This window comes from Spinacia oleracea, chromosome 3 (genome assembly GCF_020520425.1).
Source record: "Spinacia oleracea cultivar Varoflay chromosome 3, BTI_SOV_V1, whole genome shotgun sequence".
Classification (NCBI taxonomy): Eukaryota; Viridiplantae; Streptophyta; class Magnoliopsida; order Caryophyllales; family Amaranthaceae; genus Spinacia; species Spinacia oleracea.
Window position 1 is genome coordinate 73,614,041 of NC_079489.1, and position 66,425 is coordinate 73,680,465.

Sequence of the window (66,425 nt, forward strand, 5' to 3'; positions counted from 1 at the left end):
ATATATATATATATATATATATATTATATATATATATATATATATAAATTTAATTTTGCAAGAATTTTAAAGTGATATTGAAATCTTTTACATTAACATATAAAAAATAGTTTGTTGTTGCAAACATATTAATAATAATGAAACTAAATCATCTAGATCTTATGATTTTGGAAATAGTTGATTACGATATATTAGTCAAAATTTCAATCAACATGCCCCTAACACTTCAATAGTATGAGATAATAAATAATTATCCGTTCTCCGTATAAAAATATCACAACAATGATAATGTGAAAAAAGTTATTTTGATATTTAAAATTAAGTAAAGGGTAGGGCCCGTCATCAAAAAGTATACAGTTAGGGGTCTCATTTTGTTAGTAAGATTGGGCCTATAAAAACTAAAAAAAATTGAGACAACCTTGCTAAATACTTCGTATATTAATCAAGAGTTAACGCTTTTTATGCATATCAGCATTCATTATATGACACAAATTCTTAAAAAATTGATAGTATTATATAATTTAATTGATAGTAAAAGTTCAATTATTATTTTATTTTCTATATCGCGCGGTTATCAAAAATTGCATGCACGGATTTTTCATTGGATTACAAATAATAAACGATCAAAGGTAAATGTACGTTATACATATGCATCTATTATATGACACAATTTATAAACAAACTTCGATTATATATATATATATATATATATATATATATATATATATATATATATATATATATATATATATATATATTATTTTTCCATATCTTAAATATTCTTTCGCCTAGTTTCTTTTGTTAATAGTCAAACTTCGATTATGTATTATCACCGCCATTGATAGTAATATTTTACACTTTAAAAAAAAGTACGTAACTTCCTTAAACATGAGCAAAACTCGCGTAATGTAATATATCTACTAATCTACTACATAGTTCCTCAAGTTTAGATGTAATTCTTTGATTTTTACACTAGCTATTATATTCACAAACTATACTCTCTCTGTTTTTTTGTGATTATTAATACCTTATGATGAACAAATTCATGCAACATTTTGTTGGGTTTATCTAAATACTTCCATATAATGCTGCAAATTTTTTAATATTTTTTTCTAATTGATAATTTAAGATATTAATTTATAGTTGAAGTTACTTACTTATAACGGTGAAAATAAAACCAGGTTACAAAAAAAATGCAAGAAATAGTAAACAAGAAAATTGACGCACAACTAACATGTGGCCCTCTCTACTTAAAAAAAGGTCCTCCGGATATTTTAGGCCAAACAATTGAATTATATTTTAGTCAATTTTTAACAAACATATATATACGGACTAAAAGTGAGGCAAATACATGTAGAGCTGATGTAGAGCTGACAAATATCTCTCTCTAATTTTCCTCTCTTATAATATACATAGTAGTAGTACTATGTAAATAACTAACCTATGATTAATTAATATATTTCGTATATCTTTTACCTTAAACCTTCTAATTACTTATGGTAATAATCGATTATATTTTACCTAAAGTTTGGTGGGTGATGTGGTTGAAAAATACATTCGTGTCGTGGGCGACAGGGAAATAATGGATTTTAGATCGCGTCTCTAAACATTCCTCTAATTGATTATGAAAATATCAAAAAAATTACTACTAATTTGCATATTATATTGTTTTGTTTATTTACTTAATTATTATAATTAGAAAAACTAATTGTGAGACTGAGTTTTAAAGTTCAAAACTCACCTACCAACCAAAAAAATGTTGAGTCTACGGGTGGGGTTGAGGCGGGTGTTGATACACGGGGAGTGATGGAGAGGGGATGAATTTTTTTATTTACCTTTCGAGACAGGGATTGGGAGGGATGAGTATCGTTTCTATCGTGGGTGCAGAGGATGGGATAGGAATTTTAGGCGGGTACGGGTGTGCATGCCCCGCCCCGCATCAAAGACATCTCTAACTAAATAAATTAAATGGCGTGATAGGTATTGAGTAATTGGGTAATGAATTTGATGAGGTGGCTGGGCATGTATTTAGCGGGTATTAATTACTATCGAAGTGGTTAATGGATAGGATAAATTTATGTTTGACCCAAGTGATGAATGAGAAATAAAATAAATTTTCAACGTACCCTCAGTTGTTTTAATTGTTTAAATAATAAACAAGACACTGAATGAGCAATAACAAGTTTATCCATGGTTAATTTTAATTTAGAGAGTATCAAGCTTTATTTTGATGAAAATTATCTACCAGATTTCATGTAATTTTATATTTATATTGTAAACCATGCATCTTAATAAATCATTTGATACGTTTATTAGTCTTTTAATAACTCTTTTACCAAATAAAAAGTTGACTTTAGGGGTGAGTTTACATAGGTGGGTGATGGAGCGTGGATGAATTTTAATTTGTACCCGACAACTCGATATGGGGATTCAGAGGGGTGGGTAGACGTTAAGTTATCGAATAATGAGGTAAATAATTCAACTATTAAGGTTTTTTTTGGTGCGAATGAGCCACAAAAGAAATATAAATGATAAATGGGGGGGGGGGGGAGGGGAGATTCTAACCTGAGACCTATTGTACACATGCCCTCGATCTTAACCACTAGGCCAAGACATCATTGGTAAGTATTAAGTAGTATGACTACAAAAAGTAAGGGTGGATGAGACAAATTAATGCTTGGAATGGGTGATGAATGGGGATATGATGAAAAATAATTCCTATCCCATCCTCTTTTTAAGTAAATAGGAACTAACTGTGGGCATTAGCCTCTTTTTACTAGTCTGTAGGAGTCGCCATTCAGTTTAAGAAAACTGACAAAACCCGATTATTGTGATATGCCTGGAGTGCAAACATATATGACTTACAACGGCCGTAGGTTCCCTTGTGATCCCTGGTGTGGAGATCCCTCAACGTACATCCAGGGGAGCAGAGATTGAGAATTCGGGGGACGTTTACTAATAGGGGGAGTGCCCAGCATTAGCCCACGCGGCGGTCCTTACCAGTTCAATCCGACAATGACGGGACATACGTTATGCTACATTACTACTCTGGATTGATCTTAATGCACAAATATTACTAAACAGATGTCAAGACTTTGATTTAGGTTAATTCAAGGTGCTTAGCAATAACCCAGTTTGTCCAAGGATTATCTGATTTAGGCGTGAATAATATAACAGATTAAAGTGAACAAATTTATATGGTGGTGGAAGCTGTAAAATATAGATTCAAGTTAAAGCATAGTGTAGGCTATACTGCGGTTCTAAGGAACACCTACCACCCAGCTTTCCGTTTCGCTTTAGAACTTTCCGATGACTGAATGACTGCCGGACGGGATTCTTCCAAGTTTTTCTATGTTTTAGGCTTAGGAATTGGGTTAAGACTTCAGCAACACTTCGAAAGTATTCAGACTATTCAGGTGATCCTGCGGATTGGGTCTGCTTAACAAAGTGTTAAATGCGGAAGACACACGAATACGGGACAGAGAGAAGTTTTGGTCAACACTCAATCTTAAGGGTTTTAGGTTAGGAATGTGTGCTATTTTCCGGAACTCGGAGGCCCTATTTATTGTAAAACAGGTCAGAATAAGATAGAATTAAGAAATGAGATTTTTTTAGTTGAGATGTGTGCAGCGCTAGAAAATTCCAGCGCTTGGATCAAAAGCTCTGTCATTTTCTAGCGCTTCACATGTCAGCGCCAGATGTATTTGTTTACAGCTGGATTAAACCCTTATCTTGCATGATTGTGTGAGTAACAAATTTCAGCGCCAGAATATAATGTCGCCGAGGATTTGTGCAATGGAAATATGTGGTGCGTACAATGTCAGCGCTAGACTTTTCTAGCGCTGGTGTTTTACTTTATCTTTCCAGTGTTATCCAGTTTTTACCCGAATCTCACTCACGGTTTTATCTTTTTAGAATATAGGTTGGGATGCAACTCTTATCCTTTACCCGACAATAAATCGTAATGCGACTTAAACACTTGGATATTTATCTTATATGGTTACCATTCTGGGCAGCATTTAAGCATAGCAGTTACTATAAATAACAGTTTCTAAAAACTGAAATATGGTTTACGGGATTATCAGTCAATCATGGATCGTTCGCTACATATTTAGGAAAGCTTACTCAAGTGGTGTTTGGTTTTATCATTGAACACACCGTGTCGGGCCTAGGGACAAATGTAGGCGTCTAAAGAAATTAGAATTCTGGAAACACATTGGGAAAAGTAAAGAATACATCTTACTAAGGTTTCCCGGGAAACATCGTCCGGGATTTGTTGGAAACAACTTAAACGGGATTAGGTGATAGCTACTTTGGGCCTAAGACTTGGTTTGGACCCTGTGGTTCTAGTATGGTGATAGGTTCATTGGCGAAGGATCCTGGTTCCTCTCTGATCATCATATCAAAGATGATTCCCTTGGGGTTAGTACATTCGATAGGTCGGCGCCAACCCTCTTTATTTCCTACAGCAGAGTAGGGTGATAGAGCGATTAACTGGATTGGATCGAAGTTTTCGTCTTGCAGAGCCAGGGTCATCAGGTCGGGTTCCTCTTTAAATGGCTTAAATTCGTCGAATAGTGATTGCAAAGCCTTCTCTTCAACAGCTGAGTCGTTGTCTACCAGTTCGAGTGGGATGTTTTAACCTTTGTATCCGACTACTAAGTAAAGCGCTTTGTTATGGGCGCTTCCTTCTTTGGGTAAGTCCTTTTCGGTAAAGACTATTCCCGGTCTTCCAAGTCCCCAGTCACTTAGTTTACCAGCGAATCCGGATTGATATCCGTGGGGACTGAAACGTGTTCAAAGGACCTGATCACTTCGTCGTGGTGCACTTTCGAGGTGCACATGAGATGCCAGATGGTTATTTCTGCCTTAGTCTTCTTTAGCTGTCTCAAGAAGGGATCTTCTATAACCCCGGCTATGGCGATGGGTCGGGTATGTTCGGTGCTTTGCCGAACCGGGATATCGCTCGCGGGTAGACTTGGATAGGGTAGTCCAATGGATATAGGGTTAGGGTCAAGTTAATAGGGCTTTTATTGGGCAGGGCTGTTATTGGACAGGGCCTTTATTGGACAGGGTCATTATAGGGTCAAACTTATACTACAATTATTTTGAAAATTAAAATAGTAATGATACAAAAAATTACGTGTATAGCTTCGTATTTACTTGTACTTGCACATGGCTCTTTTGTTTTTCATTGCTCGTTTATTGACCCGCCCACTAATGACCCGCTATTGACCCGCCGCCTATTATCGACCCGCTAAAAATGACCCTTTCAATACCCGACCCTCTTTTGACCCGCACCGACCCTGACCCGCCCCGCCCGATAACCAGGTCTACTCGCGGGTGGTGGGCTAATATCCAGTTGATACACTCTCCCAGACCGGGTTAAGTTGTTGACCTCGGTTTCTACTAGAGGAGGGTTGGTGAAGGGTACCGCGTGCTTGTCTTCAGTGAAGTAATTCTGGCTCGTGGCTTCCGCTTGGAAAAGGTAGACATTGTCGTCCCAGATTCTGCAGATGTCGCCATATTGCTGGCTTGTTGGTAATTGGGCCAGCGGTTTTCCTTGAGGTTTTATGTAGCTCAAGGGGTCGAAAGCTGTGCACTCTAGGGGATCGAGTGTTATGCACCAGGCTCCCAGAGGACTTGTGTCATTTCTTGGTTTATGCACGTTGGGTAGGGGAATGATGTTGTCCTCTATCATGTCCTGTATCGTGTTCTTGAGGTACCAATAGCTTTCAATATCATGGACCTTACCTCTCTGGTACTTGCAGTAAGCAGAGCTATCCAATTATTTTCTTTTGACGACGGGCTCGGGTGTTGGTTCCAATGGGACCAATTTTCGTTGAGCATAGATCGAGTCGGTCATAAGCCTCTTCCAAAGTCGGCCTCTGATCCAGCGCTTGGTCCTCAGTGGGTTGCTTTCAACAGCGTGGACCTCTTGTGTTTGGGACTGTTCGCCTTTCTTGTAAGTGTTTCTTCGAGGCGTGTATTGCGGTTTTGCCGCAGCGTTTTGGGTGTTTTTGAAGAGATCGTCTTCAATCTAAATGCCCACATCATAGATTCTCTTAAAGGAGTCTAGACCAAGGTACCGAACGTGTAAGCAGGGTCCAAGTTGTCAATAAAATTTTGGACTAGCTCTGGTTCGGGAGGCCTCTGTATTATGTGAGCAGCTTGTTCTCTCCATCGGGCGAAGTAAGTAGTGAATCCCTCGTTCTTTTTCTGCGAGAGGACTTCTAACTCGCACATGGTTACTTGGAAGTCCATGTTAGACGAGTACTGTTTGACGAAGATATTAGTAAATTCTTCCCAAATGGGGAAAGTTTTGGGGCCCAGCTCATAGAACCACTGAAGTGCAGTCAATTCCAAGGACAGGGGAAAGTGAAGGAAATATGTCCTTCACCCAAGGTGCATTAAGTCTAATACCAAGGTTCAGATTAATTGTAGCAATTAATTCAGTGAGATCAAGTGATCGGAACAGCTAGCTGGAGCAATGCTTCCGATCAGTAAGTTCTAATGAATATTAAGCTCACAACTTACTCTTGACTGAACCTACAAGGTCACACCAATGGCATATGTAATAGATCACCGGATTAAATGAATCGGAAATTCATTTAATAGCTTTTCGGGAATTAGTTTTGGAAAACGTATTATACGATACGACCTTGCATCGGAATCGTATATCGTATCGCGAATATTCGTAAGCTAGACGAAACGAATAATCGTATCGTACGACGGTGATTCGTCAGATACGATACGATAAATAATAGCCGTAAGGTATTAGTCGCGAATACCAAGAGCATCGGAGCTGCCGGCCAGTCGAGCCGAGCGCGCAAGCGCACAAGGCCCAATGAGCAAGCGAGCAAGCCAGCCCGCGGGGCGTGGCAGCGCGCGCGCTAACGCGCAGCAGCACAACAGCGAGCCAACGAGGCCAAAAGCCCATGCTGCTCGACTGCGCGCTGTGGGCTTCGGCCTGCAGTGTGGGCTGTGCGCGGGGAGTGTCCGTGTGTGTGGTGTGGCCTGTCAAGGCCTCTTGGTCTTGGCCGGTTACACTAAATATAATAATTAGGTTATTATATTTTCACACACACTACGACAATTAGTTTTCCAATAACCTAAACCTAATTCTAAACATTACGTTCTTCAGTTTTCTCTCTGTGAAAACTGTTCATCCCAAAAAGCAAAAACCTTGTACGTTGTCTAAGCTACAATAATCAAGGTGGATCTGAAAGTGTCGGTGAACCAAATAGAGGAACGACAAGTGGAGTTCTTTGTTCGTGTTCGTTGACAGATTACTTGGGAAAACACGCTTCGAATGTAAGTTTGCTTAATTTGTGCTTTATACATGTCTCCTGGCTTTGGGGATTGTTCCGCACATGTTATGTATTTTTAACTGTATTCCCTTACAGTGGTATCACGAGCCTTATGTATTCAAAGCATGTTTTAGCATGATTTTATTGTTTTTGCTGTTGTTGAATTTTTGGGAATTTTTGTTGATTTTTCGGAATTTTTTATGAATTATTGGATTAATTGCGTAATAGGTTCTGAAATCAAAAAGATTCGGTTTTTCGACTTTTCTGACCCTAATCTGATTGAAAACAATTTTCTAAGATCAAATCATGGGAACGGAATTGCAAAAACAGGCCTCGAAGTTGTGTTTTTTGGGGGTTTTTGTTAATTTTCGAATTAAAATTAATAAATTCAGAAGGTTTTTCAATTAATTGGTCGACCTAAACTACTCGGAATTGATTGAAATTTTGACACAATGTTTCTGGGTATATTTTTGAGTTATGGTAAACATTTCAGCCATTTTCGATAAGTATAAACCCTAATTTTGCTTTCCCCAAATTCGTAAATTTTAGATCGCTAATTGATTTTTTAATTAATTTGGATCTATAATTTGGTTATTTGGGAAAGGGAATATAATTTCATGGTCAGTGGAAAATTTTAAAAATTATTGGATTCAAATTTTGAATGGTTTCGTTAATGTTAATCGACACTTAAACCAAATTGATTAAAATCTGAAATTTAAATGTTTAGAACGATTTAAAATTTTAGATTTGATTATTTAAAAGTTCAAATTTTCAGTTGAAATTGTCCGTTCTTAAAATTTGAATAATGTTAGCCTTGATTTAATAATTTTAACGAAATCGGATTGTTGTTAAATTAATTAAATCGTAAGAATCGTAATTTTTTGAAATTAAAAATCGTAACTTTTTTTTAATGAAAAATAACTTAATGTAAACGTTCGTGAAAATAATTTTTTTTAAAATTAAGTTGGTCCATAGGCACGAACCAAAGGCACGAACTTGAGGTGGGGTGGATGTGTGGCTCGACGAGCCACGCGGGCTGCCATGCCAGTGCCGAGCCAGAGCAACGCGGGCAGCAGCAACGTGCTGCGTGCCGCGCGCTGGGCGAGGAAAGGGCGAGCAAGGCAGGTGCCTTGGCTTGCCATGGCTACGAGCAAGCAAGGCACCTCGCCTTGCGTTGCGCAGCGACAAGCAGCGACAAAGCACACAGGGGCAGCAGCTTGCTGCGGGCACGTGTGTGGGGCTGCGAGGTGCATGGGCCTTGCTCGTGTGCCTCGTAGGCCACACCGTGCGATGCTTGTGCTGGGCGCAAGCCTAGCCCGTGCACACACACGAACAAATTTTTTTGTTTTCGTTGGGCTTGACTTTTATGTTTGCATTAATTTGGGCTAACGGGATAATTAATAATTATTTTATTTACTTGGGCCGGGCCGCGTGTTTTAATTTAATATTTAAATAATTAATTATCCGAAATAATTATTGGTTTGAGTGGGAGCCACTAAATGAAATTAAAAATGAAATAATTATTTTAATTATTTTCGTAGGTCGCATTATTTTAATTAAATTCAATTTTAATTAGAATAAAGTCTAAGGATTAATAATTTGGAAATTGATTAATCTTTTAGGACGCGTTTATGTGAACGTGAATTTTAATTAATTCACGTAAATACTTGCATAATTAACATGGGCCATTCGTTTAAGCATACGATTGGGTGAATGCATAGAATATATATTTTGTGTAATGCAGGTACTCCAAGTGACTAGTATGACCATTTAGGATAGTTAAATACGGTCAGCGAACCGTTCTATCTTTGAATGTAAAGTTTTAAATATGGTCTTCGTACCATGAAAATTTTGATGTAATTTTATTATTTTCAAGTATTTCTAAGTTTAGAACTTTAAGTTAGCAATTGAATGTAGATTCAAGACGATGCCAAGCTAACAAGATGGTGAAGAAGATTGGATGCTTCAAGACAAGATGATTTGGGCCATACTAGTTCACCTATTATTTATGCACTTTATATATATATATTATGCTTGAATGTATGTATATTATGCATGAATAGGTTGTTTGTATGACTCGATTATATTAAGTTCACTAAAAATCGAACCAACATAGAAACAACTTGGTCCAAAGAGATATTGAGTTTAAAAATTGCCTTCCAAATCAAGCACTTACAAAAATCTAAGGATCTAACGTAGTAGGTTTACGCCAAAGCGAGGTGCTATATTAGTTGAATTAGATGGTAAGGCGTCCCAAAGGAGCACATTGATTGTTGTTTCAACTCAAACAACAATGACATTATGTTGTGGACATGGGATAAATTATGGTATTAATTTATTAACCCAGAGTAATTTGGATATTACTAGGAATAGGTTTTGCTTACCTAGAATCTTAAAGTACTTAACACATGCCAAAGCTGCTTAAGGATTTAGGACTTTTAGGGTCTTGGAATCGTTTTATTCATTTTGGACCATGTTTTTGCTTTTGCATGAATGGAATGTTTAATAACTTTAATGATTGCATGCTAGCATTTGTTTTAAAGTTATTAAGTTATGAATGGTTCTTTATTGCGAATTCTTTTCAAGTGTAGTAATCAAATGGCCGCATACATAACAATAATCAAATCATCGAAAATTCTGGATGTCGAGTTAAACTTGACTAACTTTCTTGAATTGGAAATGAAACTTATCGAAGTTTTAAAAGTTAATGACATGCACTATGTCATTGAACAACCTTTTCCTAGCTATGATGCGCAGGGTATGACTCCTGAAAAGTACAGAAGTTGGGCACTTCACAAGTACCTTGTCAAGGAGTTTATCCTAAAGTCTATTTCCGAAAGTTGGAGAGGGAGGTTCATTACTTTTGAGCCTCACGCTCTCCTAAGTCGTCTTGGGGATAGGTGTCGTGCGGGGTTTCAACCCAAGTGCCAAACTGGTGGCAAAAGGGTTGATGAATTGGCTAATTCAATGAGCGATCTCAAACTCATTACCCCACACAAGTCGTGCCTAGAGAACGAACTTCTAGAGGCACAAAAGAGCATTTACTCAATCAAGATGGAAAAAAACACACCAATTCGGTCTCATGTGGATATGATGTCTGGATTATTTTTCACAATCGAGAGACTTGGTGGTTCCGTCAAAGAGTCGATAGCTATTGCACTAGTGTTGAATTCTCTTCATAGGGATTATGAGGGGTTTAAGATGCACTATCTCTTTAATCAGAAAGAGAGCACATTCTGTGAACTTGTGGAATTGCTCGAGAAATTCGAGAGAATCCTTAAGTTCAAGCAAGACCCTTTGAATGTGAGGTGCGCCAAATTCAAGAAAGTGTGCAAGGGGAAAATAAGCAAGGATGGATCTTCATCCACTCCCGGAGGGTAACTGGCGCCTTCCAAGAGCAAGATGAGGAAAAATGCTTCTCCTTCAACATCGCAATGCTTCAATTGTAATCAAATTGGTCATTACAAGCGAGATTGCCTTAAACTAAAGGAAGAGAAGAAGGGCGGAAACGTTGCTTCTCCTTCAGGTATGTATGTTATACATTGTAATCTTGCTAATTCTACTTCTTGAGTATTAGATACTAGTTGTGGCTCACACTTATGTTCCAATTCGCAGGGAATAAGGAGAAGTAAAAGGCTTGATAAAGGCGAGATGGATCTACGCGTGGGAAATGGAGCACGGATTGCTGCATTAGCCGTAGGATCTTATTTTATTTCTTTGCCTAGTGGTTTTGTTTTGGAACTAGAAAACTGTTACTATGTTCCTAGTATCACCAGAAACATTATTTCCGTTTCAAGTTTGGATTCTAAAGGTTTTAGTTTTCAATTTAAAGACAATAGTTGTTCTTTTGCTTTGAATGGAATGTTTTATGGTTCAGCACAACAAAAAAATGGTCTATATGTGCTAGATACGAGCAAACACATTTATAACATAAATACTAAAAAGGCTAAAACTGGTGATTCGGATCTCACATTTTTGTGGCATTGTCGATTAGGCCATATAAACACAAAGCGCATGGAATTACTTCAACGAAAGGGAATTCTAGAATCATTTGACTTAGAGAAGATTGATCAATGCGAATCTTGTTTACTTGGCAAAATGACAAATCAACCTTTCTCAAAGGTGGGATAAAGAGCAAGCGAACTACTAGGGCTAATACATACGGACGTATGTGGGCCTATGAGTACGAAAGCTAGAGGTGAGTTCAGCTATTTCATAACGTTTACGGACGATTTCAGTAGATATGGCTATGTTTACTTAATGAAACACAAGTCTGAATCGTTTAGAAATTCCGAAAATTTCAAAATGAAGTAGAGAATCAACATGGCAAGAAAATCAAAGCTCTAAGATCGGATCGAGGAGGTGAATATCTTAGCCACGAGTTTGATGACCATCTAAAAGAATTTGGTATTATTTCTGAATGGACTTCTCCGGGGACACCTCAATAGAATGGAGTATCAGAACGGAGAACAGGACCTTACACGATATGGTCAGGTCAATGATGGATCAAGCCAAACTTCCTTTACAATTTTGGGGACATGCGTTGCAAACTGCAGTACACACACTGAATCGTGCTCCGTCAAAAGCTGTTGAAAAGACTCCATACGAATTTTGGACTGGGAAACTTCCAAATTTGTCTTTGCTAAAGATTTGGGGTTGCGAAGCATATGTCAAGCGATTAATTTTGGACAAGCTCGAACCAAAATCTGACAAATGTTTCTTCGTTGGGTATCCAAAAGAAACAAAGGGGTATTACTTCTACAACAAGTCAGACAACAAGGTATTCGTTGCTCGTGACGGTGTCTTTTTGGAAAGAAATCATATTTCCAAATTGACAAGTGGGAGAATAATAGACCTCGAAGAGATTCGAGACGAACAACGAACCAAGAACTCGTTAAAAGCAGTTTAGGATGAAGAACCTCCAAGGTCTTTAGAAGACCCAGTGGGAGTAGTTCCTCAAAACGTTGTTGCCCCTCGTAAGTCAAATAGAACCAAGGTTCAACCGGACAGATGGACATGCGTCTTCTTGACTGAAAACTTAGACGTTCTCATATTAGATAGTGATGAACCTATGACTTACAAGCAAGCTATGACGAGCCCAAGCTCCAGTAAATGGTTAGAGGCCATGAAATCTGAAATAGACTCCATGTCTGAAAATCAAGTCTGGGATTTGGTAGATTTGCCGGATGGGTTTACACCTATCGGATGCAAATGGGTCTTCAAATTGAAGACAGACAAAGATGAAATTGTATACATATACAAGGCTAGATTGGTAGCAAAAGGTTACAGGCAAGTTCACGGCGTTGACTACGATGAAACCTTTTCTCCAGTCGCGATGCTTAAGTATATTCGGATAATCCTTGCGATTCCCGCTTTTCATGATTATGAAATATGGCAAATGGATGTCAAAACTGCTTTCTTGAATGGTGTTCTACAAGAGACTGTGTTTATGACGCAGCCGGAGGGTTTTGTCGATCAAAAGAACCAAGGAAAGGTATGCAAGCTTAAGAAGTCCATTTACGGACTAAAGCATGCATCAAGGAGTTGGAATAAGCGATTTGATGAAGCAGTCAATAAGTTTGGCTTCATCAAGAATTAGGACGAATCTTGTGTATACAAGAAGGTCAGTGGGATTAAAATTGCATTTTTAGTCTTGTATGTTGATGACATACTACTTATTGGAAACGACATTCCTATGTTGGAGTATGTAAAGACTTGGCTTGGAAAGTGTTTCTCAATGAAGGACTTAGGAGAGGCACAGTACATATTGGGCATCAAGATCTATAGGGATAGATCTAAAAGGATGATTGGACTAAGCCAGAGCACTTACATTGACAAAGTGCTAGCTAGGTTCAATATGATGGAATCCAAGAGAGGCCATCTACCCATATCACATGGCACATATCTAAGCAAGAGTCAGTGTCCCAAAACATCTGATGAGCGTAGAAAGATGAGTGGAATTCCATAAGCTTCGGCTATTGGATCCATCATGTATGCTATGATTTGTACAAGGCCGGATGTTTCGTTCGCACTCAGTGCAACGAGCAGGTACCAGTCAGAACCAGGTGAGGCACATTGGACTGCTGCCAAGAATATCCTAAAGTACCTGAAAAGGACTAAGGATCAGTTTCTGGTTTATGGTGGTACAGATGAGTTGATTGTTAAGGGCTATACGGACGCAAGCTTTCAAATCGACAAAGATGATTTCAGATCACAGTCTGGGTTTGTGTTCTGCCTTAACGGCGAAGCAGTAAGCTGGAAAAGTGCTAAGCAAAGCACTATTGCGGATTCTACAACTGAAGCCGAGTACATTACTGCGTCGAAGCAGCAAAGGAAGCTGTTTGGATTCGGAAGTTCATCGAAGAACTTGGGGTTGTCCCCTCTATTAAAGGACCAGTGGCTTTGTATTGCGACAATAGTGGAGCCATTTCCCAGGCAAAGGAGCCTAGGAGCCACCAAAAGTCCAAGCACGTACTGCGGCGATTTCATATACTTCGAGAGATCGTTGAAAAGAAAGAAATCGATATTTGCAAGGTTGGAACTGACGACAACTTCGCGGATCCATTGACTAAACCGTTGCCACAAGTGAAGCACAACGCACATGTAGCAACCATGGGAATCAAGCATGTTAGAGGCTGGCTTTGATTTTCTAAGTTTTGTTTTACAACATTTGTTAGATCTATTTTCAAAACAATTGGTTTAACCATTTCATATTTATGAAATTTATTATTTCATATTCATTTAATTTCGGTTTAGTATTAAATGATAAGTCCATGTGATTCAAATCATTCAAATGGGATGTCAAGATGGATTCTTCGACAAAGAAACACCCATAAGTGAACTTGAATATTGAAGTCACAAAGGATCCCTAATCCAGGTCATTGAAAGGTGGACGACCAATGACTAATGAAGATTAGATTGCAAGTAGATTTTTGGTTCTGTTTCTTGAACTAGTTTGACTGGATGTCATAATCTTTTGCATAGATACTTATTGGATCTTGTATCGGATTGACCATGAGAACAATTTAAGAGATTGAAGTCATGTCATAAGTAGTTCTCATTAATGGTGATTAGAACCATTCCTCAGAACATGAGAGATTATGTCTGCTCGTTTGTGAATTAGTTCGCTTTGATGCTAGCTAAACGTCGCACCGTAGGAGGCTATAAAAGCAGTTATTGGGCGTACTATGAATCAAAGTGAGTGTTCATAGATTGCAAGAATGGATTATCCTCCTATCTTTTATAGGATATGGTGTTGTTGTGTAACAAGGCATCTCGGAGAGTTAGATACTGTAAAATGTATGGCCATGCTCAGAATGGTTAAGGCTAAACCTTCTGTAAAAGTTTAACAGTTGAGCTCTGTTATCCGAGAAACACTTCTGGACCTAATAAGGATGGCTTGGATCTTACCTTATGTTCAGTAAGAAACATTAAGCGACAAAGGAATGTGAAGGCACACTTGTCTGAATGATAAGTGGGAGACTGAAGGAAATATGTCCGTCACCCAAGGTGCATTAAGTCTAATACCAAGGTTCAGACTGAAGGAAAACGTATTATACGATACTACGTTGCATCGGAATCGTATATCGTATCGCGAATATTCGTAAGCTGGGCGAAACGAATAATCGTCTCGTACGACGGTGATTCGTCGGATGCGATACGATAAATAATAGCCGTAAGGTATTAGTCGCGAATACGAAGAGCATCGGAGCTGCCGGCCCGTCGAGCCGAGCGCGCAAGGCCCAACGAGCCCGCGAGCTGGCGAGCAAGCGAGTAAGCCAGCCCGAGGGGCGTGGCAGCGCGCGTGGTAACGCGCAGCAGCACAGCAGCGAGCCAGCGAGGCCTAAGGCCCATGCTGCTCGGCTGCGCGCTGTGGGCTTCGGCCTACAGTGTGGGCTGTGCGCGGGGAGTGTCCGTGTGTGTGGTGTGGCCGGTCAAGGCCTCTTGGTCTTGGCCGGTTACACTAAATATAATAATTAGGTTATTACATTTTCACACACACTACGACAATTAGTTTTCCAATAACCTAAACCTAATTCTAAACATTACGTTCTTCAGTTTTCTCTCTGTGAAAGCTGTTCATCCAAAAAAGCAAAAACCTTGTACGTTGTTTAAGCAACAATAATCAAGGCGGATCTGAACGTGTCGGTGAACCAAGTAGAGGAACGACAAGTGGAGTTCTTTGTTCGTGTTCGTTGACAGATTACTTGGGAAAACACGCTTCGAATGTAAGTTTGCTTAATCTGTGCTTTATACATTTTTCCGGGCTTTGGGGATTGTTCCGCACATGTTATGTATGTTTAACTGTATTCCCTTACAGAAAGGCCTGCAAGTACATGGATCTGTGCACGCCTTTCAAGTTCATCGCGCCCACAAAGCTCAAGAGGTGATTCTGGGGTTGTTTGTCACCTTAAATTTGGGTAAGTCAGATGAATTGAACTTGTCTGGTAATTTTGCAGCAAGGGGTTTAGGGTCAATCGAGAATAATTTGCTTACAATGGTCTGTTGAAGGACCATTTTCTTGATTCTACTTGCATTATCTTGCTCATTTTGGGCCTGAGTAGCCGTTAGCTTTTGATTTTCCATACGAAGTTGTTCCATAGAAGTGTCTATCACCTTAACTTGGGAGACCAAATCTTCGAGCAACATGTTGCTAGTTGGTGCATGGGAGAACTAAGGTTGGAAGACTGGAGATCCTGGAAAAGGAGAATGACGGGCAGAGACAGAAGTTACTATTTCTGCAACCGGACTAGCAATTGGGGTGGCGGATTCGAGACGCGCTAATCTCTGATCTTCAGTTGGCGCCAAGTAGAATAACCAACCCCATTTTACAAGACAGCTATTTAGGATAATAGACTGGTTTATTATTGGACATGATTTTGACACAGACTCGGAATGGCTCGATTTTCTCAGGTAAAGGTAGTATCCTAAAGATTTAACTCGGGTGAACGTCGGAATTCTTAGCTTGAGTGGTGTCATCCAGTCATAAGAGTTATTGGTGAGCTAATAATTACTTTGTGAATCATTTTTTAGTTTAAGCCAAAAGGATGTGAAAATTGTCGAGAGTGGAACTAGTGGCGCCAGAAATTTCCAGCGCTTGAAGTTGCAGCGTTGTAATTTTCTAGCGCATGCCTGTTTTGCGCTGTAAATTTCCAACGCCTGCAGGTATTTGTGCAGTTGCCCTTTTTAGTCAATTTCGTTCCGTAGTATGAATTTTACCAAACCGTACCCTTCGTCTGAACGTTCGTGCACTCAGACTTTCAGCATTCCGACGCAAAGGAAAAGTAATTTGCGTGTAATCGCCTTTGGACTTGATTGGTAAAAGCTAATGCGGATTTTTGTTCAATTTTGACTTAATGAGGCTTAATTCCGTGAAGATACCTTCGGCGCAATTTTGAATTAATACATGTCGCGTGATGGGTATTTTCAGCCAAACCTACGTAATGCTTTAAGGCATATGCGTATTTTGGTCTTTCAAATTGGTTGCACGATAGACTACACTTTTAACTTTCAAGTTCTAATTTGTAGGCTGAAATGCGAGGAATAAGTAGCGTGCGCTGAAAAATAACAGCGCTCAGGGAAATTCCAGCGCTGGCCTGGTCAGCGTGATAATTTTAGGCGCTGGCCATTATGACTTATTTTTTTCCTCGTCGCAGGCGTTAGCAATTTCTGGCGCTTTTGGAAGTGCGCGCTGGAATTTTCTAACGCTGGTCAGGGTAGCGCTATTTTTTTCTGGCGCTTGGCTCCTGGTTGCGGGATTTGTAATCTGATTAGCAGCTTTAACATTATTTCGACGTTTTAAAGATTTTTTCGGAATTTTGAAAGCATTGTTGACCTTAAACCAAGCGTCTGGTTGATTAGTTTCACATAGCACGTAATAATTTACATCAAAATAACAACAAGCATGATTTCAAGAACGATGCGCATTTAGTTTATCTTAGTCTCTAAGGTTCAAAAGGCTTGGGTGTCAAAGTGTACCAAACCTATCGCCAATCCCCTAACAGGCCCTTTTTGGAGTACCCAGGTTCATGACGAATTTTATCAAGGCCTATCCGGTACATGCTGGAGTGGCATATACTGTGAATAGACCTATGAGATAAGCGGTTCGATTTTGGTGGATGTGCTACAATGGAAATTCATCGAGTAGATAACATCCGAAGCGCGTGCACCCCCGGGCTGATGGGTGTCCTTAGTCTGGACTTTCGAGATGAAACATGCCAAGGAAGCCGAGATTCGGTATGCAGTTCTATCGCGGTCATTCGACACATTGAATACTTCAGGTCGTCCCAACTTAATAAGCAAATAAATGTGGCGTAGCGTTGGATTTCTGCTATACAGCTTCCCCATCGACGCACTACTTGCACAAATTATTTCAATATTGTCCCAAGTCGCCACTGTGAGGGGGTCGAAAAACACGACGGGGCACCTCTAAAAGAGAACGGCCCGCACAACTTTCCCCTCTGAATATGGCAAGCATATTAAGTAAATAGGAACTAACTATGGGCGTTAGCCTCTTTTTACTAGTCTGTAGGAGTCGCCATCCAGTTTAAGAAAACTGACAAAACCTAGTTATCGTGATATGCCTGGAGTGCAAACATATTTGACTCAAAACGGCCATAGGTTCCCTTGTGATCCTGTTAGGTTATGAAAAATATAAATCATATATTTCATGCGGAAAAACTATAAAGCCAGGAATCCAAATTAATTGCCACATAGTCAATTAGCATAATTTAGGATACATACATGTGATGCGTGCCTTCCGATCCCTAGCTGCTCCCCAACCGAACAAGATTAAGTTTAGGACTCCAAATGTCGCCCCTCCATAGATAGTCCACTGCATGTTCGTATCCTCCTTAGATTCAACCAACTAGGATATTCTATAAGGTATTATGTTTATTCGGAAAGGTTAATTATTAATTTAGACAAATTATTAAATTTCCACTTGAACTTAATCTATGTGAATACTTATTGAATTGTTGTATATAAATTGTGATTATGAACCACGTATTTATAGGGTGGAAATAACGGACTTAGATTTCTATTAGGATTCAAATAGCATAATCCATTAGAATTTAATGTTTAATGAAACACCTAAGTGTTTCAGATTTAACAAAACATTCAAATCGAGTAAAATTAGGAAAGCGATTTAAGCAAGCAATCCTAAACGACCAAGGAGTTGGTCGTACGTAGCCTCGCAACCACGCAGCCCACAAGGGCGCTAGTGCTCGGCTCGGCCCAAGGCTGGGCGCTGGCAGCATGCGGCCCATTGATGAGCGCTGCTGCTGGGCCTGCCTTGCCGCTTGCGCGCTGGGCCTGCTGCTGGCTTGTGCGCGCTGACTTTGCTGGGCGCGGGCCTGGCTTCGTGATGGCTCTTGCGTCTAGCAAACGCGTCCGACGATCGTTTCGTACGTCGCGCTTCTGATTCGTTTTCCGATTCCGGGATTCATTTCCGATTCGAACAACATTTAATATTTCCGATTCCGGAATTTATTTCCGATTCGAACAAATATTTAATATTTCCGATTCCAGATTTTATTTCCGATTCCGACAATATTTCCAATTTTGGTTATATTTCCGTTTTCGGCAATAGTTCCGATTCCGGTAATATTTTCGGATACGTACCCTGTTTCCGTTTCCGGCAACATCTATGACTTGGATAATATTTATATTTCCGTTATGATCCATATTTCTGTTTCCGGCAATATCATCATTTCAGGAGTATTCATATTTTGCCTTTTGACGATTTCAGCTCCCACAGGAACCGAGATCCGTCATTTCGGAATATTCATAAATAGAGTATTTAATTCACTTAAATACTTGATCCGTTCACGTACTATTTGTGTGACCCTACGGGTTCAGTCAAGAGTAAGCTGTGGATTAATATTATTAATTCCACTCGAACTGAAGCGGCCTCTAGCTAGGCATACAACTCACTTGATCTCACTGAATTATTAACTTGTATAATTAATTAATACTGAACCACATTTATTAGACTTAGCATTGAATGCATACTTGGACCAAGGGCATTATTTATTTCAGTCTCCCACTTGTCCTTAGGGACAAGTGTGCATTGTCTAATTCCTTTGTCGCTTGATGCTTGCTCATGAACATAAGGTAAGAGTAGTCACCCTTATTATGTCAAGAGGTATTTCTCGGTTTCAGAGTTCAACTGACCACATAAACAGATAATCATAACCTTTGATTCATCTGAGCACGGCCATGCATTTTTCAGTTTCTAGCTCTCCGAGTGGCCTTGTACAACTTTCAACATCTGATCCCGATTTATGGGAGGACAATCCTTATCTTGTGATCTTGAGGTTAGACTTCGTTTGATAGGTGATTACCTGAGCGATGCCGTTATAGTGTCCTTTTACGGTGCGATGGTTGACAACGTCAAAGTAACCAGTTCTCAAACAAGTAATCTCAAATCACTCATGTATTGAGGATTAGTGTCTAATAATGTAATGAAATTTACTTATGACAGATTTTCATCTGTTACAGTAAAGTTTCATAGGTCTGTCCGATACTAGTCTTCTCAAAGTAAGTATCTATGCAAATGATTGCTACATTTCCATGTCCACATAGTTCAAGAAACAGAACTACTAGTCATCTTGCATTCTAGTCGTCTAGCGTTTTCTATGCGTCCATCTTTATAGAAAACTTCCGACCAGGGACCTTTTTCAACTTTTGACATTCAAGTTCACTTGATAGACATTTCTTAGTCACAGGACTAGTCCTGACAGTCTATCTTGAATATATTGTCAAATTGAAAGGACTCATCATTTAATACTAAACCAAAATTAAATGGAATATGAAAATACATTTCATATATGATAAATGTTCAACCCCAATGTTTTACAACCATGGGCCTCTAACCCATCTTTAAAACAACTAATGGAATTCAAAGCTATGCTTGATTTCCAGTGCCACAATGTGAGTGTTGTTTCTCACTTGTTGCATAGGTTTAGTTATCATGCTTTGCTAATCTTAATATCCTTTTCATCGAATGTTCTTCGAGATAGATGATAAGATCTTTCGAGTACGTTTATTTTGTGATCTAGTCTTTCTTGCTACAATAGTGGTTCTACGCATTCTGTAATGAAGAACCATCAAGTTAGAAGACGTGTGATCTACCCAAGTTCAATGAAGAACTCTTTAATGTAAACAACTCTGTTTTATTGCTTCTTAGGCAATAATTACTTTTACTACAACTGTATAGGTTGCTAGTGATGCTTTGTTTAGATTTACTTATCCAAGCAGTTCACATATATGTGGAAGACTTTCCATCTGTATCTCAGAACATGGAAATTAAGTTTAATTTCCCACGCAACAACTCATGGTCTTCAAACCATGTTGCCATTTCAAAACACGATGCATATAGCTTGTTCTTGCCAATGGTTAACTCCAAAGGGATCTTGCTTGATCCTTTGCCAGTGTTTATGCGTGTAGCATCAACATTTAGCATATCTTTATTTCCTTGAATCAAGAACTATTCATATGCACCTTTTCAAGTACCAATAGTTATTGCTATATGTTCTTCATGCCTAAAGCCATACGATACGTTTTTGGCGATCCTCATATTATATCATATATGATAAATTCTTTTGCAGAATAATTCTCAATTGAATTCTATTCATGTAACTTTAGCTATCCAATTTCAGTAGATACTGAATCCAGCTAAATTCTTTGACATATAATATAGGTGAAGAATCTCATTAGATTCTTTGATGTTTAACTTAGTAAATGCTTATACATAGTTCAAACATTCATTACTTAGATTTATTCATATGGGTCGAATATCTCCAATGGAGTCTTTCGTGTTTGATTTAGTAAATGCCATTACTTATAATCTAAAACAATATTATAAGATCTTTGTAAATAGATCTTAATACCCAGTATATACTAAGTTTCGCCTTGGTCCATCATTGATGAATAATTCCAAATCTAAGTCATTAGCATTTGAATGTTATTTCACAATAGATAGATATGTGTGCGATACACATAGGACCAATTAAGTTTTACGTACTCCCACTAAACTTCTTATATATCTATAAGAATCGTGTACATTTTATGAAACTCAAAATACTTATTAGCTTCACTAAAATACAGTTCCAATTCCCTATTGCTTGCTTAAATCTGTACTTAAATTTCATAAGCTAGCTTTCTTTTCAAGTATTTATTTGGATCCACAAATCCTATGACATGCCAAGTACATAGTTTCTTCCAACAATTGATTGAGGAAAATGTTTTGTCATCCAATTTCCATATGTACCAATATGCAATCAATGCTTGAATTATAGACTTGAGCATTACGATTATGCATGAGGTTTCAACACAATCCACGTCGTGAATTTGCTTTTAACCTTTAGCAACTAATCTAGCTTTGTGTGAAGACACAATTTCATGTTTGATGGTTTTTATCCTCAAAACAAACTTGCAACCAATAGGTGTGAAACTATTCTTGCAAATCAACAAAATGTCAATTTTGTCATCAAAACATTGATTCTGTTTTATGGCCTTTAACCATTTAAAACATTTGAGTATATATATGGCCTCTAACCATTTTAGGGAATCTGATTTTCATCATAGCTTTTTTACAAGTCACAAACTCATTAATCTACATGATAATAGTTTGACTGCAATTTGTAGGTTTCTTCACTATCTAATTTAAGAATCTTATAGTTTTAGTGACCTGGACTCTATGTTTCTTGGGTATAGAACATCAAACAATAGAATATCAACAGACACTTAAAAGTCTTTTGAATATTCTGTTCTCCTTGAAGCACTTGTAAAGTCTTTCTAAGAGATGTCTATTCTTTAAAGCCACTTCTAAAGTCCTTAAAGAAAAAGTGTTCGGATTTTCTGAAGAACTTCGAAAAGCCCCCGGAACGTCCGTTTATGTTTGTTGTTCGCCTCGAAGACTTTCGAGGTCTACTTTCTCCCACTTGTCATTTTGGAAACGAATCTCCAAAAGGACACTATTTCGAGCAAACAAACATTATATTCTCGACAGCAACAATAATCAAATGCAAACACACGAATTATAACATTTAAAGAATCCGGTTTCTTTTCTCCTAAGTTTCCTCTCTCGGTGCACGTTAGCTTAACGTGAGCCGTAGCCATGGCAAGAAAAACTTGGTTGAAAACTCAAGGAAACAGGCATGGAAATGGCAATGGAAGACCACGAGGACCATCTTCGGATTCTCAAGCGCTGAAAACTCGTTCGATGGACGAAGTTCTGGGTGTAGAGGCATTGGATTTTGGTGTTGAGAATGAAGTCTTCACTCCAGAATCTGGGTTGCGACATCTTCAAATTCGATCAGAAGTAAGGCATTCATTCAATGAATTTATGGAAGTCATCCATGGTTCAGCAAGCCAGGTGAATACAGGTATTTCTCGATCTAATTTGGGCATTGGTATGGTTTCAATACCCATTTTACAACAAATTGATGATGCTGCTAAATCTGATAATCATAGTGATAATCATAGTGAATCAAATGTTGATCATAATGATGCGATTCCATCAATAGTGAATTCAGTTCAGATTGAAATAGATGATATACAGGATGAGATCGATTTCTGGAATTCTGCTGTTGTTTGTTATGTAGTGGGTGCAAACCCTCCTGTTCATGTGATGGAAGGATATTTTAGGAGAATATGGAGGAATCTTAAGGTGGATAAAGTAGTCATGGTGAAGAAAGGACTCTTTCTGGTACGATTTATGACAATGGAGGCAAGGGATAAAGTGCTAACTGGTCATTACTTCTTTGATAAGAAGTCCCTAATTGTTAGACCCTGGTCTGTTGATATGGACATGGAAAAGGAAGAAGTACAGGTTATCCCTATTTGGATTCAATTGAGATTGAATTTCAAGTATTGGGGTGAAAAAGCTCTGTTTAAAATAGTGGGGAAAATAGGCAGACCAGTTAAGAGAGATTCAGCCACCATTAATAGGGATAAATTGCATTTTGCTAGAGTTATGGTGGAGGTGCCAATGAACCAGAAACTACCTGAGACTGTATCTTTTGTGAATGAGCATGGCATGATGACTCGGGTAGATTTGAGATATGAATGGAGGCCAACACTATGTGATAAATGTCAGTTGATTGGGCATACTGAATCAGAATGCAGACAGAATAAAACTAAGAAAGTGTGGGTGCAGAAACAGGTACAACCTGTACATCAAGTGAGATCCCAAGTGGTGGAAGTGGATCAAGAGGGGTTTCAGAGGGCACTTAGACCAATAAGGGTGAGAGTTTCCTCTGTGGAACCTACCCAAACTGCAAATCCATTCCAATTACTTCATGATGAGCAGCAGGAGCAAGCTTCTCCACAGATGCAGGACAGTTCTGGTGATCATATGTGTGTGAGTGAACAGGTGGGGAGATTAACTGGAAGAGGGAACTCTTCTTCTCCTCATGGATAGGATCTTAAGGTGGAATGTTAGGGGACTCAATTCAATCCAGAAGCAGGGTGAAGTGTGTAGATTCATTCAGCAGCATGGGATTGGATTGGTTGGTCTCCTTGAGCACAAGGTAAAGTTGCCAAATCTGGGTAAGCTTTATCAGAAGATTTTCTCTGGTTGGTGTTTCACTAGTAACTCGAGCTTCCATCCCGGAGGTAGAATAATTGTGGCTTGGAATCCTGGCAGTTTTACTGTCAGTATTTTATTTGTTACAGCTCAGCATATTCACTGTCATGTTACTCCCATGAGTGGTATGCCAGGCTTCTTTTGCACTTTTGTGTATGCTTTCAATGATAGTAAGCAGATAGAGATTTTATGGAGAGATTTGAGGGTCCTGAATACTCAGGAAGCTTGGATTCTATGTGGAGACTTTAACTGTGTTATGAACACAGAGGAGAGGATTGGTTCTACTGTTAGACAATCTGAAATTGTTGACATAAATTCTTGTATGCATAGCTGTGGTATGGAAGACATCAAAGTAGTGGTCATTTCTTTACCTGGAACAATAAACAGGAAGGAGCTAATAGGGTTTTTTCTAAGTTGGATAGGGTTCTTGCCAACACTAAGTGGCATGATTCTTAGGCCCTGTTCTTTTTGGCTTAATTTCAGCTTCAGGACTTATTTGGCAGTTCAGTTCAATTCAGTTCAGTTCAGGAGCATTCAGTTCAGTTCAGTTCAGTTCAGTTCAGTTCGGTTCAGTTCGGTTCAGTTCAGTTCAGTTCAGGAGCATTAAGTTCAGTTCAGTTTAATTCAATTCAATTTAATTTAATAATATTAATATTAATAATAATAATAATTATTATTATTATTATTATTATTATATTATTATTATTATTATTAATTATATTATTATTTATATTTATATTATTATATTATTATATTACTTATTATTATTATTATTATTATTATTATTTATAACTAATTATTTATTAATAATTAATATTATTTATTAATTAGTTACGGATTATTAGTTATTAAATATTTAGTTATTCGAAGTAGTTATTAAAAATGAATTATTATTATTATTAACATTTATCATTTATTGTAATTATTGAGTAATCAATTACAGATAATTATTATTATTTATTATATAGTTATTTAGTTATTAATTAATAATTATTAATTAGTTATTAGTTAACATTTATTATTATTAATTATTAATTGTTAATTATTAATTATTAATTATTAATTATTAATTATTAATTATTAATTATTAATTATTAATTATTAATTATTATTATTAATTATTAATTATTAATTATTAATTATTAATTATTAATTATTAATTATTAATTATTAATTATTAATTATTAATTATTAATTATTAATTATTAATTATTAATTATTAATTATTAATTATTATATTAATTATTAATTATTATTATTAATTATTAATTATTAATTATTAATTATTAATTATTAATTATTAATTATTAATTATTAATTATTAATTATAATTATTAATTATTATTATTAATTATAATTATTAATTATTAATTATTAATTATTAATTATTAATTATTAATTATTAATTATTAATTATTAATTATTAATTATTAATTACTTAATTATTAATTATTAATTATTAATTATTAATTATTAATTATTATATTAATATTAATTATTATTAATTATTAATTATTAATTATTAATTATTAATTATTAATTATTAATTATTAATTATTAATTATTAATTATTAATTATTAATTATTAATTATTAATTATTAATTATTAATTATTAATTATTAATTATTAATTATTAATTATTAATTATTAATTATTATTATTAATTATTAATTATTAATTATTATTATTAATTATTAATTATTAATTATTAATTATAATTATTAATTATTAATTATTAATTATTAATTATTAATTATTAATTATTAATTATTAATTATTAATTATTAATTATTAATTATTAATTATTAATTATATTATTATTATTAATTATTAATTATTAATTATTAATTATTAATTATTAATTATTAATTATTAATTATTAATTATTATTATTAATTATTAATTATTAGTTATTAATTATTAGTTATTAATTATTAATTATTAATTATTAATTATTAATTATTAATTATTAATTTATAATTATTAATTATTAATTATTAATTATTATTATTATTATTAATTATTATTATAATTATAATTATTAATTATTAATTATTAATTATTAATTATTAATTATTAATTATTTATTTATTATTTTATTATTAATTATTAATTATTATTATTACTTATTATTATTTATTATTTATTATTTATTATTTATTATTTATTATTTATTATTTATTTATTATTTATTATTTATTATTTATTATTTCATTATTATTATTATTATTATTTATTATTTATTATTTATTATTTATTGTAATTATTGAGTAATCAATTACAGATAATTATTATTATTTATTATATAGTTATTTAGTTATTAATTAATAATTAATAATTAGTTATTAGTTAACATTTATATTATTAATTATTATTATTAATTATTAATTATTAATTATTAATTATTATTATTAATTATTAATTATTAATTATTAATTATATTATTAATTATTAATTATTAATTATTATTATTATTATTAGTTATTAATTATTAATTATTAATTATTAATTATTAATTATTATTATTAATTATTAATTATTAATTATTAATTATTAATTATTAATTATTAATTATTAATTATTATTATTAATTATTAATTATTAATTATTAATTATTAATTATTAATTATTAATTATTAATTATTAATTATTAATTATTAATTATTAATTATTAATTATTAATTATTAATTATTAATTATTAATTATTAATTATTAATTATTAATTATTAATTATTAATTATTAATTATTAATTATTAATTATTATTATTAATTATTAATTATTAATTATTAATTATTAATTATTAATTATTAATTATTAATTATTAATTATTAATTATTAATTATTAATTATTAATTATTAATTATTAATTATTAATTATTAATTATTAATTATTAATTATTAATTATTAATTATTAATTATTAATTATTAATTATTAATTATTAATTATTAATTATTAATTATTAATTATTAATTATTATTATTTAATTATTAATTATTAATTATTAATTATTAATTATTAATTATTAATTATTAATTATTAATTATTAATTATTAATTATTAATTATTAATTATTAATTATTAATTATTAATTATTAATTATTAATTATTAATTATTAATTATTAATTATTAATTATTAATTATTAATTATTAATTATTAATTATTAATTATTAATTATTAATTATTAATTATTAATTATTAATTATTAATTATTAATTATTAATTATTAATTATTAATTATTAATTATTAATTATTAATTATTAATTATTATATTATTATTATTATTTATTATTTATTATTATTATTATTATTATTATTATTATTTATTATTTATTATTTATTATTTATTATTTATTATTTATTATTTATTATTTATTATTTATTATTTATTATTTATTATTTATTATTTATTATTTATTATTTATTATTTATTATTTATTATTTATTATTATTATTTATTATTTATTATTTATTATTTATTATTTATTATTTATTATTTATTATTTATTATTTATTATTTATTATTATTATTATTTATTATTTATTATTTATTATTTATTATTTATTATTTATTATTATTATTTATTATTTATTATTTATTATTATTATTTATTATTTATTATTTATTATTTATTATTTATTATTTATTATTTATTATTTATTATTTATTATTTATTATTTATTATTTATTATTTATTATTTATTTCGGTAATATAATCAGTTCAGTTCAGTTCAGTTCAGGAGCATTCAGTTCAGTTCAGTTCAGTTCAGTTCAGTTCAATTCAATTCAGTTCAATTCAGTTCAGTTCAGCTCTAAAGAACAGGGCCTTATTCTGCTGCAGAAGTATGTTTTCTGAGTGAAGGTTCTTTTGATCACTCTCCTGGATTGATCACTGTCTATCCTAAGAATAATGGAGGGAAAAAACCTTTCAAGTACTTCACTATGTGGAAAAGTGCTCCAAATTTTAGTGAGATTGTTAAAACTCAATGGGATAGACCTATCTTTGGAAGTAAAATGTTTGTATTGGTGTCCAAGTTGAAGACAGTGAAGCTTGCTTTGAAAGAGCTTAATAAGACTGGTTTCTCTGATGTGCATGCAGCAGATTTGAAGGCTTATTATGATTTATTAGCTGCTCAGGAAGCTATTCATCTCCATCCTGCTAATCATTCACTAGCTAATGAAGAGTTAGATGCTATCAAGAATTATAAACATAAACATCAGGTTTATTTGGATTTTCTGAGGCAAAAATCTAAAGTTGAGTGGATTAAGAATGGGGATGAGAATACTGCTTTGATTCATCAAAGTATAAAAAGAAGAAATCTGCAGAATCAAGTGTACAGTATTCATGATAAGAATGGAGTTTGGAGAGACAATCCAACTGAAGTTACTGATGCTTTCTTGGAGTATTATGGATGTTTGTTGGGAGGAGATGTTACTCAAAGAGCTGAGGTTCTTTCTCATATTGTTCAAACTGGTCCTCTGGTTACAGATAATCACAGAGCTATTCTAAATGCTCCTTATACTAGAGAAGAAGTGAAGAATGCTTTATGGTCTATACCTGGTGTTAAAGCACCAGGGCCAGATGGCTTTGGCTCCTTCTTTTATACAGATGCATGGCACATAGTGGGTGATGATGTGATTGCTGCTGTTTTAGATGTGCTGCAAAGTGGTAAACTTTTGAAAGAGCTTAATCATACTGTAATTACTCTAATTCCTAAAACTAAGTGCCCTAAAAATGTGAGTGAATACAGACCTATTTCTTGATGTAATACTTTATACAAATGTGTTACCAAGGTATTATGTGGGAGATTGAGAAAGATTCTGCCTGATCTCATCCTGGAGAATCGGGGTGGTTTTGTACATGGGAGGTATATTGTCCACAATATCATGGTGATCCAGGATTTAGTTAAGCAGTATGGTAGGAAATCAGTGAAGCCTAGCTATTTGATGAAAAAATATCATGGTGATGCAGGATTTAGTTAAGCAGTATGGTAGGAAATCAGTGAAGCCTAGCTATTTGATGAAAATAGATTTACAGAAGGCATATGATACAGTGGATTAGGGGTTTCTGAAAACTATGCTTGAGCAGTTGGGGTTCCCTAATTCTTTTGTGCAGATTGTAATGGAGTGTGTTACTACTCCAATGTTTTCCTTGATGGTGAATGGCTCAATGCAAGGCTTTTTCAAATCCAAGAGAGGTCTGAGACAAGGTGATCCCATGTCACCCTTGTTATTTTGTCATGTGTATGGAATATTTATCAAGAATTCTTCAGAAAATGAGTGCTCTTCCCCAGTTTCAGTTTCACCCAAGATGCAAAGATATCAGACTCACTCACTTGTGTTTTGTTGATGATCTAATCCTGTGTAGCAAAGGTGACTATCCTTCCATTTATCTCCTGTTGCAAGCTTTTAAATTGTTCTCCACAACTTCTGGTTTGTCTGCTAACATTCAAAAGTCCTCTGTGTATTGTCATGGTATGCCTGAATCTGATGTAGCTAGAGTGATTGCTGCTTCTGGTTTCACTAGAAGTACTTTACCCTTTAAGTATATGGGAGTTCCAATCTGTTCAAAGAAAATTACTGCAGCTCAATGTGAGATGTTGGTGGACAAAATGACTGCTAGAATCAAAGTGTGGAGTTCTAGAAATCTCTCTTATACAGCTAGGATGCAGTTGATCAATGTTGTTTTACTTAGTATTCATATGTACTGGTCCTAGATTAATATCTTGCCCAAGAGTGTCCTAAAAAATATTACCAAAATTTGTAGATATTTCTTATGGAGTGGACAGGCTTATAGCTCTAAGCCAAGTTACATAGCTTGGGAGCAGACTTGCTGTGATAAGAATCAAGGTGGTCTTGGTTTTAAGAATGTGGTGGTGTGGAATGTGGCTAACCTGGGGAAGTATGTTTGGGCTGTAGCCAATAAACAAGATAATATCTGGATAAAATGGATCAACTCAGTCTATGTTAATGATGGGGATTGGTGGGATTTTGTCCCCACCAGTTCTTCCAGTTGGTACTGGAAGAAAATCTGTGATACTAAGGAAAAGATTAAGCAGGTGTTTACTGCTACTGAGTTCTGCAATATGCCTAAGTATTATGTGAAAATGGTGTACAATAAACTCAATGCTTCCAAGCCTATGGTTCACTAGGATAGGATGGTGTGGAACAGGCTTACTGTGCCAAAACATAGATTCATTTCTTGGTTGGCAATTCAGCATAGACTGCAAACAACTGCAAAAATGGCAAAAATTGGAGTTAGTTCAACTTCAGATTGTCTCCTCTGTGGTCAAGCTCCTGAAGATCATGATCACTTGTTTTTCAGGTGTCCTTATAGTAGCAGATGCCTTGCTGATTTGAAGAGTTGGTTGGGGATCCAAAGCTCTCTTAATACCTTACAGAGAGGATTCAGGCAATTGTCTAATTGCAACAGTTCCAGATTTAAGAAAAGTGTTATGTATGCTAGCATTGTTGCTTTGATCTATCTGATCTGGAGGAGTAGAAATAGGAGCTTCTGGGATAAAGCTTTCCCTACTGTTCTAAATGTAATGACTGTGTTAAAACAGATTGTTAAGAGTAGAGTAATGGCTGTTATGCCAAAGAATGTAAGTAGAAAGGATAGTTTGTGGTTTCAGAATCTCTGAAACTTAGCTGTTGTGCTTTCTCTTGTGAGGAATGGTCCAACCTAGTTGGTTTGTTCCCCTTGAGTTAGCCTAGGTTGTATTTTGTTTGTGGAAATTAATATTATCCTTACTTGCTTAGCAAAAAAAACATTATATTCTCAAAAATTCGTGGTAGAAACAATACCCTTGTGTCTCATTTGAATAAATCACAATGAAACATATATCCATACTTGGGCCTTAGTTTGTCGAATAACAAACACTAAGCTCCCACTGAGTTTAGAAACTCTTTAGATATATTTATTATTGAAAAGATATTCTGAAATTACTTTTCAATAGCTTTGATGAATTTGGTTTAGTTTGGTGGTAATTGAGCATTTTGTTTAGAAATTATAGGAAAAATCTTTATGATTCATCATTGATCGAACCAAGTACTAATTGACTTCGATCATTCCAATTTAGATATACCATATCTTATGGAGCTCAATTGTGAAATTACAATACACAATCATTGATGAACATATTTGGTATAAGTAATGATCAACATGATCTAACCTAGATCTTTATGACTTCTTGCCGTGTGGATTTCATACTTCTGAATCTTTAAAATCAAACAGATTCAAACTTATATCACTTTGAGTAAATAAACCAATATTCACTCAAATCTAGGTGAAATAATAAAGTCATAAAATCTTTCTTTAGCTTTGAACTCTATTGTCTAGGTGTTCTAACAATAGTTCATATCTTTTGTTACTTTCAATAATGAAGACTAGCTTGTCTTGAATGATCTAGAAATCAATCAACTTTCAAAAGTCCATCAAAATAGAGCTTTTGAATGTTAACTTGTTGATATGGTCTAAGTAACAAAGCCAAAGATTAGTGGAACTCAAATCAAGGGGTTGATTTGAACCTAGTAAAGTTCTTATTGTTAAAGAGTTGTTTGTTTTAATCAAGCATAATTACTCAACTCGTAAATGACCATTTTATTCAAGTAAACAAACAAACATTGTTTTTGCTTTTCTTGAATATGAGTCTTTCTGTGTTTGAAGCAGAAATTTAGGTATGCTGGTTATGGAACAAATAGCCATTAAGTTCCAGCCTTGAAAGGACTTAAAACAAACTAGATGACCCTACAACTAATGTAGCATTGCCATGCTTCATTTCCCACTTGTAGGCCATTAGTGTAGCCTAGCTTCCCTTGTTTGAGTTTTTACCGAAGTAAGAACCTCGAGCGGTATATGATACCAAGGAAGTTTGATTGCTAGGTCACTTCTCTTTAAACATAAACTTATAGGTAGAAACGGAATCGTAAATTCCTTTCATTTGTTCCTTGTTTTCCTATTTCTTTTACCCTTTCTTATAGTCTTAAGAATTGACTTATCTAGTGTTGACTTTTATACTTTGCTAGACATGTCCAATGTCACTCCAACAAAGTTCTTACCATTTAATCTGTTTTGAACATTCTGTTTCAACTAGATGATCTTACCAAAAGCTTCTAAAGTTCTCTAAGCATCTATCTATTCAAATGTCTAGGGACTAGACTCATTCGAGAATTAAATGGACAAAGATGTAAAGTTGTTAACCATTGGTAAGGCTGAGTGTTAAACTCAAAGCTCTATGATCTCAAAACTACATTGTATTTTGAATTCACAAGCACCAATCGTTTTGCCATCCGACTTTCATACTCGAAAACAACCATAAAAGTCCCTAAAAGAAATGAACATTTTAAATTTCTCGCTTTCTCTCATTTCCGTGAATCATTCTTGGATTCACTACCAATTGAGGAAATTTACTGTTACCCTTCTAAAAGGATTTATTGCAGTAAAAGATACGAAGTATTTAATTATAAACAATAATTAAAACATACATTGAAGCATGCAAAGTCTAAACATTTATCATGAGTAATAACTTGAAAATTAAAGCAATCATGCAATTTAAACAAGTCATTGGTATTTTATTCGATTTTATTGTTCCGGCAGGTGTGAATAAAATGAATCCAATATTCTTAAATCATTAAAGAATTAAGCACATTATGTATTCTGACTCAATTCTAAAATGTTTTAGGTAAGCAAATCCTTTGCTAATAGTCTAGAAACTACTCTTGGTTGATAGGTACGTCTAAGAACTTATTAGATAAACCTATCCCGTTTGCCACGACACAAAAGGACTCCTTACTTATATCGTTGAGTTTCACCAAAACTAACATGTACTCACAATTATTTGTGTACCTTACCCCTTTAGGATCAACAAGTAACACCTCGCTATGGCGGAAAACTATTACTTAGATTGATGTAAATGTTATATATCCAAGTAAGTGTTATTTTGGCATGACACCTTTTAACTTAATTTTTAAAGTTTGGAACTTAAGGCTCTTACTATGTTGGTTAGATTTTAAGTGAACTAAAATCCTTAATCATGCAACATAATCAAGCCATAATCTCATGCATAATTAAGACATATTTAAAGCAATAAATAACTTAAAGCATGCATAAGATATAAATGTGATCTAGTATGGCCCGACTTCATCTTGAAGCTTTAACTTCAAACTCCGTCTTGAAAATGGATTGGAAACTCCGTCTTGAATTTCACCATGGGAGGCGCCATTTTCTTCAAATAGGATAAGCTATAATTAAAACTAATTACAACTATTTGATGGTACGCAGACCATATTTAAAATAAAAACTTTGGTGCATTAGACCAATTTTACATTCAAATTAATGGTACGCAGACCATATTTTCTATCCTATTTGGACCATACTAGTCACTTTCCATAACCTGTAAAACAGTACACTTACAATATACCATTCACCCATTCATTTATCAATGAATGGCCCACGTAGCAAGTTAGTACAACATATTATGCATCACATAAATATTTGCAACAACTAATTAAGGCTTCCAATAATCTACAAATTATTCAATCCTTATTAGTTTTAATTGAGTTATTTAATTGTATTTCCTAGTCTAACCGGAAATTTACAAGTTTAATTAAAATTTAAAGCTCATATAAAATATTATTTAAATCCCTTTATTTTATTTTTAGTTGATTAAAATTAATTAATTTAAATTTTATCAAGGTTTAAATTTTAGTAAAATAACAAGTATAAATAAATTTATAATAATTAAAATAATCGAAATTAAATTCCGAGAATAAAAATATTAAATTACGAAATTAAATTTAATTAAAATCGTTTTCAACCTAAAAATTACAACGAACCAACGGGCTAAGACAAAGCCACAGGCTTGCGCCCATGCCTCGTCGAAGCCTTGTAGTAGCAGCGCCCATGGGTCGCTTGCACGAGTGCAGCGCCCATGGCCTGCTACTTGCGATGGTCTTAGCACAAGCGTCGAGCAGGCCATGCATAGAAAGCAGCAAGCATCGCTTGCTGGGAAGAGCCAGCACTCGCTGGGCGTACCAGCGCTCGCTGGAGCGTACCAGCGCTCGCTGCTCGCGTGCGCGGCCTGTGTTGCTCGTTGCCTTCGTCTCGCCTCTCGCTCACATGCACATAGCACACAACGCACAGGAGCGCAGCCCCCGCGCGCGTGCCCGTGCCTTGCTCGCTGCTTAGTACCGCATGGGCGATGAGCTCCCTTGCTAGTCGTCGCATGCCCGCACTATTTCAACACCCCTTAAGGGTAACACTTAGCTTCGATTGCTTCGTGCGTGCAAGATTCGTGAACGATTTACATAAAAATCAAAACTTTTATAATTAAATTTATTGACAAATTAATAGCTCATGTTAATTTCATAAATTTAGGCGAAATATCAAAAATTTATTGTTCAAATTAATTTCCGATTATATTTATTTTCATGGATTCAAATCAAGGTCATAAAATTTTAAAACTTTTCAATGTCAACAAATTTTATGGTGGTTTTTAATCATAGGATCCTAATTAAATTGTTAATTAATTATGAAAATCAAAACAAATTCTAAATTATTCAAATTTCAACAAATTAATTACAATTACAAATTAGGTTGTATAATTAACCAGATTAGGCTTTAAAATTGTTAAACATATACAGTAGGTCAATCATAGATTCAAGATTTACATACGAGATTCGCAAATATTTAAGTTAACATCATAAAAATCACAAATTTTGCGTTCGAAAAACTAAAACCTCCGAAATGTCATAGTTAGGCTTCGAATTTGGGAATTCTGGGTTCGGCGACTTTTGTCAAAATTTTAAAACAATCATTTACATGCGAAATTCACTATAAAATTATACGATTCCTACCATTATTGACAAAACTGCCAAAAAATCCTGCGAATACATAATCAAATAAACGCACGAATTTGCAATTAATTACATACACGAAATTAATCACCCCTTTAATTCATTGCAAATTTATAAAATTTATCCATGTTAACTATAATTGATTATGGAATTAGTTAGAGGCCCGTGACACCACTGTTAGGTTATGACAAATATAAATCATATATTTCATGCGGAAAAACCATAAAGCCAGTAATCCAAATTAATTGCCACATAGTCAATTAGCATAATTTAGGATACATACATGTGATGCGTGCCTTCCCTAGTTGCTCCTGAACCGAACAAGAACAAGTTTAGGACTCCAAATGTCTCCCCTCCGTAGATAGTTCACGGCACGTTCTGATCCGCCTTAGATTCAACCAACTAGGATATTTAATAAGGTATTATGTTTATTCGGAAAGGTTAATTATTAATTTAGACAAATTATTAAATTCCCACTTGAACTTAATCTATGTGAATACTTATTGAATTGTTGTATATAAATTGTGATTATGGACCACCTATTTATAGGGTGGAAATAACGGACTTCTAGTTAAATAAATCCATTAGAATTTAATGTTTAATCAAACACGTACATAAGTGTTTCAGATTTAACAAAACATTCAAATCGAGTAGAATTAGGAAAACGATTTAAGCAAGCAATCCTAAACCACCAAGGAGTTGGTCGTACGTAGCCTCGCAGCCACACAGCTCACAAGGGCGCTGGTGCTCGGCTCGGCCCAAGGATGGGCGCTGGCAGCACGCGGCCCATTGATGGGAGCAGCTGCTGGGCCTGCCTTGCCGCTTGCGCGCCTGACCTGCTGCTGGCTTGTGCGCGCGGGCTTCGCTAGGCGCGGGCCTGGCTTCGCACTGGGCCTTGCGTCTAGCAAGCTCGTCCGACGATCGTTTTGTACGTCGCGCTTTCGATTCGTTTTCCGATTCCGGAATTCATTTCCGATTCGAACAATATTTGATATTTCCGATTCCGGAATTTATTTCCGATTCGAACAAATATTTAATTCTTCCGATTCCGACAATATTTCCGATTTCGGTAATATTTTCGATTCCGACAATATTTCTATTTCCGATAATATTTTCTGATACGTACCATGTTTCCGTTTCCGGCAACATCTACGACTTGGATAATATTTATATTTCCGTTATGATCCATATTTACGTTTCCGACAATATCATCATTTTCGGAGTATTCATATTTTGCCTTTTGACGATTTCAACTCCCACTGGAACCGAGATCCGTCGTTTCCGAATATTCATAAATAGAGTATTTAATTCACTTAAATACTTGATCAGTTCACGTACTATTTGTTTGACCCTACGGGTTCAGTCAAGAGTAAGCTATGGATTAATATTATTAATTCCACTCGAACTGAAGCGGCCTCTAGCTAGGCATACAGCTCACTTGAATTATTAGCTTGTATAATTAATTAATACTAAACCGCATTTATTAGACTTAGCATTGAATGCATACTTGGACCAAGGGAATTATTTCCTTCAGATCCCTGGTGTGGAGATCCCTCAACGTACATCCAGCGGAGCAGAAATTGTGAATTCGGGGGACGTTTACTAATACGGGAAGTGCCCAGCTTTAGCCCACGCGACGGTCCTTACTAGTTCAATGCGACGATGATGGGACATGCGTTATGCTACATTACTACTCTGGATTGATTTTAATGCACAAATATTACTAAACAGATGTCAAGACGTATATTTAGGTTAATTCAAGGCGCTTAGCAATAAACAGGTTTGTCCAAGGATTATCTGATTTAGGCGTGAATAATATAACATATTAAAGTGAATAGATTTATATGGTGGTGGAATCTGTAAAATATAAATTCAAGTTACAGTATAGCGTAGGCTATACTGCGGTTCTCAGGAACACCTACCACTTGACCTAGCTAGCTTTTCGTTTCTCTTTAGAACTTTTCGATGACTGACTGACTGCGGGACGAGATTCTTCTAGAGTTTTTGTATGTTTTAGGCTTAGGAATTGGGTTAAGACTTCAGCAGCACTCCGGCAGTATTCAGACTATTCAGGTGATCGTGCGGGCACGGTCTTCTTAACAGAGTGTTAAATGCGGCAGACACACGAATACGGGACAGAGAGAAGATTCGGTCAACACTCAAGCTTAGGGTTTTTAGGTTAGGAATGTGTGTTGTTTTCCGGATTTGGAGGCCCTATTTATAATAAAAGAGGTCATAATAAGATAGAATTACGAAATGGAAGTTTTTTAGTTGAGATGAGTGTAGCTAGAAAATTCCAGCGCTTGGATCAAAAGCGTTGTTATTTCCTAGCGCTTCATATGCCAGTGCCAGATCTGTTTGTTTGCAGCTGGATTAAACCCTTATCTTGCGTGATTGTGAGAGAAACAAATTGCAGCTCCAGAATATAATGGCGCTGAGGATTTTTGCGCTGGAAATATGTGTTGCGTACAATGCAAACGCCAGAATTTTCTAGCGCTGGTATTTTACTTCACATTTCCAGTTTTATCCGATTTTTACCCGAATCTCACTCATGATTTTATCTTTTTAGAATATGGGTTGGGATGCAACTCTTATCCTTTATCCGACAATAAATCGTAATGCGACTTAAAGACACGCATATTTATCTTATACGGTTACCATTCTGGGCAGCATTTAAGCATAACAGTTACTATAAAATAGCAGTTTCTAAAAACGGAAATATGGTTTACAGGATTATCTGTCAGTCATGGATCGTTCACTGCATATTTAGGAAAGCTTAGTCAAGCGGTGTTTGGTTTCATCATTGAACACACCGTGTGTGAGGGAGTCGAAAAAGCACGAGGCTAATGTGTGACCTCGTCCCTCGTGGGTGTGACGCTTCTTTTTGTCAAATCAAGTGTAATTGGATTTCCTATGAGTTTACATCCAATTGACTAGTAATATAGGAGTCGCCATTCAGTTTTTAACGACAATGAGAAAAACTGACAAAACCCGGTTATCGTGACATAAAGGGAGTGCAATTATGTTTGACCACGACGGTCGTAGGTTCCCTTGTGATCCCTGGTGGTGGGGATCACTCAACGTACACCCGCAGAGTAGAGATTGAGGGTTCGGGGGACTGTAACTACCAAGAGGAGTACTCGCTCTTCGATAACTCTAGAGGCAGGATATCCTTACTAGCTCAGCATAAATAATTGAAGGGGAATACGTTAACTATTAAACTAATCTGAGTTGATTTTAATAATATGCAACATATAGTACTAGATCGAACGCGGTTATCTGATTTAGATTGTTTTAAGGGACCTAGCATGATAATCCAATTTCCCAAAAATATCATATTTATTAGGCGTGATCGAACAATCAGATTTTAGTTAGTTTAACAGTTCATAAAAGGGCGAGGAAAGCAATTAAACCATGGAAAAGGGACACATTACGACGCACCCTTGAGATGTGCGTCACGGTTCTCAGAAAACTAACCACTTTGACTTTGCTATTTCTCCTTTTATTTAACGAATCTCAAATTATGGGACGGGATACGTTCTGTTCGATTTATGGATCGATTGCGACAGAACGCGTGATCAGTTTTGCAGCGTGAGGCTTAGGCTTAGGGGTTTAGAGTCAACACTCAGAATATAATTGTATGGTGTGTCCCTTTTTCACGTCGAACTTAAGGCCTTATTTATAGAAAAGAGTTCGTGGAAAGATAGAATTGCAGAACTCTAATCCACGAGGAATTAGGAAAAAACACGTACCAGGTATTTTCAGCGCCCAGGCCTGGGCGCCGAAGATTTCGGCGCCCAGAGCCAGGCGTTGAAAATAGGATCTGGGCTGTTTTTCTTAGTCAAATTCGGATTCCTAGAATCCGGAGTATTTGAGATTTAATTGAGTCTTTTAGGGCGTATTAACCTTATGACGGAATGCGTCTCGGTCCGTTACGAACTCTAGGCTCGTTAGGATTTTAATTAATACGTAACTCTTATTTTCGAATCGTATTAGGAATAGGATTCTCTTGCAATTTCTATCTCATTTAGGATTTATGTTGGAGTGCAACACCTAATTCTGACAGGTTTCTATCTTTTATGACTTGCCACTTTTAACAATTACCAATTATGGCGGTTACTATTTTTAGCAGGTTTCCATAAATAGCAGATTTCTATAAATAGCAGGTTTCGGGTGAAATGAAAAGGGGAATTGAGATTCGTTATTTTATAGGAGATGCGTTGTCAAGTGGAGATTTATGTTCTCATCATCGAACCTTCCCTTTCGGGAATGGGGACAAAAGTAGGTGTCTACAGTTAGCCCCCACTTTCACTGAGTCTTGGAGTAAGACGATGGTCAAAGTATTAGACGGAGTGCGTCGCACAGGCCATGGTGACCTGTTTTGGCGAGGGTCTCACGAGCCCCTGAGTGATAACATTTGACTTAAGGGTCATCACTTGAAGTGTCGACATATCCCTCACGTGTCATTGGGATTTGTCAACGGATAGTATAGAAACTTCCTCACTTTGTCATTGGAAGGATCTAAAGAAGTGTAGAAACTCCCTCACTTTGTCATTGGGAGTAGCTACAGATGTTTTCGAAATCAAAGCTATAAAGTGTAATTGGGCCTGGCCAAGCCCAACCACGAGATAAAAATGTTTTTAAAGATTCTCATTTTTAGGGCTAGTTAAACGAGAAAACCCCCTTGTTTTTATGGGACGTAAAACGAAGGAAAATCCAGTACATCGCTCTTTTTTTGGGAAAAACGGAAAACCAATCCTTTTAAATTTTGGAAGAGGGAAAACCAGAAAAAGTTATCGCTGCAGCGACTAAGGACCCACGCGGCTTGTGACGTAGACCCCGCCGGCTAAAGAAGGCGAGCCTGCCTGCTAAGGGTGGACGCCCCGTCCGAAAAAGTGGACGAATCATGTTTTTGAAATTTGAAAATAAGGACCTACGCGGCTTGTGACGTAGACCCCGCCGGCTAAAGATGGCGAACCTGTCCGCTAAGGGTGGACACCCCGTCCGATAGAAGTGGACGAATCTATTTTGAAATTTGTTTTGTGTTTATTTTTTGAAAATAAGGACCTACGTGGTTTGCGCCGTAGACCCCGCCGGCTGAAGATGGCGAGCCTGTTTCATTTTTGAATTTTGAAAATTTCATTTTTGGAAAACTGAGGACCTGCGCGGCTAATGACGCAGACCCCGCCCGCTGAAGGTGGGCGAGCCCGGTCCGCTAAGGGTGGACATCCCTGAATTCGTTTTTTCCTTGATTAGGAACTTGCGTGGTTCGCGATGCGATCTTGCCTGATTGAGGTGGGCAAGTCTCTATTTTTTGTTCATTGTGATTTTTTTTTTTTTTTTGAGAATTTCTTTTGTTCATTCTTGCAAGAGCGAATTCTTTCGAGGGATGCTCGAATTTAGTTGTAACCTGAACGTGGGCTGACAACGTGTTCAGACGGACCTTTGTCTTGTGACCGTCTGCTTTCGTGGTTTTGAGCTAGTCTTTATGGCTCGATTTTTGCCACTACTTGGTCTTTGATCAGAGGACCATGTACAAATGTCAATGACGACCCTTTTCTGAGGTCGAACCTGTTCTTTTGAGATTGTCCAAACATGGGACGGCGTATAACGCAGTCCGGGAATGTGATTTTGATTGCGCGCCTTTTCTGTTGGAGCATACTTTTCGCGAGCCCCCAAGTACTCGGGCTTTGGTGGTCATTTTTCGCATGCTTCATAACGTCTTTTAATCATGTTCGGGGTCGAGCTCGTATGTGCGAGCGACCTTTCATAGTGGTGTGCTACTTTGGCGAAGCCATGGGGTGCGACTTCAGTCTTCGGGCGACAAGGTTTTAATATCATTCGGTCTAGCTCGGCCCGATTTAATCCTTTGACAGACAAACATTTTTTATTTGAGAAACCAACGACTTAACAACATTTTTTGGTGTTTCGAAGAATGACCTTGATATTTTTTGTTTTGAAAAGTGTACATATGTGTTTCTTGAGACAAGTCTAAGTTTCGACCAAGTTTTACCATTCATTTTTGCTATTTGGGAGCTTAAAGGTGCTTTTGGGCTTGATCTTAATTGCTTATAGGGCCTCGTGTCTAGCAACACGGTTTTAAGTCTTTTCCTGGTCCGCGCTTTGTGAAATCTGGGCCTTGCGCTGCATTTTCGGCGCCCAAGGCTGGGCGTTAATTATTTCGGCGCCCAGCTTCCGGCGCTGAAAGTCCTTTCCTGGCGAATTTTGACTTTCGGATTTCTTAACGCGTTTCCGAATGGGATCAGGATGTCACTTGATGCGTTCAGCTATATATAGGGGCTAGATACGTCCCTATTTTCCATCACTCTCAATTTCCTTCTTTCTTTGCTGTGTTTTAATTACTCCTTGCTTTTGTCATGTCGATTCCCACTTTCTCACTCCAACGGGCTGTTAGGCGTTGGCTACGGGCCCTTAGTCCTACAGAAAAGGTTTTGTTGAAAGAATACCACTTAGAGGCACTTTTAGGCTTACAACAAATTAACATTGACTATAATTTTCTGCACGCAGCCCTAAGCTTTTGGGATTCCGATCATCATGTTTTTGTCTTTCGGGGCAACGAAATATGTCCTTTGCCAGATGAATTTGCTGCGATCCTTGGTTATCCTACTAATGCTACCCCTGCCACTCCTGGCACTATTGAAGAGAGTAAAACAACCATAGGGGCTTTTCTAGGACTAGATGCTAACATGCTTGCTGAAGTTGTTGTAGGTGATGAGGTTAATTTGGCAAAACTTGTGAAACACCACTTTAGGCCTAGTAAGAATATGACCGAACAGAAATTGAATATTCGAGCCCTTGTATTTTGCTTGTTGAATCATTATTTGCTGTCGAATAACAATGGTGAGTTCGGTGACATAAGGTTGATCCCCTTGATTAGCCAAATGGAAAGTTGCTATTCTATTATGCCGTTGGTTGTTGCCGAGACTTTGCTGAGTGCGGATGAGCTGAAGAAGGACGCCAAATCTGAGTATTTTAAGGGAAGCCCCCTATTACTGCAGGTAATCGATTTTTTTTGCGCACGTATACGTTTTTTTCGTATATATATTTTTTTATTCGTCCTGCCTTGGGGCTGAGTTCCAGCGCCCAGGGCTGGGCGCTGGAATTTTCGGCGCCTGGTCCTGGGCGTTGAAACTGCGCCCCAGGAACCGTTTTCTTTTTGTCATTATTTTTTTTGATCGTACCCGTTTTTGCAGATTTGGCTTGTGGAACGGCTTAGGCTCTTGGAAGCTCCTGCCGATCCTAAACATTATCGCCCTATAGCCTTGGGTAACCGAAAATATTTGCACCAAGGCCAGGACGAGGCCGAATGGGCCTCCTTTTTTACTTATGGAATCTGTTCTATTAAGTGGGTGGTACCATGGTGGGGTTTGACTACTATGACGGGGGGTTCTGATGTATCGGTTTATGTTTCTTTGTTGGGGCTATCTCGGCCCATTTATATTTTCCCTTACCGAGTCATGCGTCAATACGGTTTAAGGCAGACTATCCCCTTTTCTGATACGGTACCACCTAAAGTAGCGGCCTTTTCACAAGCACGGGTTCTAGCGTGGGCTAAGTATTATGATGGTCTCCCGCGTTGGGCCGTAACTACAAATGGCTTTGTGGGTCTTTTTGAAAACTACAAGTTTTGGATGAGTTCCGATGATAAAGCTGTGAGGACCGAGGCTCGAAATGGGGAGCCGGCTGAGCTTTTGATACCTCGTATTCGTGTTAAGTATGAGGGTCCTGATTCTGCCAAACCTCGTACCCATGGTATTAAGACTGTGAAAGCTCGTCCTGATCGAAAGCGAAAGGAATTTCCTCCCCGTTCCAGTTTCAGGCCTAAAAAGATGCCTAACATGAAGGGGCCTGCTGTTGTTAAAAGAAATGCAAGCTCTCGCGGAGATCGTCGCCGGAACAATGTATGGGTTAGGAAGGCTCAGCCGCCTGTAGAAACAGTGACTAGTCTAGTTGATGATAATAATCCTTCTCCCACCATTGTCTGTGCCCTTGAGGCTGTGCGGGCTATAACTGAGAATGTTTCTGAAGCCCTGGCATCTTTGGAAGTTAGTGTCCAGAAGCCGGTTCTTTTGGAGATTGATATAGGGGCAGCGCAGAAGACTGTGGGGGTGGATCCTGCTAACATTGCCCTCTACAAGACTTTATTTGATGATCCGGAAGAACTAGAGTAGTGTAGTTCTTGCTAGGGTGTAGGTGCCCTTTATTTATTTCAGTTGTGTTTGTTTTTTCATTTCTTGGCACTTTGTTTTCCTTCTTATTATTTTTTAATAAAGGCGTATTTTATTTTTTCATTTTCATTTTTTGTTTCTCCTCCCCTTTTTATATTTTTATATGTCTAACACTTTTTGCACAATTTATGTATGTTTTTTTTTTATTGAACCGAATCCTTGGTAAGGATTGCCTACGTATCTTGTCAGAATCAGGTCGCGCGTAGTTCTAGCTAGAATAAGTTCTAGGATGCCAGATTTTAATAGATATGCCCTGAGGTGGTAGCATATTACTTAACCGGTCAAATGAGTGAAGTATTATCATTATTTTCGTCTGCCGTTTTTTGTTTGCCGTAAGTCGCGTAAAAAATGAAATTCGACTACTTTTTGTATGGCTATATTTTTTGGTGAGCCTATTTGGATACGTGTTGTACCCCCCAAGTGTTCGTTATTTTTCCGTTATGTGCGGATAAAATGACGAGCACTTCTAAAAAAATTTAGGCAGGCAGAGAGTTTCAACGCCCAGGCTGGGGCGTCAAAGATTTCGGCGCCTAGCCTTGGGCGCTGAAAATGATTTGGGCGGTCGTTTTTGACGCTTTGCTTCACGTGTTCTCGCATTTATTTCTTTTTTTTTCGTTTTAGTGCTATGCCTTTTTTACTTGTATAAAAATTGATTTTGAGGCTATTTCGGAGGCTTTTTTGACTGTTAGCGTGAGATGCGTTTTTGTCCGGATTATTTTTTTCTATCCGTGACTCGAAACGGCTTTAAAAATGGAGTTAGGGTGTGGAAGATATGAAGATCTTTGTGTAGGCTTTTGGGTGGGTTGAGGTGCGCGTTGTTAATGAAGGGTATGATGGAATTATGTTTTATGAATCTGTTTTTTGGTAACATTTGCATTGTTTTGGATTTTGATTTCCTTTGATTTCTTTGGGTTGCATGGATTGACTCTTATGATGACACTGGTTGACTTTTTAGGTTTTGGGGATATGAATGGGATGGTGCGGTTTATTTTGTGGGTTTCGGGAACTGGTTCCCATGGCACTATTTCAAGACCGAATATGCCTCGTTTGTTGGGCCTAGAGTGGGCCGCCTCTTTATTTTTGTATTTTGCAAGTACAGTTGGTGTTTACTTAGTGTTAGAATAAAAACATTTAGGAGAAATATTACGCCTTTATTAATTTGGAAAGTAAGGAAAACATACTGAAATAAACTTGACCTATATTCTAAGGGGTCTTAGGACCATCTAAAGTCTTTATTATTTTTCTACCAATCTAAAGAACTACTAGGCGCTTTTTACTACGGTGCTCTATGTGGCTCAAGCCTTGGGTTTAGTCTCGTAAAACTTTGGTCATTCACCGGTACTCATCTTGAATTCTATTCATTTTGCATTGACCCACTGATATGTCTTCACCCATCCCTTCTCGATCTCTTCTAGTGTTGATGCAGGAGCGATTAACCGGGTTGGATCGAAACCTTCATCTTGTAAAGCTAGGGTAGTCGTCACAGTCTCGTCCTCCATAGGCCTCGATTCGTTAAACAATGTCCACAGAGCCTGGTCGTCCAATATTTCAGTTGTTTTAGTCTTGGTGAGGTGGGGTGCCTCATCCAAGGTGTGGCAGTCATGGAAGATTTCAAATCCTGGTTTTAGCAAGCCATCCTGAACGAAGGGTTCAGGGAAATCACAGCATGGGTGTCCTTCTCCTTCCCGAACGAACATCCCGTTAAGGGTTCTTTGATATGGGGGAAGGAGGGTGGTTTGTTTGGCCTTGTTAAGGCGTAGCCTAGACAGGCGGTCAGCAATATCTTCCTCCGTTGGTTCATAGCCTAAGCCAAAGGGAGTAGATTTGTTGGGTAAAGGATGGAATGTGCATTCCTTCTTCCTTATGCCCAATGGGGTTCCAGGGAAATAACCTTGAGCTAACAGCATTCTAGGGATGACTCGGGATGCATGCGGGTCTAGGAATGCTAGATCATAATCTTCGATGAACTAGATTGTTTATTCCATTTGAAACCCGTAAAGGTCGTCTGCAGTTTCGGCCGTTCCAACCATAGTACAACTGACGTCGAGAGGAGGGGCGCGGATTTCTAGTATTACCCCGTTATGGTTAAGTTTAACCATTTGGTGCAAGGTAGAAGCCACACCTCCTAAGTCATGGAGCCAAGGTCTCCCCAAGAGGAGGTTGAAAGTGGGCTTGATGTCAATTATTTGAAACTCCGTGGTGCGTGCCACATGCCCGGTTTGTATGGTGAGGTTGATTTTTCCCAACACAGGCCTTCGGGGGTTATCATAAGCTCGTACCCCTTGCGTGGAGGTTTGGAAGTCATCGTTTCCTAGCCCCAAGCAATGGGCGGTTCGTAATGGGCAAACATTAACCGCCGAACCGTTATCTACGAGCGCTAGGGGGATGTTTTATCCTTTGCATCCAACCACTAGATAAAGGGCTTTATTGTGAGCACTCCCCTCTTTGGGCAAGTCTTTGTCAGTGAAAACTATGGCCTTTTCTCCGGCATCTCTCGTGACATGGCTAACCAGTTAGTCAGGTGTGATATCTGTAGTTACTGAGATGAGGTCGAGTGAGCGAATAAGCTTTTCGCGATGTTCCTTTGAAGTACACATGAGATCCCAGATGGTAATTTCGGCTTTGGTTCTTTTTAGTTGTTTCAAGAGAGGATTTTCAATGACTTCCGCGACGGTGGTGTGCCGTCCATTCTCAGGAGTTTGCCTAACTGGGATATCGTCCATAGGAGGTGGGCGAATATCCGGTTGGTATATCCTTCCGGATCGGGTGAGGTTGTCGACCTCGGGTTCCTGAGGGGTGGTGTCAATGAGAGAATACCCGGGCCAAGTTTCAGTAAAGAGGTCTTGGCCCGACACTTGAGATAGGTAAATATCTTCAGCATCATCATCCCACACACCGCACACTTCCCTCTCGATTCGATCCATAGGGACCACAGCGAGTGGTGCACCTTGAGGTGTAATATACACCGTGGGGTCGAAGTTCTCTGGTTGGTCGAGAGAGATGTGACAAGAGCCGAGTGAGATCTTGTTGTTGTTGGGTTTGCCAACGTTAGGGAGAGGTATCACTTCATCCTCTATCATGTCCTGGATCGTATGTTTTAGATTCCAGCAGTTTTCAGTGTCATGCCCATTTCCTTGATGGAATTTGCAGTAAGTACCTTCGACCCAATATTTGCCCTTGACAGGAGGGTCACGGGTGGGGCCTATAGGTCTCAACTTTCCTTGATTGGTTAGTCTTTCAAAGGCTTGTACCAAAGTTGACCCGAGTGGGGCAAACTTTTGGTCTCGGACCCATCTTCCAGGGCTTCTTCTGGCGGGAGTCTCCTCTACGGCATGGACTTCTTGGGCTTGGGATGTGTTGCCCCTGTTGTAGGTATTGCTTTTGTATGCGGTTTTACATTGTATTGTTTTTGCGAGATCATCCTCGATCTTTATTCCCACATCATAAACTCTTTTGAAAGTGTCAAGTCCCAGGTACCTAAGGTGCTGTCTGTAGGCCGGGTCCAGGTTGTCAATGAATTTTTGGACCAATTCTGTTTCGGGAGGCCTATTGATTAGCTGGGCCGCCTGATCCCTCCATCTAGCAAAGTAGGTTGTGAAACCCTCATTTTTCTTTTGGAAGAGAACTTCCAGCTCGCGCATGGTGACTTGAAAATCCATGTTCGACGAGTATTGCTTGATGAAGACATTGACAAAGTCTTCCCAAGTGGGGAAGAGCTTAGGGTCCTGGTGATAGTACCATTTGAGCGGCACAGGTTCCAAGGACAGAGGAAAGGCAGGTAAATACATGGACTTGTCCACGCCTTTCAAGTTCATGGCATTCACAAAGCTCAATAGATGATCACGGGGATTATCCGTGGCTTTAAACTTTGGTAAGTCAGATGAACTAAACTTTTCTGGTACTTTGCCAGGAAAAGGTTCAGGATCGAGGGAGAAGTACTTGCTCCCCATGGTTTGCTGTAGGACCATTTTTTCAATCCTCTTCTCGTTATCGAGGTCATTTTTGGCTTGTGCAGCCGCTAAGGCTTCGTTTTCCATTTTCAGTTGGCCCATGAGTTGGGTCATTTGAGCCATCTGGTTTTGCAATTCTTCGATGGACATTTTTGAGGGTGCGAATCGAGGTTGGGGAAGCGGTGATCCTTGAAATGAGGGATGACGGACGGAGCTTGGAGTCACTAAACCTGGTGTTGGCGATGTATCTTCGAGGCGCACTAACCGTTGATTTCCTGATCGGCACCAAGTGGCAGGACCAGTCCTATGCATAAGATAAGCTAAAGTTTAGGTCCCAAAGTTTCAAGTATTACTTAGTCTAGACTTCGACTCTCTCTATTGATCTTTCTTTTGTTGGTACACTTTTTAGTTCTTTCTTTTGGTCATTCTTTGGATTTTCGAAACACTTGCCTGTGTGACATTCATAATTATTAGCATGTTCGGTTTTGGTGCCGAGCATTGTCGTCGTAGGAGGCCTAACAACGACGCAAAGAGGTATTTTTTTTATGAGTCGCTTTTAGAATCGAGTTCTTTTCTTACGCCCTCGTAGCAATTCTTTTTATGAACGGTTTTTTTCTGCTACGTATTTTCCTCTTGCGCGGGCACCGAGGCTGCTGCGCCTGACCAGAAGGTCAAACAGCAACTTCAGCGCCCAGCGTCGGGCGTGAGAAATTCTGGCGCCCAGCCAGGGGCGTTGAAAATACGTCCCTGGCTGGTTCTCGTTTTCTGTTTGCGTCTACTTTTGTTTATGCGACTTCGATTTTGCGTGCTTGCCTAATAACGTCCTTTACGCGTTGTGCAGCGTTTGTGGGATTCGTTACAGGCCATCCCGAGCGTCGCTTATTTTTGTGGCGATCGTTCGGGTTTGCGGAACACGTATTTCGGTATAACTCTTTGGCAAATTGGTTTATGAATGTTTGGGCAGTTTTTAAGGTCGTTGGTTTTTCTAGGATAGTTTGTCACACACAATCATATATTTCGCTACACATAACTAACATTCCATCATGAGGCAATAATAACATGTCATGTAGTTTATGATAGGCTTCTATGGGTAGTTATTTGCGCCTGGCTTGGTACCGCTTCTATCGTAGATCCAACACATGCCCCGGTCGAGGTAGTGTCTTCAACAGACGAATTTCGCTCAAGAGGCCAACCCGCAAGTGCAAGCCAAGGGGGCATGCAGGCGAGAGGGACCTAATGGGCGAGCGATTGGGTTTGGAACGGGTGTACTACTAGCGAAAGTGCCGAGTGGACAAAATTCGAAGCGTATGCACCCCCCGGTTGGCGATGGGTATCCTTAGTCCCAACTCCCGAGATGAAACACCAAGGGAGCCAAGATTCGTTATGCGGTTCTGCCCGTTCACATTAATATGCTGATTTTCAGGTCGTCCCAACTTGATGGGGAAATAAACGCGGGGTAGGATCGTTTCACCCTTCGGCTATTTTGATTACCTACAAGCACGAGTATTTCCTTCACTATCCCCAGTGGAGTCGCCACTGTGAGGGAGTCGAAAAAGCACGAGGCTAATGCGTGACCTCGTCCCTCGTGGGTGTGACGCTTCTTTTTGTCAAATCAAGTGTAATTGGATTTCCTGTGAGTTTACACCCAATTGACTAGTAATATAGGAGTCGCCATTCAGTTTTTAACGACAATGAGAAAAACTGACAAAACCCGGTTATCGTGACATAAAGGGAGTGCATTTATGTTTGACCACGACGGCCGTAGGTTCCCTTGTGATCCCTGGTGGTGGGGATCGCTCAACGTACACCCGCAGGGTGGAGATTGAGGGTTCGGGGGACTGTAACTACCGAGAGGAATACTCGCTCTTCGATAACTCCAGAGGCAGGATATCCTTACTAGCTCGGCATAAATAATTGAAGGAGCATGCGTTAACTATTAAACTAATCTGAGTTGATTTTAATAACATGCAACATATAGTACTAGATCGAACGCGGTTATCTGATTTAGATTGTTTTAAGGGACCTAGCATGATAATCCAATTTCCCAAAAATATCATATTTATTAGGCGTGATCGAACAATCAGATTATAGTTAGTTTAACAGTTCATAAAAGGGCGAGGAAAGCAATTAAACCATGGAAAAGGGACACATTACGACGCACCCTTGAGAGGTGCGTCACGGTTCTCAGAAAACTAACCACTTTGACTTTGCTATTTCTCCTTTTATTTAACGAATCTCAAATTATGGGACGGGATACGTTCTGTTCGATTTATGGATCGATTGCGACAGAACGCGTGATCAGTTTTGCAGCGTGAGGCTTAGGCTTAGGGGTTTAGAGTCAATACTCATAATATAATTGTATGTTGTGTCCCTTTTTCACGTCGAACTTAAGGCCCTATTTATAGAAAAGAGTTCGTGGAAAGATAGAATTGCAGAACTCTAATCCACGAGGAATTAGGAAAAAACACGTACCAGGTATTTTCAGCGCCCAGGCCTGGGCGCCGAAGATTTCGGCGCCCAGAGCCAGGCGTTGAAAATAGGATCTGGGCTGTTTTTCTTAGTCAGATTCGGATTCCTAGAATCCGGAGTATTTGAGATTTAATTGAGTCTTTTAGTGCGTATTAACCTTATGACGGAATGCGTCTCGGCCCGTTACGAACTCTAGGCTCGTTAGGATTTTAATTAATACGTAACTCTTATTTTCGAATCGTATTAGGAATAGGATTCTCTTGCAATTTCTATCTCATTTAGGATTTATGTTGGAGTGCAACACCTAATTCTGACAGGTTTCTATCTTTTATGACTTGCCACTTTTAACAATTACCAATTATGGCGGTTACTATTTTTAGCAGGTTTCCATAAATAGCAGATTTCTATAAATAGCAGGTTTCGGGTGAAATGAAAAGGGGAATTGAGATTCGTTATTTTATAGGAGATGCGTTGTCAAGTGGAGATTTACGTTCTCATCATCGAACCTTCCCTTTCGGAAATGGGGACAAAAGTAGGTGTCTACACCGTGTCGGGCCTAGGGGAAAATGTAGGCGTCTACGGCGCCCTACAACATATGTGAAAATTACATTGGGACAGACACAAAAGGAAATTATGACAATTGAATTGGGACATCGTGAGTAAATCAAATAGGGAGTGGTTATGAAATTAATAAATCAAGATGATTAATAAAGTTTTTATACGGTGTTAGAAATTTAAACATTAGTAGATGCCTAAGACAAAAGCAATATTTTAATAAAATAGCATATATTATAGCCATCGGTAAGCGACTTTTTTTATGTATTTCATTTCAATTTTGTTTTACCATATTAGCTAGCTTAGACAAGTACTACCTTTGTTCCTTAAAATTATTTACACTTACCATTGCACGGACTCCAATATTGCAATATTTAACCACTAATATATCCGATTCAATTTTTATATAATAAAGTATAAAATTGATATTCTGAAAATACATATTGAGACCAATCTAACAAGATCATACATGATAACGTTTTGATTTATATAATAGTGAGAACTTACAGTAAAAGTATATATTCGTACTGAGGACACATATTCCAAGACGTAAAGGACGTGAAGGAACGAAGGTAGTATATAATTATAGAAAAAAATAGACAAACTAAGAACATCAATTATAGGGAGCTCTTAGCCCCCTCTTAAGGAGAGAGAAAATATAAGAGGTAACTCTTAATAAATAAGAGCTAACTCTTAGCTCCCACTTATTTAGAGGTTGATTAAGACATCCTCTAAACAAGAGGTAACTCTTAAAAATAAAGGGGGGGGGGGGTGAGGTGTATATTTATGCATACTTTTAGGCTATTTTTTTTATAAAAAAAAAAGCATGTTAAAAGGCATTTAAGAGTTAGTGTTTAAGAGTTAGCTTATTTCTTGGGTTTTTTTGGTAGAGAACTCTTAATAAGAGATAATGATAAGGTGGTTAAGGAGAGAGATTAAGAGTGGGCAATTAAGAGCGGTCTTAGTATTGATGCTCTAAGTTTTGAGCTCCTAAAAGCATCAATTGTAGCTCCCTCTTAACCCCCTCTTAAGGAGAGAGAAAATCTAAGAGGTAGCTCTTAATAAATACTCCCTCCGTTCCATAATTATAGTCCCGTTTGAACAAAATCACGGGTTTTAAAAAAATGGAATATAGTACGCGAAAAAATGGAATAAAGTACAAATGATGATTGAATTGTATGAAAAATTGGAATAAAGTACATGTGAAAGAGAATATTTTTTTTTTTTGAAAGAATGTGAAAGAGAATATAGTACATAGGAAAGTGGAATATAGTACATGGGTGGGGTTTTCAATACATTTTTAATTAATATAGTACATGAGAAAGTGAGGACCTTATTAGTCAAAATTAGAAACAGGACTATAATTTCGGGACGCCCGATTTAGAAAACAGGACTATAATTTTGGGACGGAGGGAGTAAGAGTCAACTCTTAACTACATCTCTTTTAGTGGTTGACTGAGACATACTCTAAATAAGAGGAACCTCTTAGAAATAAGAGGAGATGATATGGAAGAATGTGGTGTATTTTAGTTGTTTTTTGTATTAAAAATAAAATTATTAAAAAACTGTATAAGAGATAATGTTTAAAAGTTAGTCTATTTCTTGGTAATTTTGGTAGTTAATTCTTGTGAAGAAGTGGTGATGAGATGAATAACGAGAGAGACTAAGAGTGAACCTACAATCAATACTCTAATTTATTTTATTTATTTTTTTTACATCATGGTGCTTCAACCACAGGAGCAACATGTAGTAGTGTGCAGATTTAGTACGATTTTAATATCGGTTTAGTTGAACCCCGGCCACTAAACTCATACTAAAACGACCACGCTATTGGATGCCCCCTTCCAAAATGCTTGATATGTCCATTTTTAATTACGGAGTAATATATAATAAAAGTAATATTACATCCGTTTTGCAATATATGCATTATTTCTCATTATGGCACTATTCATCAATTAACGTTGACAATATTTTATTCACCATTATGTAAGAAAAAATATAGTAAAATGAGATCTTGTCAAATTCGTATCAATGCGAGAATTTTAAATATCAATTTTATTTTTTATAGTTTTTACTTATACGCATTTAGACATATTAATGTCCAAAAAAACTTTTTAAAATACGTGTAAAAATTGTTCAAGATATTGTGGAATGGAGGTAGTACTGGCTATATACCACTAGTTTTAATGATATACAGGAAATTAGTGTGAAATTAAAAATATGGTTGTTAGTTTAATTTAAGATACACTACTTCTCCGTACGTAGTAGTGAAAGTGCAAGAGCCAAAAGTATAAGGCCCCCCTATCCATAGCATATATGCATGACATGTATTTCCATCCAATCTCATGCAAACTTCCAATAATTGTTTCACCCCCTTTCTTAAAGATTTTCCGTATAATTGTTTCACCACAAACCACATAAAACCCTTTTAGGGGGATTTATAACATTTTTTAAAACCAATTGTCTGTTGGTTCAGTGGTGATTGGGGCTGAACTTGGTAGGGAGAACTCGTGTACGATCCCCCGCAACAACAATTGGGAGGGGACTGGAACCTATCCACCCAGAACTCGCCCCGAATCCTTATTAACCATAAGGGTGAACCGAGTGCTAACACCAAAAACAAAATATAAAAAATTTTAAAAAGAAAAACGCTATAAATTTATTTTACGTATATCTAAAGTATTCTGTACCAGATTTTAAATTATCTGAATTTTTATACTTTCCTTCTTACTCCGTAGGAGTATTAGAGTGACGGTTACGACTGGAAGTGGTAAGTGTGACTCCTACAAAATACGAAGGGAGTAAGAGCTAGTATTAGAGTTTATTTTAGAGTTTATTTGTTTTGACGCGCGAGAAATACTTTTTCCGAAAAATGACTTATCATTTTCCTTTTTTTCATTTGTTAGGAGAGGAAAAAAAATACTAAGTGAAAAACAACTTTTCTTTTGAAAAACAACACATCTTACTCGAGGTTGTTTTTTCGGATATCAGAAATAGTTAAAAGACAAAATAGGAAGTACCATTCTATTAAAAAAAGTACCCTTTAATTTCTTTTTTGTCCTTTTTACTATTTTATCTTTTGCTATGATATGTATTTGCAAGCACATATCTGATATCCGAAAACACTTCCTCCATCTTACTCCCTTCGTATTTATTTAAGGGATATATACTTGTCCGACACGTGTATTAAGAAAAATAATTGAATGAAATAAATTAATAAAATAAGTGCATTTGGGTAGATATTTAATAAATAAAACGAGTAGGGATCATGTCATTTTAGAGAGTTGCGGGGTGAGGTGTAGTTCTAAAATGATTTGTTTAATAGGCTGGTGGGACGTATAATATATTAAATATATTATTTAATTAGATGATGGGGTTGATAAATTAATAAAAATGACAGGTATATCTCTTAAATAAATATCTCTTAAATAATTACCAAGAAAGTATACGACATCCGACATGCAGTTTAGAGTTTAGACTACTCATTGTCATCCGATCCCTCGCTGAAAACGTTACACACTACTCCTTATTTTAATGCAATTACTGTAGCACAGTTTCTCGTGTGATATAAAAATGTTATCTTAAACTAAGCTAGCGTTCTGAATTTGTGGAGAGTGAGCCACGTGACAGTCTGTGGTTCGATTTGCTTACATTCCCTTCCGTACGGAGGTGCAAACACAGAAACTTGGAGAGGCTGCACCTTTACTATAAGACGTGGGGTTATTTGTACGGACTAGTACCTTTCTTTGTCATTTTCTCACCACTCTTGAATCATCAGGTGAATGCATTTGCATCACTTCCATGCACACCGTACCCCACCCCCCTCTTTTACCCTTTTCTCCGATTATTCCATTCATTGAATAAATCATTACTTTTTTGTCTCGTAATGTTATGTGTGATTGTGTGATAACTGAATTAAAATGAAGGAATTTGTAACTAGTTTGTACTTTAATAGAATGTATACTAATAGTCATGTCTTTGATATATATGTACTATATAGATCATGTCTTGCTTCATAATATTATGCGTGATTATCAAATTCAAACAACAGAATTCGTAAATCAATTTGGCACAAAAGCTATAGGAAGGACGTACAAATAATCAAGAAATAGATACGGTACCATTTGAATTTGTGGGAACAAAGGAAGTGAAGGTTATAATTGTCATCAGAGATGAATAATCTTTGTCAATAAAGACAAAAAAGGATAACCGTTTTCATTTGGGGAATAAAGTTAAAATATAAAAATTGGCAGAATAAAATGTTGTTGGAATTACTGAAGCACAAAACCCCTACAGTATTCTATAAAATCCCCCTTCTCAAAATTCATACGGAGTAGTTCATTCCTATTCTTTTCTCTCTTCTTCTTTCTTTATCAAGTTATCATTGCACTTTTCAGTTTCAGCTTCTTCTTTCAAACAACCCAAGTTCTGAAAATGGGGGATTCAGATATTGTCCTTCATAATAATAATAATAATAATATTCATGCTGGAAATTTGTACGAATTTTTGAAATACCCTTCCAATAATAACTCTTCTTCTTCTTCATCTGCCATTGTTGATTACCATTTTCAGCTTGAAAACACCGTTGTTGAAAACCCCAATAAGGAAAGCAGAAGGATGAAGAAGTGTTGCAGTGACAGTAACAGAGTTTTTAGTTGCAAGTTTTGTTCTCGCACCTTTACCTCTTCTCAAGCTTTGGGTGGCCACCAAAACGCCCATAAACACCAGAGAGCTGCTGCTCGCCGCCTTCACTCATCCTCTGAGTTAAAAACCACCACCCCTACCTCCGTCACCACAAACACCAACAACAGCTATTATTCTATGGATGAGGAGGCCGTTCATGCTGGCGGAGGAGGTTCTCTTTGTTATTCTCCTACTACTCTGTTTTCTCACCAACAGTTGGGGACTGTCGTTAATCCCACCACCCCCAAGTCTACTTTCCCGGCGACTTCTTTATGTGGTGAGGGTTTTTCGTACACGTACGGGTCCGGGTATGGGTATGGAAATGGGTCATTTGGGTATGGGTATGGGTATGGGCCTGGGAATGGAAATGTAGGAGGGTGCAATTTTCAGCTTAATAATAATATTAACAGTACTAGTAATGGATTGTTAATGGGGATGGCGGCGGAGACTGTGGGTTATGCTTCTACGACTCCTCATCCTAACGCTGTTGCTTATTATTACGGCAACAATGCTTCGGATTGCGGTTGCGGGTGTGGTGGTCCAATAGTGGCGCCTCCTGTTAGTTACTATGATGAAGCAGCCGCTACTGGTAGCGGGTTTTACACCGGAACGGGAATGGGTATGGTGCAAGCTCCGTTGGCGGCTTCCGTCACTCTCTCTCCCCCGATTCCGATGGAGCACCACCGCGTTCACCAGTACCAGCATTCGCCAATGAGCACATTAGACCTCTCTCTATCTCTATAGTCTTTGCGTTGCCGCCTGTTTGGGTTGATCATGCATGGGATTAGGAATTTTTGTTTTAAATTAGAGTTTTTAATTTAATGTTATCCATTAGATCTACTTAAGTGATATTAGTGTTTTAGAATGTTACCCACTAGATCTACTAATCATGCATGAAATGAAGCATTAAGTATAAGCTTCTGTTTAATTAATTAGCTGCTAAACATCTACTGTTTTCTTTTTATCTTTACCTAGTTTAATTTGTCAAGTTATGAATCAAGTTCTCCAGTTTTCCTCTTCCCCAAACTTTAACTTGGGTTCTACCAAGTATTTGTTTTGACGGACAATCAATTCCCATAAATATTTTCCTCATTTTCATTTGTTTTTGTTAATGGGTGAAAAAACACCAATTTTGTAGCCATTATAAATTTTTAATCTTGACTTTACATTTTGATAAATCTAATCTACGCATATTTAAGTTGACTTGACTTTTGTGTTTCATTCTTTCTTTATAAAAAAATAAATAAATGATAATAATATTTACAATATTAATAAATACATTTTTTTCCGTTTTCCCTCCTTTATCTCTTAACTTAGTGATTATCTTCTTCTTCAAAAATGTGAGGGGGTCGAAAAACACGACGGAGCGCCTCTTAGAAAGAGTATACGGCCCGCACGACTTTTTCCCTCTCGATGTGACAAACATATTAAGTAAATAGGAACTAACTATGGGCGTTGACCTCTTTTTACTAGTCTTTAGGAGTCGCCATTCAATTTAAGAAAACTGACAAAATCCGGTTATCGTGATATGCCTGGAGTGCAAACATATTTGTAATACCTCGTATTTTTCGTAATTTATAAATATATTTTATTATATTTATAAGGATTTTTATGAATTTAATTGCATTTAATGAGAATTAAATGTATTTTATTTCCCCTCAAAAAAAAATGTATTTTATTTAATTAATTTAATTATTAATTATTTACGAAAACCATAATTTTATTAAATAAATTCAACGAATTTGTTTAATCAGGATTTGTTGGGTCGTATTTTGAAAACGAATTTAATTTGATCTAAAGCCCAGTTAAATTTCATGATCAAACCCAGCAAGGCTTGCAAGGAATTAATCACTACAAGAAAACCCGTTTTTTCATGTCGTTGCTAAAATCATCTTGCAACTGTTAGGTTATGATACATATGACAATTCATAAATCATGCGGAAAAAACCATTAAGCCAGGAAAACATATTATTTACACATAATCATTTAGCATAGTTTAGATGCATACTCTTTGTTGCGTGCCTTCCCTAGCTGCGCCCGAACCGAACAAGAACAAGTCTTTAGGACTCCAAGTGTCGTCCCTCCGTAGATAGTCCACAGCACGTCCGGATCCGCCTTAAGATTGACCAACTAGAATCGCCCTTAAGGTACTCTGAATTTTCGGCACTTTATAGGCAATTGTATGACTGAATTTTGCTCTCAAAAACTCACTTTGAATACTTGAATACTCGATGTAAATATGTGACCCTAGGCACCTATTTATAGAGTTATGGAAAAGGATTTGGAATCCTATTAGGATACTAATTTATTTAATTATAATCCTACTAGGACTCTAATTAAATAAACTAAATCTTTTAGGATTAGATTTAATCATATGACAAATCCCGGTAGCTTTAGGATTCGAGTAGCACACAAACACACACGCACGCACAGCAGCCCACGAGGGGCGCCATGCGCGCGCGCGCAGCCCGCGTGCTCGCAGCCCACTGCCGCAAGCCCACACGCTGCCGTAGCCTTGGCGCGCGCTGGGCCTGCCTTGCGATGGGCCTGGCGCAGCCTTTGGCTGGTGCGTTTGTGGCGCGCTGGCTTGCTGGGCGATGGCCCGGCTTCGTGCTGGGCCTTCGTCTGGCAGGCCTCGTCCGATGCTAATTCGTACGATACGCTTCCGATTAATTTCCCGATTCCGGAATTCATTTCCGATACGAACAATATTCAACATTTCCGATTCCGGAATCAATTTCCGTTTCGAACAAATATTTAATATTTCCGTTTCCGGAATTATTTTCCGATTCCGATAATATTTCCGATTCTGACAATATTTCCGTTTCCGACAATATTTCCGATTCCGGCAATATTTCCATTTCCGATAATATTTTCCGATACGTACCATGTTTCCGTTTCCGGCAACATCTACGACTTGGATAATATTTATATTTCCGATACGATCCATATTTCCGTTTTCGGCAATATCATCGTTTCCGGAGTATTCATTTCTTGCCTGTGACGATCTCAGCTCCCACTGAAACCAAGATCCGTCGATTTCGAATATCCGTAGATGGAGTATTTAATGCCATTAAATACTTGATCCGTTTACGTACTATTTGTGTGACCCTACGGGTTCAGTCAAGAGTAAGCTGTGGATTAATATCATTAATTACACTTGAACTGAAGCGGCCTCTAGCTAGGCATTCAGCCCACTTGATCTCACTGAATTATTAACTTGTTAATTAATACTGAACCGCATTTATTAGACTTAACATTGAATGCATACTTGGACCAAGGGCATTATTTCCTTCAGTCTCCCACTTGTCCTTAGGGACAAGTGTGCATTTCCTAATTCCTTTGTCGCTCGATGCTTGCTCTTGAACATAAGGTAAGAGTTGTCATCCTTATTATGTCCAGAGGTGTTCCTCGGTTTCAGAGTTCAACTGATCAAATAAACATATAATCATAGCCTATGATTCATCCGAGCACGGCCATGCATTTCACAGTTTCTAGCTCTCCGAGTGGCCTTGTACAACTTTTAAGCATCTCATCCCGATTTATGGGAGGACAATCCCAATCTTGCTATCTTGAGATTAGACTTCGTTTGATAGGTGATTACCTGAGCGTTGCCTTTATAGCCTCCTTTTACGGTGCGACGGTTGGTCAACGTCAAAGCAACCAGTTCTCAAACAAGTAATCTCAAATCACTCAGGTATTGAGGATTTAGTGTCTAATAATTTTAATGAAATTTACTTATGACAGATTTTCATCTCTTACAGTAAAGTTTCATAGGTCTTGTCCGATACTAGTCTTCCCAAAGTAAGTATCTATGCAAATGATTATGACATTGCCATGTCCACATAGTTCAAGAAACAGAACTACTAGTCATCTTGCATTCTAGTTGTCTAACGTTTTCTATGCGTCCAATTTTATAGAAAACTCCGACTAGGGACCATTTTCAACCTTTGACATTCAAGTTCACTTGATAGACATTTCTTAGTCATAGGACTGGTCCTGACAGTCTATCTTGAATATATCGTCAAATTGAAGGGACTCATCATTTAATAAACCACAAATTAAATGGAAAAATGAATTCTTTTCATTTATTGTGAATGATTAACCAATAATGTTTTACAAAGATTTAAACTCTAAAGCTTTAAAACATTAAACAGGGTCATCAAAGCCATTCTCCAATATGCTTGATTCCCATAGCTGCAGTGTGCGAGTTGTGCTTCGCCTGCGGCAGAGGTTTAGTCAATGGATCTGATATGTTGTCATCAGTTCCAATCTTGTTTATCTCGACTTCTTTTCTTTCAACGAACTCTCGTAGAAGGTGAAATCTACGAAGTACATGCTTGACTCTCTGGTGGTGTCTAGGCTCCTTTGCCTGTGCAATAGCTCCGTTATTATCACAATACAGGGCTATTGGTCCTTTAATGGAGGGGACTACACCAAGTTCACCTATGAACTTCCTTAGCCATATAGCTTCCTTTGCTGCTTCATGTGCAGCAATGTACTCCGCTTCAGTTGTAGAATCCGCAATGGTGCTTTGCTTAGCACTTTTCCAGCTTACTGCTCCTCCGTTGAGGCAGAAGACAAACCCAGATTGTGATCTGAAATCATCTTTGTCGGTTTGGAAACTTGCGTCCGTATAGCCTTTAACAATTAATTCATCATCTCCACCATAGACCAGGAAGTCATCTTTGTGCCTTTTCAGGTACTTCAGAATATTCTTGGCAGCAGTCCAATGCGCCTCTCCTGGGTCTGACTGGTATCTGCTCGTAGCACTGAGTGCGTACGCAACATCCGGGCGTGTACATATCATAGCATACATTATTGAACCAATCAATGATGCATACGGAATCCCATTCATTCGTCTACGCTCATCAAGTGTTTTTGGGCACTGATTCTTGCTTAGAGTCATTCCATGAGACATGGGTAGGTAGCCTCGCTTGGAGTCCGCCATCTTGAACCTATCAAGCACCTTATTGATATAAGTGCTTTGACTAAGTCCAATCATCCTTTTAGATCTATCTCTGTAAATCTTGATGCCCAATATGTACTGTGCTTCTCCTAGATCTTTCATCGAAAAACATTTCCCAAGCCAAATCTTGACAGAGTTCAACATAGGAATGTCATTTTCGATAAGTAATATGTCGTCGACATATAATACTAGGAAAGCAATTTTGCTCCCACTGGCCTTCTTGTATACACAAGATTCGTCTGCGTTCTTGATGAAACCAAAGTCACTGACTACTTCATCAAAATGTATATTCCAGCTCCTGGATGCCTGCTTCAATCCGTAGATTGACTTCTTTAGCTTGCATACCTTTTTAGCATTCTTTGGATCCTCAAAACCTTCAGGCTGTGTCATAAACACAGTTTCTGTTAAAACGCCGTTTATGAAAACCCATTTGCTTCCAATGGCTTGGTAGCCATCTGGCAAATCGACCAAATCCCATACTTGGTTTTCAGACATGGAGTCTAATTCAGATTGCATGGCTTCTTGCCATTGCTTGGAGCTAGGGCTCGTCATAGCTTGTTTGTAAGTCGCAGGTTCATCACTTTCAAGTAATAGAACGTCATAGCTCTCGTTCGTAAAAATACCTAAGTACCTTTCCGGTTGAGATCTATATCTTTGCGAACTACACGGGGTAACATTTCTAGATTGACCATGATTCTCACCAGATTCTTCTAAAGATCTCTGAGTTTCATCCTGAATGTCATCTTGAGCATTCTCTAGAGTTTGTTGTTCGACTCGAATTTCTTCGAGGTCTACTTTTCTCCCACTTGTCATTTTGGAAATGTGATCTTTCTCCAAAAAGACACCATCTCGAGCAACAAACACCTTGTTCTCATATGTATTGTAGAAGTAATACCCTTTGTTTCCTTTGGATAGCCCACAAGGATACATTTGTCAGATTTTGGATGAAGTTTGTCTGAAATTAATCGTTTGACGTATACTTCACATCCCCAAATCTTAAGAAAAGACACATTTGGAGGCTTTCCAAACCATAATTCGTATGGAGTCTTTTCGACGGCTTTAGACGGAGCTCTATTTATAGTGAGTGCAGCTGTATTTAGTGCATGTCCCCAAAATTCTAATGGAAGTTTGGCCTGACCCATCATTGACCTGACCATGTCTAGCAAGGTTCTGTTCCTCCGTTCCGACACACCGTTCCATTGTGGTGTTCCAGGAGGAGTCAATTCTGATAGAATTCCACATTCTTTCAGATGGTCATCAAATTCATAGCTCAGATATTCACCGCCTCTATCAGACCGCAGTGCCTTAATCTTCTTGCCTAATTGATTCTCTACTTCACTCTGAAATTCCTTGAATTTGTCAAAGGATTCAGACTTATGCTTCATTAGGTAGACATAACCATATCTACTGAAGTCATCAGTGAAAGTGATAAAGTAGCTGAAACCTGTTAGGTTATGATACATATGACATTACATAGATCATGCGGAAACAACCATTAACCCAGGACAACATATTATTTACACATAATCATATAGCATAATTTAGATGCATACTCTTTGTTGCGTGCCCTCCCTAGCTGCGCCCGAACCGAACAAGAACAAGTCTTTTAGGACTCCAAGTGTCGTCCCTCCGTAGATAGTCCACAGCACGTCCGGATCCGCCTTAAGATTGACCAACTAGAATCGCCCTTAAGGTACTAGAAAATTTCGGCACTTTTGAGCAAGATGTGTGTTTGATTTTCTCTCAAAAACTCACTTTTGAATACTTTGAAACTTGTGTATAAATTATGACCCCTAGGCCTTTATTTATAGAGTTATGGAAAAGGAATCGTAATCCTAGTAGGATGCGAATTAATTGGAATTAGAATCCTACATGAATTCTATTTAATTAATTTATCCAATTAGGAATAGAAACTTAATCATACACTGACTCTTGTAGATTCAGGAATCACGCATGAGCACAAACTCACACACACACGGCAGCCACAAGGGCTGCCCATGCGCGTGCGAGCAGCAGCCCGCGCGGCACGGCCCACGCAGCCGTGGCCTCTTGGCGCGCGCTGGGCCTGCCTTGCGGTAGGCCTGGCCGCTGCCTTGGCTGGGCTTTGTGGCGCGCATGCTTGCTGGGCGATGGCCCCGGCTTCGTGCTGGGCCTTCGTCCGGCAAGCCTCGTCCGATGCTAATTCGTACGATACGCTTCCGATTAAATTTCCATTTCCGGAATCTATTTCCGATACGAACAATATTTAATATTTCCGATTCCGGAATTAATTTCCGTTTCGAACAAATATTTAATATTTCCGTTTCCGGAATTATTTTCCGATTCCGGCAATATTTCCGATTCTGACAATATTTCCGTTTCCGGTAATATTTCCGATTCTGGTAATATTTCCATTTCCAACAATATTTTCCGATACGTACCATGTTTCCGTTTCCGGCAACATCTACGACTTGGATAATATTCATATTTCCGATACGATCCATATTTCCGTTTCCGGCAATATCATCGTTTCCGGAGTATTCATTTCTTGCCTGTGACGATCTTAGCTCCCACTGAAACCAAGATCCGTCGGTTCCGAATATTCATAGATGGAGTATTTAATGCCATTAAATACTTGATCCGTTTACGTACTATTTGTGTGACCCTACGGGTTCAGTCAAGAGTAAGCTGTGGATTAATATCATTAATTCCACTTGAACTGAAGCGGCCTCTAGCTAGGCATTCAGCTCACTTGATCTCACTGAATTATTAACTTGTTAATTAATACTGAACCGCATTTATTAGACTTAACATAGAATGCATACTTGGACCAAGGGCATTATTTCCTTCAGTCTCCCACTTGTCCTTAGGGACAAGTGTGCATTTCCTAATTCCTTTGTCGCTCGATGCTTGCTCTTGAACATAAGGTAAGAGTTGTCATCCTTATTATGTCCAGAGGTGTTCCTCGGTTTCAGAGTTCAACTGATCAAATAAACAGATAATCATAGCCTATGATTCATCCGAGCACGGCCATGCATTTCACAGTTTCTAGCTCTCCGAGTGGCCTTGTACAACTTTTAAGCATCTCATCCCGATTTATGGGAGGACAATCCCAATCTTGCGATCTTGAGATTAGACTTCGTTTGATAGGTGATTACCTGAGCGTTGCCTTTATAGCCTCCTTTTACGGTGCGACGGTTGGTCAACGTCAAAGCAACCAGTTCTCAAACAAGTAATCTCAAATCACTCAGGTATTGAGGATTTAGTGTCTAATAATTTAATGAAATTTACTTATGACAGACTTTCATCTCTTACAGTAAAGTTTCATAGGTCTTGTCCGATACTAGTCTTTCCAAAGTAAGTATCTATGCAAATGATTATGACATTGCCATGTCCACATAGTTCAAGAAACAGAACTACTAGTCATCTTGCATTCTAATCGTCTAACGTTTTCTATGCGTCCAATTTTATAGAAAACTCCGATTAGGGACCATTTTCAACCTTTGACATTCAAGTTCACTTGATAGACATTTCTTAGTCACAGGACTGGTCCTGACAGTCTATCTTGAATATATCGTCAAATTGAAGGGACTCATCATTTAATAAACCACAAATTAAATGGAAAAATGAATTTCTTTCATTTATTGTGAATGATTAACCAATAATGTTTTACAAAGATTTAAACTCTAAAACTTTAAAACATTAAATAGAGACATCAAAGCCATTCTCCAATATGCTTGATTCCCATAGCTGCAGTGTGCGAGTTGTGCTTCGCTTGCGGCAGAGGTTTAGTTAATGGATCTGATATGTTGTCATCAGTTCCAATTTTGCTTATCTCGACTTCTTTTCTTTCAACGAACTCTCGTAGAAGGTGAAATCTACGAAGTACATGCTTGACTCTCTGGTGGTGTCTAGGCTCTTTTGCCTGTGCAATAGCTCCGTTATTATCACAATACAGGGCTATTGGTCCTTTAATGGAGGGGACTACACCAAGTTCTCCTATGAACTTCCTTAGCCATATAGCTTCCTTTGCTGCTTCATGTGCAGCAATGTACTCCGCTTCAGTTGTAGAATCCGCAATGGTGCTTTGCTTAGCACTTTTCCAGCTTACTGCTCCTCCGTTGAGGCAGAAGACAAACCCAGACTGTGATCTGAAATCATCTTTGTCGGTTTGGAAACTTGCGTCCGTATAGCCTTTAACAATTAATTCATCATCTCCACCATAGACCAGGAAGTCATCTTTGTGCCTTTTCAGGTATTTCAGAATGTTCTTGGCAGCAGTCCAATGCGCCTCTCCTGGGTCTGACTGGTATCTGCTCGTAGCACTGAGTGCGTACGCAACATCCGGGCGTGTACATATCATAGCATACATTATTGAACCAATCAATGATGCATATGGAATCCCATTCATTCGTCTACGCTCATCAAGTGTTTTTGGGCACTGAGTCTTGCTTAGAGTCATTCCATGAGACATGGGTAGGTAGCCTCGCTTGGAGTCCGCCATCTTGAACCTATCAAGCACCTTATTGATATAAGTTCTTTGACTAAGTCCAATCATCTTTTTAGATCTATCTCTGTAAATCTTGATGCCCAATATGTACTGTGCTTCTCCTAGATCCTTCATCGAAAAACATTTCCCAAGCCAAATCTTGACAGAGTTCAACATAGGAATGTCATTTCCGATAAGCAATATGTCGTCGACATATAATACTAGGAAAGCAATTTTGCTCCCACTGATCTTCTTGTATACACAAGATTCGTCCGCGTTCTTGATGAAACCAAAGTCACTGACTGCTTCATCAAAACGTATATTCCAGCTCCTGGATGCCTGCTTCAATCCGTAGATTGATTTCTTTAGCTTGCATACCTTTTTAGCATTCTTTGGATCCTCAAAACCTTCAGGCTGTGTCATAAACACAGTTTCTGTTAAAACGCCGTTTAAGAAAGCAGTTTTGACATCCATCTGCCATATTTCGTAATCGTAATATGCAGCGATTGCTAACATTATTCGAATAGACTTTAGCATTGCAACTGGTGAAAAGGTTTCATCGTAATCCACACCGTGGACTTGCCTGTAACCTTTTGCAACCAATCTAGCTTTGAAAACTTCAAGTTTCCCATCCTTGTCCTTTTTCAGTTTGAAAACCCATTTGCTTCCAATGGCTTGGTAGCCATCTGGCAAATCGACCAAATCCCATACTTGGTTTTCAGACATGGAGTCTAATTCAGATTGCATGGCTTCTTGCCATTGCTTGGAGCTAGGGCTCGTCATAGCTTGCTTGTAAGTCGCAGGTTCATCACTTTCAAGTAATAGAACGTCATAGCTCTCGTTCGTCAAAATACCTTAGTACCTTTCCGGTTGAGATCTATATCTTTGCGATCTACGCGGGGTAACATTTCTAGATTGACCATGATTCTCACCAGATTCTTCTAAAGATCTCTGAGTTTCATCCTGAATGTCATCTTGAGCATTCTCTAGAGTTTGTTGTTCGACTCGAATTTCTTCGAGGTCTACTTTTCTCCCACTTGTCATTTTGGAAATGTGATCCTTCTCCAAAAAGACACCATCTCGAGCAACAAACACTTTGTTCTCAGATGTATTGTAGAAGTAATACCCCTTTGTTTCCTTTGGATAGCCCACAAGGATACATTTGTCAGATTTTGGATGAAGTTTGTCTGAAATTAATCGTTTGACGTATACTTCACATCCCCAAATCTTAAGAAAAGACACATTTGGAGGTTTTCCAAACCATAATTCGTATGGAGTCTTTTCGACAGCTTTAGACGGAGCTCTATTTATAGTGAGTGCAGCTGTATTTAGTGCATGTCCCCAAAATTCTAATGGAAGTTCGGCCTGACCCATCATTGACCTGACCATGTCTAGCAAGGTTCTGTTCCTCCGTTCTGACACACCGTTCCATTGTGGTGTTCCAGGAGGAGTCAATTCTGATAGAATTCCACATTCTTTCAGATGGTCATCAAATTCATAGCTCAGATATTCACCGCCTCTATCAGACCGCAGTGCCTTAATCTTCTTGCCTAATTGATTCTCTACTTCACTCTGAAATTCGTTGAATTTGTCAAAGGATTCAGACTTATGCTTCATTAGGTAGACATAACCATACCTACTGAAGTCATCAGTGAAAGTGATAAAGTAGCTGAAACCACCTCTAGCATTTGTACTCATTGGTCCACATACATCTGTATGGATTAAACCCAATAGTTCATTTGCTCTTTCTCCGACTTTAGAGAAAGGTTGCTTTGTCATTTTGCCAAGTAAACATGATTCGCATTTACCATAATCCTCTAAGTCAAATGGTTCTAGAATTCCTTCCCTTTGAAGTCTTTCTAAGCGTTTCAAGTTTATATGGCCTAATCGACAATGCCACAGATAGGTGAGATCTGAATCATCCTTTTTGGCCTTTTTGGTATTTATGTTATATACTTGTTTGTCGTGATCTAATAAATAAAGTCCATTGACTAATCTAGCAGATCCATAAAACATCTCTTTAAAATAAAACGAACAACTATTGTCTTTTTATTATAAAGGAAAATCCCTTAGCATCTAAGCAAGAAACTGAAATGATGTTTTTAGTAAGACTTGGAACATGGAAACATTCTTCTAGTTCCAAAACTAGCCCGGAGGGCAACGACAAATAGTAAGTTCCTACGGCTAATGCAGCAATCCGTGCTCCATTTCCCACTCGTAGGTCGACTTCTCCCTTGCTTAACTTTCTACTTCTTCTTAGTCCCTGTGGATTGGAACATAAGTGTGAGCCACAACCTGTATCTAATACCCAAGAAGT

At 37.4% G+C, this 66,425-nt stretch overlaps 1 protein-coding gene across 1 annotated transcript; it reads left to right on the forward strand.

Moving 5' to 3' along the window:
- The first annotated feature begins 22,431 nt into the window (after positions 1–22,431).
- Positions 22,432–30,060, forward strand: LOC110788356 (uncharacterized). Its single transcript, XM_056839247.1, has 7 exons — positions 22,432–23,688; positions 23,777–24,362; positions 27,771–28,606; positions 28,703–28,871; positions 29,025–29,118; positions 29,277–29,612; positions 29,676–30,060. Exons 1-7 carry the CDS (start codon positions 22,432–22,434, stop codon positions 30,058–30,060), a joined length of 3,663 nt encoding a protein of 1,220 aa, XP_056695225.1.
- Positions 30,061–66,425: the final 36,365 nt, after the last annotated feature.

Excerpts from the sequence above, each read along its gene's own strand:
- LOC110788356 (XM_056839247.1), top strand. The coding sequence starts at position 22,432 with ATGGCAAGAAAAACTTGGTTGAAAACTCAAGGAAACAGGCATGGAAAT. Across the intron at positions 23,689-23,776 it reads ATATGTGTGTGAGTGAACAG|AAGCAGGGTGAAGTGTGTAG; the intron begins GTGGGGAGATTA and ends AATTCAATCCAG. Across the intron at positions 29,119-29,276 it reads CAAGAGAGGTCTGAGACAAG|CAAAGGTGACTATCCTTCCA; the intron begins GTGATCCCATGT and ends AATCCTGTGTAG.